We start from the raw sequence: 71,225 nt of genomic DNA on the forward strand, positions 1-71,225 counted from the left end.
GCTAGTATAAAATACCCAGACCAGGTGGTTTATAAACAACGACGTATATGTCTCACAGCTCTGGAGGCTGGGCAGCCCAAGTTCAGGGTGCCAGCACAGCCGGGATCTGGTGAATACCCCTCTTCCAGGTTGCACACTGCTGACCTCTCGCTGTGTCTTCAGAAGACGGGAAGGGTGAGCAGATTCTCTGGGACCTCATTTATAAGGGCACTAATCCCATTCTTGGGGACTCTACCCTCATGACCTAATCGCCTTCCCCAAAGGACCCACCTTCTAATACCATCACTTTGGGGGTTTAGGATTTCAACATATGAATTTGTGTGTGTGGGGGGACACAAATATTTAGACTGTAGCAATGTGTTTTAAAAGCATGGGTTCTATTATGACTCAGGGATGGCGAGGCTAATAGATCAGAAGATGACCGCCATAGAAAAGATGGCGGTTATACTCACACATCACAAGAGGGGGGCCCCCCCACCGAGAGAAGGGTGCATGGAGGGGGCAGGTGGGGAAGCACCGGGGTTCGTCAGGAGGCAGAGAGACCGAGAGACCGAGGGGAGAGCACGGACGAGAGTCTCTACTGTGGTTTCCACAGGATGGAATGGGTGAGGTGGGGAGACAGACTTGGGATTGGCGGGTCTGAGTCACTGCAGCGGGCCCCGGGGCACGGGGCTGCCTCTGCTGGCCTGACACCTGGCTCCGTGGTGACTAGGGCAAAGGATGGTGAGGGTCCGAAAGGGGCGCTGAGGGCGTGGGCTCTCGATTGGCTGGCTTGCATTCAGAAGGCCTGAGTGCAGGTGAGTCTTGTGCTCTTGCTAGAAATCGGCCACGCTTGGCCCAGGCAGTCACCCCAGGGCCAGCACGGCCCCGAGACGGTCAAGCGTCGGAATAAAGAAAGGAAAAGGCGTGACTGATGCCCACGGCCCAGCTAGGCATAAAACTAACCGCGACGGTGGGGTAGGAAAATTGGCTGCCCAGTGCACACGGCAATGTTAACGACGGTTCTCTCTCGGAAAGCGGTGAGACTGCGTGAGGTTTACTTCCTTTCCTTTCTCTTTTCTGTACGTTCTAAGTTTTCCCTGTGAGCCTGAATTACCTTTCTTATCAACATGGTGAGGGGGTGGGGACCGGGTCAAAAACCGCCTGGGGTGTCCGGTGTGACTAGCTGAGTCCCTAGCCCCGCGGACGCATGCTCCCCTCTGGGCTGGTTCGAGGGGACACAGGCATCTCCCTGCCGCGTGCCCTCCCTGGGCTCTCTGTCCCCCAGAGCACAGAGGCGCCCTCCTGCCTCCCTTCCCAGGACGCTGAGGGGGCCGGAAGCCCGCATAAGACGGTGGGGGCCTCCCCTCAGAGGGCCTGTGTCAAAAACCTGGGCTTTGGGTGTGTGTGTTTAGAGTGTATGTGTCAAGAAGTGAGGGTCTGTAAATGAGTGTGTAAAGGTGTGGGGCGCGTATATGTGTGTGTGGGCAGGTGAACGTGCATGCATACGTTAGTGTGAGTGTGGAGTGTGCAGTGAATGAGTGCATTTAAGTGTGAGTGCCAGAGAGAGTGTGTGTGCGTGTGCGTCTGTGTGTGTCGGGGGTCTGGGAACCAGAGGAGGAGGGGGCAAGACAGGAGGAAGCACAGTGACCCTGCCTTGGTGCCCTGGGGGGACAGGCCGCCACACGGGAGAGCCACAGGAAGGAGACCAGGCTGCGTCCCAGGATCCCAGAGGGCGGGTCTCCCCGGCTGACTGGGCTGGAGAGGCGTCTCCACCACCACGGAGCCCCTTGGAGGCCAGGGGGCGCTCCGAACTGGGGCGGAGGTGCGCACTTGACTGTCACCCGACCGAGGAGGACATTCTGTGGGCCTCTTTGCCCAGCATGCCCAAAGGCCCTGCACAGGGCCAGTTGCCCTGCCCAGCACGCCGGGGGTGGGGGGGACTGGTGACCTGCACCCCCTATGCCCCAAGTGTCCTCACGGCACGCCGGGTCCCCGGCCCACCTGTGGAGAGTGTAAACGATGTTGGCCCCGAGACACTCCTGCGGCACCAGTCTTCAGAGAACGTGGGCGCCTCTGTTGGTGGTCTCAGGGGGCAAAGGCAAGTAGACCCGGGGTGACCACGCACGGGGGAGTCAGGCCTGTGCCCTACCTCTCCCGGCCTCCACCTCACCTGCATCTTCCTGGAGCCAAGATGACACGAGGGGGGGCCAGGAGCGGCCCAGGACGGGTGGGGGAGGGCTGTGGAGGGAGGGCAACAAGGCCCTTCCTGCAAAGGGGACATCCCTCCCCTCTGTGATGAGGAGGCCCTTCCTGAGGGGAGCCACCCCCAAAGTGATAAGGCCTCTCACAAGGGGGGCCAGCCCCCCCGGTTACACTCTGCCTTTGAAGACGACCCTTGAGCGCTGAGAGGGCTTCTTCGCGGGACGCCCCAGCGCCTTGGTGGGAAAGCCTTTGAAGTGTCTGGTGAGGCTGGGCCTCTAAGGGGCCGACTGTCCTGAGTCAGACACGTGGGGGGGGGGGGGCAGGGAGGAGGGAGAGACTGACAGCTCCTTGTCTGATTGAACAGGAGCCCAAACAAGCAAAGGTCCAGAGAATACTCCCCAGGTCCTTGTCGCCGCCCAGCTCTGAACGCCCCGGCCACTGATCCCCAGGAGTTGCGGAGACCGAGGCCTTGCAGCTCCTGTGGCAGGAGCCGGACCCCCAGAAGGCGGCCAGGCTGGGCCCGGCACCGAGCATCCTTCTCTCGTAGGAAAGAGAAAACCACCAGAAGGATCTCGACCTGCTGCTTGGAGGGTGGCCGGCAGTATGGGCCCCACCCCAGGCCCACGGAGCCGGGAATAACTAAGCGACGACCCCCTTGTCCCTCTCTGGGAAGAATAAAGGACCCGCCTCTGGAGTCCGATGGGCACGGGACACTTTCTATTTTACAAAATGCCTCCAGCCTCGTAACTGCTGGTGAGAATCAGAATATTACCAGTGTTGTGTTGCCATGTTGGAGACGAAATCCATCTGGGCTGGTGGAGGGAGAGGTTTACAGAAGAGTGGACCAAAGCACGGGTGGGTGTGAGACTTAATAAAGTAGCAGAGACGTGGGACTGGGACTCAGGCCTCCTGAAAGTGCCCCACTCCACTCACCACCTCCATGACCTCACCACCTCCTATGACCGTTTAGCAGTCTGGCCTGGCGGAAGGACGCCGGACGTGACAGAAGGTCGGGAGTCCTGAAGTGAATCCTAGTTCTGCCCATGCTTGGCTGTGTGCCCTTGACCAGGTAGCTGAACCTCTCTGGGGGCCTCCAACCACACGGTCTCAAAGAACACTTTCTGCTCTGAAATGGGGGTACCTCTTCCCTCCCCAGGATTCACCAGAGAACATTCTCTTCATATATTTGAAAAGGCGATGGGACTTTTCAGATGTTGCTGACATCCATCCGTTACATAAAACAGGGAATTATTTGATGAGGAATGGGGGCCTGACTCAGGTCTGCGTGTCACTGACAGGGAGGTAACCTGCACTAAATGCTCAGAGCGAGGTCAGGAGGAGGCCGGTCGTGGAAAGAGAGGAAGTTTCTCCGGTAACCATGGTTTCAGCGGATGCCCTCTGGCAGCTCATTACAAAATAAACATCACAGGTGCCCAGGGAAGCCTCCCCTAGCTCACCTCTCCCTTCTTCCTATTTCTGTGGCTTCTGCCTCCGTGACCCTTTTTTAAATTTAAATTGATGGACTTTCCTCTTTAGAGCAGTTTTAGTTAGGTTTAAGACAAAATTCAGTGGAAACTACAAATTCTCACCATATCCCAACCCTGCCCTGGAAATTTCCCCTGTTATTAACCTCTTTTTTTTTTTTTAAAGTTTATTTATTTATTTTAAGAGAGAGAGAGAGAGAGAGAGAGAGCACAAATGGGGGAGAGGGGGAGAGAGAGGAAGAGAGAGAATCCCAAACAGGCTCTGTGCTGACAGTGCAGGGGCGCGATCTCACAAACCTTACGCTCATGACCTGAGCTGAAGTCAAGAGTCAGAAACTTAACTGGACTGAGCCACCCAGGCGCCCCTTGCCTGTTATTAAGCTGTAATTAACCTCTCGCCTTAGTGGCACATTTGTTGCAACTGACGAGCCAGTATGGATACACCACTATTAACTAAAGTCGATCTGAATTCACTCTCGTTGTTGTATTCTATGGGTTTGGACAAACGTAGAATGACATGTATCCATCATTACAGCACCACACAGGAGAGTGTCACTGCCCTAAAAGCCCTCTGTGTACCACCTATCCATCTGTCCCTCCCGCCCAAGCCCTGGCAACCCCCGATCTTTTTATTTCCTCTGTAGTTTTGCCTTTTCCAGATGATTCCAACTATAGGAATCATCCAGTATGCAGGCTTTTCAGACTGTCACTCAGCAATGTGCAGTTCAGTTTCCTCCATATCTTTTCAGAGTTTGCTGAGCTCCTTTCCTTGCAGGGCTGACCTGGCGGGCTTCTGATGGGGAGCAGAAGATCCTGACGGCGGCACCAGGACCTTCGCAGGAGCCCCACACCCCCAGAGCCCGGCAGCACCGTCTCGGAAGGGCTGTGCAGTCAGAGCCTGTCCATTCACTCAGCATGCCCAGGAGCTAGGGACAGAGATGTAAGAAACAGGGGCCGGGTTCTTACGAAATCCCACCCAAAATGGGTGGAAGGAGCCACCGGAGAGCTGGGCTCCGGCCTCCTGGGATATGTGGCTTCTCTCCCTGCAGGAAACACGAGCCATCACCTGAAAAGGAGATACTGCGTGGTGACACGGTGACCCGTCTGCACCTGACTCCTCGCCCTGCCCAATTCCCCCCCAACCAGGCAAGGAAGGAGAATCTGGGAGGAGAACGTCCAACCCCCAGCCCATTTTAAGCCCGGCCAGGAAAGCCCGAAAGCCGCCTGGCTGTCTCCCGCCCCCATCCCTGGCAGAAGGTTTTCCAGAGGAACCAGACAGCCTCCTGAGCACCCCCAATATGCGTGGAGTCGCTGGATCTCATCTGTCTGCCTCCCTCCTGGGCCAAGACAAAAGCGTCACTCTGTGTCTGACACCAGGCCTGAATCGCTCTCACCCCTGCTGTCAGCCTCCTCCCTGGCTTTCTTCTTTGTTTGGTGTTATTTACCACTGCAAAATGAACAGAGTAACAAGCTTCTCACTCAGGGACGCCAGCCCACCTGAAGAATTTGAGCAAACTTTTGCAAAACTTGGCTGCAATCGAGGTCTTGCCTTCTGGATCTTGGTCAGCTCAGGGAAGGCTGGGGTTCCAAGAATTTCCGCATGACCAACCGGTGGCGGGTGGGAGGGGCGGGGAGGGGCTGGAGAAGAAACACAGGACGCGGACCATCCCCACAGAAGAAGAAGCCCTATAAACACCATCAGATATGCCTTCCGTAAAGGGTTTCATGGAGCTGTTTTTAACGTCTACATTTAACAATTCGAAGTACCCCGCGCCTGTGTATTTCAGGTATAATGTCTCAGAAGCAAAAACTTACAAAGGTCTCTGATGTTTCTCTTTCAGACTTTTTTTTTTTTTCCCATGATACGAACTTTTTTTTTTTTTAAGGCCTGTGCTTTCCAGTGAGCTCTCCTTGTCTCTTTTTCTTGCTGAAACTGCAGATGTACATTATGGTAGTGTGAAAAAAGCTAATTACACTGCAGAGGCTTGGCGGGAGGCAGGGAAGGCCCCGCCGAGAGCACAGGATGATTGATTTGCACTGTCACACAGCTCTGCTGGGTGTCATAACTTAGTGACAAATCAAGGATTACAGTGACCCAGAGTAACTCTCTCCCTTTGTTGTTGGGCAGACATCAAAGCCGCCAAGCATATTAGTGTTTTTAATAAGCAGTTAAGTCAGGAGTAGCTTACAGTTTAGAATTACTTTGTGTACAACCGGAGGTGTTGGGGCGGGGGAGAGCGTAGGAGAAAAAACAACCAAAAATCATTAGTCGGATAAAAAACCCGAATGAAATAAAACAAAAGAAAAGAAAATGAAATGGAACAGAGCCCATGTGGCAGGAGCGGGTTCTTTGTAGGGGCGGTTGGAGGTTTTGCATTATTTGTTCAAGCCACACAGAGGCCTGCTGGGGCAAGGCACGCCGTCTGGAAATTCGGTTTTCTGGGGGGAAAAGGGACTATACACGCTACAGTTCTGGGAGGGAGGGGTGGCGCGCTTCTTATAAGCAAATGGCTTTGTTTTCATCTGCGCAGAGGGAGGCTGGGAGGGGCACGTTGATGTGTTTGAGGACAAATATCCTGTTCCCCAACAATTAGTATCATAAAATGGTTGGGGCCACTCACCTTATCTCGAGTGTACACGTATCCCTGAGGACAGCTGCAGTCGATGCTGGTTTTTCTCAGGACCTTTACCTTCAGCATCGGAGCAGAGACCTGAAAATCAGAGCAAGGTGGGAAGCTACTATTCGTTCCTGCTATACGGTCATTATCACCCTGGTGATGTGAATGGTTTCCGAGGACGAGGACTGGCTCCTTGGAGGACACAGCTGGGGCCAGGGCCCCGATGACATAGGTTGGCCGTCACGCTCTGTGGGGTGACTTTCCCTGGTGACTTTCAGCAAGTGGAGCCCCCCAGACAGAGAGAATCTCTGCCCGAATCACACCTGAACTCCTGAGAAGCATGTATCGGCATCAGAGATGGGGTGACCCAGCTTACGTGGTATGGGAGAAGAGCGAAGGCAGGTCTTGGCTGTGTGACCCTGGGCAAATCCATCAACGTCTCTGGGCCTCAGTTACTTCATCCTGCATACCTGGAAATAATCCTTTCTTGCTTGCTCAGTGGGTTGTACAAATCTAATAAAACGAGGCTGATGAAAATATTTCACATATTCCCAAGCACTCTGCGACTCGATCGGAAAATGGAAGCATGGAAAGAAGCCATCTTGTACGCTTGGTTGACACGGGTGAAGGAAAGCTATGGCATCACCCACGTGGGCACCCCATGACAGATCTGCATCTTGAGACGCGCATCCCCGGGGATGCACTTTGGCCTATGTTGTGTATAAAATCCACTGGGGTAAACAATGGCCTTGATTTTCATTTGTGTGTATGTACGAGTCTATGTATTCCCATTTGCATCCCAATGAACAGAAACAAGAAAAATCAAACCCACAGGAGTAGCTTTAATTGCTATTATTATGAATAAAATGATGGAATAGGCAGGCTGCAGGTAGGAGGGTGAGAGTAAGAAAGGGAGGCCTCCCCACACAGGGAGGCCCCAGCAGGTGGCTGGCAGAGCAATACCCCTCAGTATAGTCCCTATGGCTACGTATTAGCCAGGTGGGTTCCAAAGGGGGATTTTTGTCAGTTTGCTCAGGAGGCGAGATAAAGCCTTGAGACACTGGTGGTCCCTCAAGCAAGTTCATGCGGACTGAGCAGCGAGGGTGTCTCATCCCCCACTCAGAGACTGTTCCATTGGATAACTGGGCCCTCGGCCCTGGCTTTCACTCAGCACTTTGAAAAGTCCCATCGACAGGCTAGGATTCCCTGACTCTGTTTTTACATGTGCTTTTTATTTTTTAATATTTTTTAAGATTTATATCCAACTTAGCATATAGTGCAATAATGATCTCAGGAGTAGAATTCAGCGATTCATCCCCTGCATATAACACCCAGTGCTCAAGCCGGTCCTCTTTAGATTGCAGACCACCTCCCTCTCTTTTTTGCAATCAAGTGGGTCACGGTTCACTCTACTTAGGGCGTTCTATTCCATGGCAGCAGAAGTGCTGTGTATTAACAAATGGATCCTGCAGGGTAAGCTCCTTCTGTAGTTGCCCAAGTGCATCACGTTATGTTGCTTCTTACTTATCAGAATTGCAGAATTACTCTTCAAAAACTCACAGCTGCCTTCATAGTAACTACAGAAGATACTTCTGAGCCCACCCAGCCCTGTGTTCCCTTTCTCCAACCTTACAGAGAACTTTCTTCAAATGAAACCTCCCATGGGAAAGAGCTCTGTCTTGTCTGACAGGTCAGATCTGCTCATAGCACTCCGGGCCAGCAATTCCGCTCCTTGGTTATCTCCCACACGTGCACCAGGAGACAGGGAGAGGAATGTTCCGTATAGCGCTGTTCCCAATAGTAAGAAAAGGAAAACCGCCTCAAAGTCTGGCAGCAGCGGAAGAGACAAACTGTGGTCATTTAATGTAAATAAACACTATTGATTGCCAAACACGAACTACGGCTGTGAGCGTGAACTTGAAAAGAAATCTCGAAACCAAAATGTGATGAAGAAAGGCAAATTCTACGGGGCGCATCCGGGTAAGCATCCGACTCAATTTTGGCCCAGGTCATGGTCTCACAGTTTGTGAGTTCAAGCCCCACTGATGGTGCAAAGCCTGCTTGTGATTTTCTCTCCCTCTCTCTCTGCCCCTTCAGTGCACGGACAGTCTCTCTCGCTCTCTCTCAAAATAAATCAGTAAACTTAAAAAAAGAAAAGAAATGCAAATTCTAGAAGACAACATGCATGTGACTTTGTTAATATAAAGTACAAAAAACAGGCAACAGTAAACAGTACGTTGACTGAGCACACATACGTGAGTATTGAAACCGTGAAGGGGAGGAAAGAGACAATGGAGAAGGAAGGAGAGAGGGCAGGGAAGAAACGGGAATGCTCTCGTTCCTGGAGAGGTGGTTTCTCCCCAGCTCAACGGGGCTCAGGCTTGGTGTGTTGGATACGGGGGTAAAAGGCTGTGAGGGTGATCTAGGATCTTACGAGCTCCTTTATTGTTCAGATATGTGGTTAGTAGGTGCCAAGAGTTTGCTAACCACAGTGCTCCCTGAACTGGCAATATTTTCTTCTACGGTCCCCTGGAGAAACCAAGGAAGACGAAGGTGGTTCACGCCAGGGATCTGTTAAAACAAAACAGCACCTAGAAGATGGTCTAGGGCTGGCAGAAGTTAGGGTGGCCTCCTCCACCTTCCAGATGGCCCACACGCTACTCACAGATGCCCCGAGTGGGATGAGGGACTCAGGGCCAAGTGGGGCTGGGGGTGAGGGGTCTCAGTTCTGGTATAAGGAAGCAGGTGGGCGGGAATAATAGGCAACCGACGGTGGACAGTCCAACCCGGACGGTGGACACTCGAACACTCGAACATCAGTGTGTGAGCGTCCAGCGAGAGGAGAACACGCCAGGCGGCAGGGCGGCCCTCCAGCACTGAATACTGTAGACGCCACAAAGTGGACCAAGAGAGAGGAGATGTATTCATTCCTATTATTCACCTTGAAAGTGACCTCCTCAGAGGGAGATAGGGAGTGACCACTCAGTCACTCCCTAGTGCGTCCCTCTATTTTAATTCTCTGCACAGCACCTCTAGGATCTGATGTTTTCCAGTTCTGTTTGTGCATCTGTTGACCGCTGGTCTCCCCCAGCCCGGTGCCTCATCGCCGTGCCTGCCGCCGGGACATAAATTTAGCTCCCTTCGCGTTGGAGGTAATCAGAGAAGCATCCTTCCCTCCTTGGAGATAACGTTCACATAGATATCAAACACTATAGCCTCATATGGATCTGTAAGAAATAACTTCTAAAAACCATCCGGTAAGGAACCCTAGGATGTCAGCAAGAGTAGTTGCCTCTTGGAAGAAGCGCTAAGAAACTGAGGGATAGGGAGAAAAAGGTAAACGTCTCACTGCGTATTTTTTGTCCTATTGGACCATTTGATCAAGCACATGTACGTCTTGTGTTAAAAGTTTGCTTTAGGGGCGCCTGGGTGGCTCAGTCAGTTAAGCGTCCAACTCTTGGTTTCGGCTCAGGTCGTGATCTCATGGGCTGTGAGTTTGAGCCCTGAGTCAGGCTCTGCACTGGCAGCCTGGAGCTTCCTTGGGATTCCTTCTCTCTCTCCCTCTCCTGCCCTTCCTCTGCTTGTGCACTGCCCCCCCCCCAACCCAAATAAATAAATAAACTTAAAAAAATTAAATTTTTTTTCTCTCCCTGCACCTCCCTCTAAAATAAATAAATAAATAAATAAATAAATGTTTATTTTATTTTTATTTGTTTATTTTTATTTAAAAAATTTTTTTTTGACGTTTATTTATTTTTGAGACAGAGAGAGACAAAGCATGAATGAGGGAGGGTCAGAGAGAGGGAGACACAGAATCCGATACAGGCTCCAGGCTCCGAGCTGTCAGCACAGAGCCCGACGAGGGGCTTGAACTCACGGACCGCGAGATCATGACCTGAGCCGAAGTCGGCCGCTTAACCGACTGAGCCACCCAGGCGCCCCTATAAATGTTTATTTTAATTAAAATCTCAACACCTCTCCCTCTGGCTCTCCCCATCTTAATTTCCCAGATTAGGCATTTCCGACTGCCTCATTTAAAACCCCTTGAGCCTGACTAATGACGTTTCAGGGTTCACCTCCAAATCTCTCCTGTACATTTGGAATTTAGACCCATTATGTGGCTGTTTTCTTGGCTTTCCTTTTAGCTTCCTTCACCTTCCTTTTCCCTGGGGAAGTCAGGAGACATTTCCAGAAGAACTTTGAGAAGTGATCTACTAGTCCATACAGCACCAAAAGTGTTAGCCAGATTTTTTCTGAGCATGTGTTTGCTGGAATGTGGGGCTGGGCACAGAAGGGTGAGCAAAGCTTTCTTCTCTTACCTGCTACTGTCCTCCTGGGTTGGACCTCTGTCCCCAGGCAACCCAGCACAAGCCTCCCCTGAGGGTGCCAGCACCCTCCCATCTGAACCGGGAAGAGTGTCCCTCTCACAGAAGGCACCAGGTAGAGGGGATTGTCCATCGACCATGCCAGTTGGCCAAGTTCCTCTCTCAGCTAAATCAGGAAGCTCATAAAAAGACTTTATCTCTGGGTCGCCCGTGCCTCCCCAGTTTCCACCCGCCTGGCGCCTGGGAAAGGACAACAAAGGGGTGTGGAGAACAATGACCTTCTGTGAGGCCGAGCCTGCACCAACAGAGTCATGGGAACCCTGGAGTCTCGGTCCCTCTCCTCCCTTGGCCTGGAGCCCAGGTGGCCAGGTGTCCTTCCTGGTAGACCAGGAGGCCCTGGTGGCCACGTGTGCTCCCCGGCTGGTGGCCTTGCCCATGTCCCTTCTTGAGTGTTACAGCTCTTCAAAAAGAGCCTGACAGGTGGCCTAGTTTTCTCCTGTGATTTCTTAGAATACTCCTGGTGTCACCAACTCTAGGATACACCATTTTGTTTCTTACCACCCTTCTCTAGACTGGGCCGAAGACCAATGTCACATCCTGCCCCTCACGTTTGCCATTCTTCCCAGAGCCCCCCACCGGGGTTGCACACTGACCGCAGAGGCCGCTTCCCTACGGTTAGGAGGTGGCTCTGTCCCCCCCACCCTGCCTGGGCCTCACAGCTGCCTGTAAAACACCAGGACGTCCGGGCATCTGGTTCATAACAGCCTGTGCTCCCGGGCCCTTGGGGCAGGTACAGTGACCTGAAGGCACTCCTTGCCCCCTGCCCCCACCCCAACCTGCAGACTCAGCGCCGCTGAATACCTTCACATTCTTTGCTTTTAAATTTTACATTTTCCCATCTGCCGTCTCATGACTTTTGCCACTAACCCGAGAAGAACGTAGATGCTTATTTTTATTTCTCCTTTAGGGACAAATGAAGTGAGGTGCAGGCTTGTCCAAGGTCATTACCAGTCACTGGCTGACAGAGCACTGTGGAACTCCTGACTCCTCTCTCCAGGGTTTCTCCATCCTGTTGCTTGTTCAGAAACACTTCCGGTGCTTGGGCCTATTGTACTTCCCACTTCCGGTCACGGACTGTGAGAGCCGAAAGGGGCTTCCGGTGTGGTCGTGTCCCACCCCCCACAAGGAAAGTAAGCCCAGGAGGGGGGCGGGGGGGAGGAACTTCCCAAGGTCATATGGGGAGGGAGCAGCAAAGCTGTCTGGTCCCAGGCCCGCTGGTGCTGGGGATCCAAAACCCTTTCTCCCCATTTCTTTCCTTCCCTCCGCCCTGCCAGGGTGACCAGGCGATCCTTGGTGTCTGTGTGGCCTTTGCAGCCGCGGCCGTGTTCTCAGGAGGGACAGGGGGGTCCTCGTGGACCGGAGGGGCGGGTCTGGGAAAGAGGGTGAGCTGGGACAGGAGGTAAAGGAGAAGGGCGAACATACCAGGCTCCGATGACTGACGTGGGACCTCGGGAACACCCCTGGTCATTTGTGCGGGTTGTGGGGCCGGCTCGGGAGACCTAATCCAATGAGAGAAGTCAAAAGGTGTTGGTGCCGCAGCACCACCACGATTAAGAGAAGCAGAACGCTGTCACCTGGGCCTGATGGCCACACGGTTCCGCGACAGCTCCTCCCGTCATCAGGAGTGACTGGTGGACCTTGTGGTACATCGTGCTTGATCTGTGTCCTCTCTGCTCAGTCTAGGCAGAGTGGCCAGAGCTTCGGGGTTAGAAGGGGCTTGAAAAAAACCCTACTCAGAAAGAAACCAGTATGTTGTGTCCTGGAGCTCTACCTGTGGCTCCTTCCTTTTCCGGCTTCTGATGTTAGGTCACACCAAGTAGCCACAAGGGCCGTATGCTCATCGGCCCCGGCGCAGGTAAGCTCTGCAGAGGCTGCAGCGAAGAATGAACGGCTCACTGATCTTCTCTGGTTCTAGAGCAAGATCTGGGAGGCACCCCACACCGGGGGCAGCGAGCCAGGAGCACCGCTCGGCCGGGACGGCTGGGCTGCGGGGCTGAGAGAACCCGGGGCAGAGCGAGCTGCCAGCCGCTGGTCGGCAGATTGTGGCAGTGTGGGCCTGGCATTTCCGGAGCCCCTTTGATGGTGAGTGTGAAGTTGACATCCCCCCAATTTCCAGTGGCTGTTCCCCAAAGCCACCCCAGTTAGCACAGTGCTGAGTTGACGCAAATATTGTTTTGCCAAGAGGCTTCTTTCCTACCCTGCAGCCTTTCCTTCCACCGGAGTGATGCCCTCAAGTTCCTTCCATATGGACAATTGGGAAGGGGATAATAAGCAGTGAAGTCTTTTTCCCTGCAGAGGGGGGAAAGCCAACAACCGATGCGTTAAGCAGACAAAAAAAAAAAAACCCCGAAGAATGGAATGGAATGCCTATCTACTAACAATGCCCATCTTTGGTCGGTGGGACCAAGTCTGATTTTTTTCTCATCTGGTCTTCATTTCCAAATGTACTATAATATATATATATATATATATATATATATATATATATAGTCACTGTATGCTAAAAATAAATACGTACTAAAAATTTTAGAGCCACTACGTTCTCAGAAGCAGCGGGCTTCGTGCAGGGAGTCCCTGGAGGGGATCCTTCCCCGACAGAGGGCGGGTTCCTACGCTGTCCCCAGGGCAGGCCACCCCCGCTCTGGGGCTCCTCCATGGCTTCCTTAAAGAGCTTCCCATTCTCTCCCGTCCCTGTAGAGTCAGGCTCTTATGGGAAAAGCCAAATCCCATTATCTCCCAACTCAGCTAAATGGTGAGAAAACAGACTGGTCCAGGCACCCTGCTCTCGTTTGAAGCCTGAGCAAGCGCGTCAGCATGTCTCTGGCTCCCGGTCTCCCCCTCCCCTTGCTGCTTGCCGGGTATAAAATACCCGCAGCCTAAAAATAAATCTCTCTTGAGACTGGCTCAGGTGCAGCTCGGGGCTTTCACCTCCAGTGCCTTGCTCCAGCTCTGATCTGGGTGTCTTTAACACATTAAAAAGCTTCAGCTACTTTAAACACAGAGCCACCGTATGACCCAGCAATTCCACTCCTAGGGATAGACCTAAGAGAATTGAAAACATACGTTCGCATAAAACCTCGTACATAAATGTTTACAGCATCTTTATTCATAAGAGCCAAAAGGTGGAAACAACCTCAGCATCCACCGACTGGTGAGTGAATGGACAAGGCCTGACTCATCGACCACGGTGGAATATTATTCGGCAATAAAAAGGAGCAGAGCGCTAGCAGGAGCCACGGCCTGCGTGAACTTTGAAACCGTGATGCTAAGTGAAAAGACCGTATCCTCTGCGAGTCCATTCACATGAAATGTTGAGAACAGGGAAATCTGTGGAGACGGAAAATAGATTCGTGGTTGCCAGGGGCTGAGCGCCGGAGCGGGGCTCAGGGGGCCGATAGCTCAAGGGCACGAGGTTGCTTTTGGGGGTGATGAAAATGCTCTCAGGTTGTGGTGACGGTCATGCAACTCGGTGGGGCACACAGAAAATACCGAATCGCACCCTTTACACGAGCGCATTGTACGGCGTGTGAACTTTGTCTCAGTAAAGCCGCTCTTGAAAGGCTTTGGCTGGGTTATCATCCGTCAGTCACACACACGCACGTACCCGCTCATGTTCACACTCACGTGCAGATCGTGTAGCAGCTCCGAGCTGGGGGCAAGGCAGGAATTTCAAGGGTGAACAAGGCGCGAGGCAGTCAGGCCCGCAGCCCACACGGAGGGCAAACATCCGGCTCGGGAGGCCAGGAGGCCAGAGAGGTGTGCCAGGAAGGGGGGAGTGGCGCCCGAGCGCTCCGTCCACCTCTAGTAATGACCTCTAAGTCAGGTGCAGGGGGAATGGGGTGGGGGAGGAGCGCACACTCAAAGGAAACCAGACGTTGCCATACAGAGCTGGGTTCTCTCTTCTTTTAAGAAAACCACTCTGTTCCCTCAAGCTGCCTGGCCCTGCTCTTGCCCACCGTCCCTCGACCGGCTCCACCCCTTGGCGGCCGGCTCTGAGGGCACATGCCATGCCATAGTTCTCTTGGGTGCCCTTCTGCCCGGATGGCTGGCCACAGAAAGGGGGTGAAACCCTCTGACCACCTGAAGAGAGTTCTGTCAGCGAGGGTTTGCTTCATGGATTTTGAGCCCCGTGCTTTGAGACACTTGAATCTTTGAACGAACCTGTAAACCAGGGACGGGAAGTCCTTAGCACCAGCCAGAGGCTGGTCTTGAGACTCCCTATTTTCCATCAGAGAAAAGGCGGGGCAAGGAGGGCTGAATGTGTCACTCCCGCACACGAAGCCACCTTTGCATGAAGGTAGCTGCAACGGGGCAGAAAAGGCCAAGGGTTAGAATGAAGGCAAAACCGCTCACCATGTTCATTTTTTTTTTTTTTAATTTGTTGAATGTTTATTTAAATTTGAGGAGAGAGACAGAGCAGGGGTGGGGGAGGGGCAGAGAAAGAGAGGGAGACACAGCATCCGAAGCAGGCTCCAGGCTCCGGGCGGTCAGCACAGAGCCTGATGCGGGGCTCGAACTCACGAGCCATGAGATCATGACCTGAGCTGAAGTCGGATGCTTAACCGACTGAGCCATCCAGGCGCCCCTGCTTACCATATTCTTTATTGATATTAACTCATTTGAGCCTCCTGATATCCCACGAGCCTCAGTTTGTTCATCTGTATAATGGAAGCTGGACCCCAACTTAAAAGCTCTCTGAACAAGTGTAAGTTTCCAGAAACTTACTACATCATAAATATCGGTTCCTATCATCCCTCCATTCTTTCGTATGATATTTTAGATACTGTGAGCACCCTCTCATTTGACCCTGGCTGAAAAGTATTGTTATTCCCGTTTTATTTTATTTTTTATTTTTTTTGTTTATTTTTTCTTTTTAACTGGAGATTTAATCTCTGCAGTCTTTTTTTTTTTTTTTTTAACGTTTATTTATTTTTGAGACAGAGAGAGACAGAGCATGAACGGGGGAGGGTCAGAGAGAGAGGGAGACACAGAATCCGAAACAGGCTCCAGGCTCTGAGTGGTCAGGACAGACCCCGATGCGGGGCTCGAACTCACGGACCGCGAGATCGTGACCTGAGCTGAAGTCAGACGCTGAACCGACTGAGCCACCCAGGCGCCCCAGTTATTCCCCTTTTAAAGGGATACTGAAAGGAGCACCTGGGTGACTCAGTCGATTAAGCGTCCAACTCGGGTCATGATCTCACGGTTTTTGAGTTTGAGCCCCGTGTAGGGCTCTGTGCTGGCAGCTCAGAGCCTGGAGCTTGCTTCGGATTCTGTGTCTTTCTCTCTGTCTGCCCCTCTCCCACTCATGCTCTGTCTCTTTCTCTCTCTCAAAAATAAATACACATTTAAAAAAAATAAAGGGATACTGAAGAGACTGAGGTCAGGTCACCTGCCCACAACTGTTTGGTAAATCGGAGAATCATGGGATGAGAACCTCTTCACCTGGCATCTCTCCCAGGACCAGGGGTCTCAACGTCTAGTTACATCGGAATAATGTGGGCACTTGTCAAAATCAAAGAGGTGTAGGATCTGGGGTACCAGACCCATGGAATCAAATTTTCCAGGGTGGGGCCCAGCCATATGCACTTGTAAGTTTCCTCCGCGTGATTCTGGTCCACACCAGAGTCCTTGAATCTCTCTACTAAATCAAGCAGATCTTGGAAAGAGAAAACCTAGAAGAAAAGAAAAACGTAGCCAGAAAAAAATCTAGAGAATAAAGGAACTTTAAAAATGGGATCTGCCTGTATCTTACAATGATAGCTAACTTCATGGAGTGTTTACTTGGTGCGGGGAGATTGCTGTACATGTACATGATCATACTCTACGTGAATGTATTTGAACCCTTGAGCCACCCTCTGAGGTAGCTACTTTTACTATCCCCATTTGACAGAGGAGAGAGTTTAAATTATTGACCCAAAGTCACCCAGCTAAGAAAGAGAGCCAGGAGAGGATCTTCACTGCCTTATAGACCTGTAGAGAGGCAAGTGTTTTCCTGTAGAGAGGAAGATAGGCCGGGAGAGTGAGAGCAGAGGTGCCACAGAAAGCTAATATGGAACAAGGCTAGGTTGAGGTCCCCAATCTACGTCCTCCCAGGGCGTGCTGGCATCATCCCGGAAACCTGACTGGGGGCTTGGCAAGTTTAGGCTGAGCTTTGGACACCTGTCGGAAATGGTGTGTGGGTGGCGAAGCGGCCATCCCTGCCACCTTGAGAGGGCACCTCCCACTGGGCGTAATGGGTTGAAAGGCCACCCCCCTACCCCCAAAAGACATGTCCATGTCTCAATCCCTGGAACCTGTGAGTGTGACCTTATTTGGAAAAAGGGTCTTTGTAGATGCAGTTAAGTTAAGGATCTTGATCTGGATTATCCAGGCGGGCCCTAAATCCAGCCACAAGTGTCCTCGTAGGAAGAGGAGACACAGACACGAGGGCAGGTCATGTAAAGACGAGGCAGAGTTGGGAGCAGGCAGCCACAAGTCAAGAGACGCTGATAGTTACCAGAAGCTGGAAGGCACAAGATAAGGAATCTCCCCCTAGAGCTTTGGAAGGGAGCTGGGCCCTGCCAACACCTTGATGTTGGATTTTCAGCCTCCAGAACTATGAGAGAATGAATTTCTCTGGGTTTAAGCCTCCTGGTTTGTGGTAACTTGCTATGGCCACACTAGGAAATTATACGTTAGGGAAAGGACAATCAATTTAATGGACATTGCCCTCATGTCTCCTCAGCATTCCTTTTTCTTTGATCCCGGTTCCAAATCGTCCCTTCCTGGAGAGACGTGCTCACCAACCTCCTGCCGCGTGCTTCTGGTGGCCCATCCTGGCCCCAGACAGAGGGAGGGGCCTGTCATCTAGGACTGGCCAATCAGAGAGCCCCAACTCCTGGGTGGCAGTGATTGGTCCGGGGGTGACTCATGACTCAAGCCTGCCCAATCAGAGCCCTTCCCTGATTTTTGTATTACTAAGCAGGCAAAGGTCATACTTCCTTTTCTGTTGGGGTTGTGAAATTGGTGCGCGAACAAGCCAAGCCACCGGGGATACCTGTACCTGCCGTGTGGAGAAAGCCCATGCACGGTAGGTAGGTAGGAATGAGGCTAAAATGTAAAAGGAAATAGAAGCAAGAAGCCAAGTTCAAGAGTGAGAGAACACCGGTAGTGTGCAAATTTCTGGATGCTGTCGAACCTAGAGCCAGTTCCACCATTCCTATGGTTTGCGACACGAAACTTCATGATTCTGCCCAGGCTGGCTGGAGCTGGGTTCTGGCCTTGCTACCGACAAGAGCTCACACTAATACAACAAGTTGAGAGCGACTGTCATTTCCCCCAGGCAGAGCAGAGGCATCTGGGAACAAACTTGACTGCACTGCCTACATCTCGTCCTTTTTGAGGGAGGTTTGAGGACAAGATCAAGGGCTGGCAGTGTTACATGTTGAAGAAAAGAGAAAGAAACATGCTTGAGAAAATAGGTCTTCTCGATTTCCATGGCATCAGTCAGAATGTCCAAGAGACTCAGTGGAAACCATTTCCCAAGCAGAAGAATGTTCGTTCCTGTTTGGCAGATCCCGGAGAAGAGAAGAAAAACAAAAGATGCAGACAGGGAGCCAAGCTGGGGTGGGCACGGAGGCCCCGACCCCCTTTCATAGCCACACGAAGCCACCTATCCATCCAAACACTGGCCCCGGGGATCACAATGACATCTGAAACTTCTTTCAGGCATTTCCTTCCCTTTCAGGTCTCTTTGGGTTCCTCAGCCCAGATGTTGCTAATTTTCCATCTTTTCAAAGCTCTCCGTCGCATTTAAAGTCAGAATGCTTCCTATTCATCGCTTCTGAATTTGAGGGGGAGGAAATCACAGAGGTCAGCAGGCCTTTTAATATAGAAAGTAAATGAGCAAAGCTGTGCACGAACGTGTGAGTGCGTGCGGGCACACACATAGCTTGTTATTTCCTGCCTTAATCCACTTTTCAGCTCCACTGTGCAAGATCACAGGACAGACTCGGGCAGTACCTCTAAGAAAGGTTCCTCACATCTCCTCCAGGAAAGAAGCTTCTTCCCAAAAGTTGCCTTTTGAAGTTCACTGGGTCTGCGCCGCAGCCCTCAACCAAGCTAATTACTGGTCAGCGAGTGGCCACTTTGAACTGGTCACACACCAGAGGCCCTCAGAGGATCTTGTTTGCTGGGTGACTGTTTTCACATGATGCCTCTTCTGTTTACATGTGGCAAACGGCTCCTTCTCTCTCACTTGAGGCAGAGTAGAAAGGAGGCCCTTCCAATGAAAGCAGCCTCACGAAGAAGTGGAGGAAAGCTGGGGCCTACGCTCTTCTGACAAACTTGAACTTCTGACAAACTTGAGAGGGCTCGTGGAGAAACTAAATTTGGTTGCTGCTATCCATTTAAAGGAAACACTGATTTAGAGAAGGGAGAGCACGAGGAATGAGGGTGAGCCATTGATTTCCTTTCAGCTTAACCACTGAATTTCCAGTGTATTCTTGGTCACCTGCAGAGTTCCCAGTAGAGTCTACATATGGACCCCGCTCCAAACAGGTAGCTTCGAGCGGGTGCTAGAACACAAAGGTAGGAGGGGTCCTCCATTTTCCTTTTTTTTTTTTTTTTAAGTAATAGAGAAAAAGAGGAAACAATAAAGACCAAAACAGGTGATGGGCTCATCCCCGAGGTAACAAATTCCCCATACACGTGACTTGAATTTCTGAACCCAAAATGGAGGTAAGTGGTCTTATGACAAGGAGTATAGATGGACACAATGGGGGAGAATGGCTTCAATTTGTCCCAGAAATTATAGGGTGGTGGTTCTCAGTGGAGGGAAATTTTAAAAATTTTTTTAATGTTTATTTATTTTTGAGAGAGAGAGAGAGAGAGAACGCGTGCATGAGAGGGTAAGGGGCAGAGAGAGTGAGGAACAGAGGATCGGAAGCGGGCTCTGCAATGACAGCACAGAGCCCTGCGTGGGCCTCAAACTCACGAACCATGAGATCATGACCTGAGCCGAAGTCGGACCCTCAACCGATTGAGCCACCCTGGCGCCCTGGCAATTTTGAATTTTATCTGTTGGCTAAAGGCCAGGGATACTGCTCAATATCCTACGATACACAGACCAGGCCCCCACCACAAAGAATTATTCAGTAGGGGCATCAGCAGTATCCCTGTTGAGAAACCTTGGCAATGACCAGTCGCACGGCCCTACCTGACTGCCATGGCGTAGGGATGTGCAGTCGTCCCAAGAGCCCAGAAGAGGAGAACCAAAGGCGTGCGTGCTGCTGGAAGTCCCACAGCAAGTTAGCTGTGAGAAGCTGGGCTGCACGGCCATGAGGCATCACGGCTCGAGTGGGCACTAGAAGGAGCCAGAACTGAAATTTTGGAAGAGCAGATCTCAGGAGATAATGAAGGAGGCCGGTCCAAAAAGACAAAGTGTGGAGGGCGTGCAGAAGGAGGCAGAGATCGGGGGGGGGGGGGGGGGGGGGGGAGGGGGGCTCGAGAGCCACAGAAAGAAGGTGTCTTGGTCCTGGGCAGCTTCCTGCTCCCCAAGGGGCCCCGCTGTGCTGGGTTTTCATGAGAAGCCTGGGTCAGCACGCCAAAGCCCTGCTCTGAGCCGGCGTGAATGGATTCCTGTTTCTCGATACCAGAAGAACTTTGACTCATGCCTGCCAGTTGTATTTCTTGAATACGTAATTCCCCGTCAAGGTTGTGGAAGGAAGCTGTGCTCTCAAACGTGGAGCCGCCCCAAAGATGACAGGTCTGGAGCGAGCTTTGCAGAAGAGCCCAACTTTCCACCAGCCCTGGCCTAACACAGCCCCGTGACGCAGGGGCCATTCACGTATCTTAAAGGCTCAGAAAGACCCCCTGCGCGTGCGCACGTCACCCAGGGATGCTGCCACGAGGGTGCTGAGCTGCTTTGGTGTCACGGGCCCTTCTCAGAATATGGCCTTCAAGAGATTTAAATGCCTCTAAACGAAGAAGGCAAAAATACAAAGGATTACAACGACAAGCAATCGCAATGGAACACGGTTCTCAGAATATTTTACCATTGAGACATAGCGCTCTGTGTCCTTGTTAATTAGCACATCAAGAAACTCCAGGGGCGCCTGGGTGGCTCTGGCGGTTAAGCGTCTGACTTGGCCTCAGGTCATGACCTCGCGGTTCGTGAGTTCGAGCCCCGCGTGGGGCTCTGTGCTGACAGCTCGGAGCCTGGAGCCTGCTTCGGATGCTGTGTCTCCCTCTCTGTCTCTGCCCCTCCCCTGCTCGTGCTCTGTCTCTCTCTCTCTCTTAAATATAAACGTTAAAAAAAAAAAAAAAACAAAAACAAAACTCCCGTGCCTGGTTGATTACTTACCTGCCATGCTCATTGGACCCTTTGCGTTTTACGCCCTCTTGGTGGTCCACGGGCCACAGATTGAGAATCTCTGACCACAAGGTCCCAAACAGAAGCCAAACGGGTTTTCGGAGCAGGAAAACAGCTCGTGAAGAGGAAGCAGAAATATTTTCTTATTCTAAAGCTGAGCCATGAACAATGATATATCCCCAAGGCAAATTAGCTCATCAGCTTAGTTCTTCTCACCCTGCGGCACTCGGAGCAAAAGGTAAGACGAGGTAAGCTTTGAGGGAGAACTCGAAGTCTAGAGGAAACTGAAGCAGGAAAACAAGCCTTGGCCCATTGGAGGGCAACAGCATTGCCAGACGGAGGAGGGAGCTGTCCTTGGGAGCAGGGATGCATCAGAAATGCTGCGGGACCAACGCCGGGAGAGGTGTCCACTTGAGGGAAAGGCCCGAAATGGTCACCAGAGATCAAGCTGAGGACTTGAGAAGAGAAGAAATGGGGGTCAAGGTGGATGGAATTCAATTCATGGAACAAAACTTGTGGGGAGGGGGGGCAGAAGTCCATAGGCAAATACCTCTGTTACTGAAATCCAAGTCCTAGGTTCTTTCGGTAGCTGAAGGTGCCTGAGAAAGGTTGTATGTGTTTGGAGAAGAGACAAAATTGTCTGAACACGCCGCAGCAGACCCAGCAACAGATGAGGAATTAGAAAGCCTGAGCTCTTGTTTCTAATTTGCCTCCCTAATCAGAGAGGGCCACCCAAGCCAAGTTATTCTATTCCTCGGGGTCTCAGTGCTCCGATCTACAAAATGAGAGTGTTGAGCAAAATCTCATCGGCAAACGTTTCACAGTATCGAGACCAGCCAGAGATACTCACGTCATCGCGGTGATGCTCAATTTTGGCTGCCCACTGAAATCTCCTCCGTCCTATCCCCAGGGTTCTGATTTAATTGGTCTGATATGGTCCGAGCATTCAGATTTTGTAAAAAGCTCCCCAAATGATTCTAACAGCCAGCCAGGGTGGAGAACCACTGTTCTAGCATAGTTTCTCAGATGGAGAGGTGGGGTAGAGGACCGAGATCAGACGCCTGGATAGGGAAAGGACGATCAAGTTCAGTAGGACCCAGGAACTGGGCACATCAAGGCATGAGAGGGCTCAGGGAAGGCAGTGGACATGGGGTAAGGTGGGGGGGGCAGAGAATGAGGTAGTCTGGCCTGGAGTGTGAGGACAATTGTGTCTTACTAGCGGGGTAAACCTGGGCCAGTCACTTCCCCTTTCTGAACCTCGGTTTTCTCATCTGTAAAATGGGTGTATGCATAAAGGAAAGCAAACCCAAACCAACATGTATTGAACAATACTCTTTATTATGTGTCAGGCCCTATACCAGATTCTATACATTTCATATCTAATTTCCTTCTCACATCTTACTTGAGAGATGAGGAAACCTGTTTGAAAAGCTACCTGACCCCCTCTTCCATACCTCACTGGTCTACTGCAGGGCCACAGAGAACTCATGTGTCTGAAACAAGGTTGCCTGCTTTAGCAAAAAAACACAGGATGCCCAATGAACTTTGATTTCAGAAAAACAACAGACGCTTTTGTTAGTTTAAGCATGTCCCAAATATCGTTTTGACCGACACTCTGAATTTGAAACGATTTTATCAACCGTGAAGCCTGATACACAGGTACTGTTGTCTTGGGTCGTTTGGTTCGCTATTGATAACAGGTTTTTCTGGATTAGGGATATTAACCCTCTGACATGTGTCCTAAATATTTTTCCTATTTGTGCTTTATTTTTTACTTTGTTTATGGGGTTTGTTGTGCAGAAGTTTTTAATTTTTATGTTGTCACATGTTCCAATCTTTTTCTTTATTGTTTATAGCATTTTTGCCATGCCTAGAAGTTTCCGTCCAAAAATTATACACATTTTCACCCTTGCTTTCTCCTAGTACTTTTATGGTTTTAGTTTTTACATTTAAAGCATCTGGAATTTGTTTGGCAGAATGATGGCATTTTTTTTTTCCAAATGGCTAGCCAGTTGTCCCCATAGCATTCAATAAATTATCTTTTCCCCATTTCCTTGAAAATGCCCTTTATCATATACTGAATTCTGAGATTTACATGCGTATATTTCTGGGACCTCCAATTTGTTCTTTTCATTGTACGACAGCATTTAAATCACTATAATTTCAGAACATGGATTTATTACTTGAAAGAGTATTTACCTTCTTGTTTTCCCTTTTAAAGAATTTCCTGGTTATTTTTACCTTTTTGTTTTCCTGATGAATTTTAGAATTATTCTACCCAACACTCTAGTTGAGCTTTTAATTAGGGTTGGGTTAAGTTTTCAAAATAATTTAGGGAGCAAAGTTCGCTTATCACTATTATATCTGTTTATCCAAGACCAAAGGATGCCTCTCCATTTGTCATCCTCTAAATTTATGATTATCAGTAAAGCTAAGTACTTTCTTCATGTAAGTGCTGAGCAGTTCTTACTGAATTTGTTCCTGGCATTTAACAAAATGTATTTATTTATTTATTTTTAATGTTTATTTATTTTTGAGAGGGAGAGAGAGAGAGCATGAGCAGGGGAGGGGCAGAGAGAGAGGGAGACACAGAAGCAGAAGCAGGCTCCAGGCTCTGAGCTGTTAGCACAGAGCCTGATATGGGGCTCAAACTCAGGAGCTGTGAGATCATGACCTGAGCGAAAGTTGGCTGCTTAACTGACTCAGCCACCCAAGCGCACCCCCCCCCCCCCCAAATGTTTTTAAATGTTTATTTATTTTTGAGTAAAAGAGACAGAGTGTGCACAGGGGAAGGGCAGAGAGAGAGAGAGAGAGAGAGAGACAGAATCTGAAGCAGGCTCCAGGCTCTGAGCTGTCAGCACAGAGCCTGACGTGGGGCTCTAACTGAAGAACCAACCATGAGATCATGACCTGAGCTGAAGTTGGACGCTTAACCTACTGAGCCACCGAGGCGCCCCCTCCCCCCCAACCCCATTCCATTCATTTTCACTGTATTTTCTATTTGGTTATTGTTTGGCCATGTATGAGGTATTTTATTAAAAGGGGCCCCTGGCTGGCTCAGTTCCTAAAGCATGGGACTCATGATCTCAGGGTTGTGAGTTCAAGCCCCATGTTGGGTGTGAAGATCACTTAAAAAGTAAAATCTTTAAAAAAAAAAAAAAAAGAAGAAGAAGAAAAGAAAAGAAAAGAAAGAAAAAGAAAAAAAAAGGAAGAAGGCAGGAGTAGAAGAGACAAAGACAAATTGGTCAGTGTCATAGTTTTCCCTGAGTCTCTTCCAGAGAAGGTTCAGTTCATCGTGGTGATGTCCCTAAAGGAAAACTCATAGGTTCAGGGACTCGAGTTCCCAGACTGCGAGGACAGAAGACCCAGATGCAATTCTCCCCCACCCTTCTAATCAACCGTTTGTCAGGTAATGTGAGACGGGGAGCAAAAGGACCTCATCCCTCTCTTCGGGAACATCCTTCATCTTGGCCCGGGAGAACCCAGGCATCCCATTGGCTCTCGGGGCAAGCCCCGCCCCTTCCGGCAAGGCCTTCTCTTCCGGCGTGAAGGGCCTCCACTGCCTGCCCGGCAAGACGCTCCTTGCCTTCTCCTCCCTGGGAGTCCCTCACGAGACTCTGCTCCTCTGAAGGGAGTCTGGCGTCTCCCTGACGCACGCGTTTGCTTCAAGATTTACATTTTCGATTTCCTTGCCCGTTTTTCGACCGCATACATGAAAGAGAATCGCAAATGCCCAGAAAACTCAAAGGCCTCCTTAGACACCTGCAGCTCCACCGAGCGAACGGGCTCCAATGCGCGCCCAGAAGAGGATGAAGACACGAGGTGGGATGACCTGCAACTTTTCTGGCCGAAGTATTCCGGACTTTATTTCCTCTCTGTGCTGGAGTAGCGTCCAGCTCGCAGGGCCATCCGGAAGGCCGTCAGGCACAGCCTCCTGCCTTCCTCGCGCTGAGCGGCGCGGGGAGCCCACTCGGGTCTCACCCACGCGGAGAGAAGGTTGGGGAAGGAGGGGCAGGGGCAGCAGCCGGTGCCCAGAGTCTGGCCAGTGTCGGGCACTAGACGGTCCATGCCCCACCCACCACCCACCCCTCCCACCCCCACCCCCACCCCCCACCCCCACCCCCACCCCCACCCCCGGGCCCTCTTGTCTGACCCTTCCTCTGTTCCACCGGCCTTCGCCGCCTGTTCCCTTTCGCTAGAACCTACGGGGTGTCCCCCCCGACCCCTTCTCTGTATTCGGACTAGCTGCCAGCTTTCGAAAAATAACGCACATTTAAGTGTTAATTTCCAAATAAAAGCAAACCCTGTGCTGTCATTTCCTTTTTTTTCTTTTTTCTTTTTTCCCCAGATTTGAGAACGCATGTGCAAGGAATCTCAGGGCCAGCCCTAGAATAGGATGTGGAAGGTGAGGGCACTTGATGATCACAAGTAGGCCAGGGCTTCCGGGCCCACTAGAAGGCAACTTGCGGGGGGGGGGGGGGGGGGATAGGTGAAGTCCGGGGCTTCCGGGCTGGATGATGTTTGTCTGTGGACCACTGGGGACTAAAAGGCATAGGCTCATGTCAGCTGACTGCACACTGCTCTACGGTTTCTTCTTTAGCCACTGATTTTTTTTTTTTTTAACATTTATTTATTTTTGAGACAGAGACAGAGCATGAACGGGGGAGGGTCAGAGAGAGGGAGACACGGAATCCGAAACAGGCTCCAGGCTCCGAGCCGTCAGCACAGAGCCCGACGCGGGGCTCGAACTCACGGACCGCGGGATCGTGACCTGAGCCGAAGTCGGCCGCTTAACCGACTGAGCCACCCAGGCGCCCCAAGCCCCTCATTTTCAAACCACCCCAACCCAGAATAATAGGAGAGTGGCACTGTGAGCTTTCAAGTTCACATCGCTTTGCCTAACAAGACCCACAGCTGTTCCCACCGCCACTCCTACCCCTTGTCGCTGGAGGTGGAAAACCCCATCCCTTCGAACAGTTTCCTCCCGGGGCACCTGGGTGGCTCGGTCGGTTAGGTGTTCACCTTCGGTCAGGTCATGATCCCGTAGTTCACGAGTTTGAGGCCCCAGGGTCAGGTTCTCTGCTGACAGTTCAGAGCCTGGAGCCTGCCTTGGATTCTGTCTCTCTCCCTCGCCCCTACTCACGATCTTTCTCTCTTTTTCTCTCCAAAATAAATAAACGTTTAAAAAAACATAACAACTTTCTCCTCTCAGATGCCCCACCTTCTTTTATTCAGAGAAGTCTGAACTCCAGTAAACCAAATTTTTTCCGTGTCTTCCAACTTTCGAGTACGAGAGAGTGGGCCACGTTATGATTCCCCCAGAGCTTAAATGACACACTTCTATTTTTTGTTTTTTATTTCAAGGGAGGACCCTATTTGGCCATCTTCATCCTCTGGGCAGGGACAGAAGAAAAGATCCTCCCCTCCAATTCTTTTCCCTGTTGGATACAGTCTTCCTGAATGTGCCGCAGGATGTATATGACAGGAGTATCTTCCCAAGAATGGAATTCAAGCTCTGACTCCCATACTCTTAGAGGCTACTGGCTTGGCTGTAATCCTCCTTGAACAGGGCTTCAGGAGACAGTTAGCAAGGGCCTGGGTCTGTCTGATTGTGTGAGAGCTGGGGTGCGTGGTTTGCCCTATAACAAGATCTCACCAGCACAGTTAAGTTTGGAAACAGGAAGGTTGAAGAGAAGGGAATTCTGGACAAGGACTCCGCTCTCCTCCCTAAGACAATTCACAGTGATCTTCCATTTTGGCCCACTTACACACCGTTCATGGATCCCAATTTAGCTCGAACTTCTTACCCTTCAACCCAGCCCCTAAAAATAAGAACATCTGGGAATACCAAGGCAGGGTGGTAGGGAGAACAATTTCATGGGCTCTCTCCCTCTCCCGACCTCGTAACTTTTATTGCTTTACAGTTCATTGTCTCACTCTTTCCCCCACCGCCCACCACCATCGTTTTGTTCACACAGGAACTGTGGGAAACTCCACCGGGGGCGGGGGGTGATTCACGATCTTTTGGAACGACTGCTGAGCAATGAGAGTCTCAATGAAATACCCGGCTGGGAATATCAACTCCCCCTTTAATATTCTCTTCTTCTGGTTCAATATGGAGTAATTTCAAGGCTCACCACAGCTAGGGCTTGAAGTCTTTCTTTGATTGCTGCTGCCTGTCTATTGTGCATTCCCTGGAACAACCTGGAGATGAGAGCCAGGTAGCAACAATGCAGCACGTCTCTGGGACCAAATGATAATTGGAAAATCCCAGTAAGTCCATTCCCTCTGGCCCTTAGTTCACATATGGCCAGCACATTAGAGACCTTGTCCAAAAGACCAGTTTGGGACACAGAGTGGGGGTGATTTCGGTCATTAACTCAGACTATCTTCCCTCAAATAATCGAGCAATCAGGGCTCGGTGTGCCTTGGCTCCATTGCAGGTCTGGCCATGTCACTGGTTTTAACCCAAGCTGATGTCCCTTCTAGAATGGTCCATACTCAAGGAGATAAAGTAGCTGTCTTTATGAGTGATTGCTTCCAGACTCAACGAAGAGAGACTCATGTGTTTGAAATGCCCGCCATCCTTCTCCATTTCACCATAAAGTAGCCAATTTAATTTTGCACAATACTGTTTGATAACAACCATGTGTGTGTCTTCTGTATTTATACGCTCAGGAAAGGACCTACTTGGTCAGTGTGAGATAATTTCACAAGAAAAATGGAACCAGATGTGACTCCTTTTTATTTGGCTCTTCAAACCCGAGCAACCTAATTCCCAGGGTCAGTCGTTACTCGGGTTTTCAGTTGCCTTGCAGAAGGGGATCCTTTTTCCCTACGGTGTTTTCTTTTCCAAGGCACCTGACACGCAGGAGTGGGCAAAAGATTTCAGAGAGCTGGTCCTCAGCCTAGAACTTTGCAACATTTGCAGGTTAGTGATTCAGCGGGAGAGAAGTTTCCTCTTTTGGAATAGAACATGTCTGTCCAGTAGTAGGCTTATCCATTTCAATTAAACTATTCTTCTGACGACTCAGTATATACAAGCAGAGTGGGCCTGAAATCCAAGGTCACACAGTGCTAGGATGACTCATTCAAAACTCCAAAGCACAGGAGGTGGGCAGAACTGACATCAGAGAAGGGCAGACTTTTCTCTTTTTTCATCTTCTTTCCTTTTCCTTTTATTCCCATCTCGGTACTGGTCAGCCCATCACGTACACTGGTACAATTTGTACACGAGACAAAGGTGCTCAGCCAGAGGCGTGCATGGGGGCTGAAATCCAGCTCATGCTATGCTTGCTAAGCTATGTATCCCAGCATGGGGCATAGCTACCTGGAAGAAGAGACACCTCCCTCCCCCATCCCCCAAGAGGGCTTGTTGGTCACCAAGTTGGCGCCCTTGGGGCTGCCTCTGTCCGGAAGGAGTGCATTTTTCTGAGAGACTGTACGCGCTATGGTGCCCTTGTGTGCTCGCGATAGCCTGAAAGATGAATACGCGAACACCAGAATGTGTCATCTACTCCCACCTGCCTCACACAAGTGCTTTTCAATAGGCCACATTCCTGCAGCCTGCCCCGTCCGTGGGAGACCGTGTAAGTCACCAGGAGAGGCTTTAGACCCGAGACGGTAGACATGTGACACGTGAGCCGCTGCTACTCCTATGGCAGACATCACTAATCAATTCCAGAATTCTTTCACTCTGGGCCCAAACTGGTCTCGCAACCCTCCACTCAGCGGAGCCTCCTTCTCAGTCTCTACCAACTGAACAGAGTTGACAGGCAAGAGTGAACCTATCTGCCGTCCGTCTCAGCTAGCAACCGCTACGATAATGCTGCATAACAAACCACCCCCCACCCCCCACCCCCAAAGCCAGCAGCTTAAAGCTAGGATCCTTTATTCTTGCCCGTTCACCTTGGAGGCACCTAGGATTCGGCAGGTCTGTGGAATAGCGGGCAGTCTAGCTTGGTTCTTGCTATGGTCTGGGCTCAGGGCTGCTCAGTGTGTTTCTTTCCTGGGGACCCTGCTAAAGCGTCAGCAGTGCAGCCCGAGAATACTCTTCTCATGTTGAGATTAGGGGCGTACAAGGGAAAGACCGGCCCCACGAGCAAGTCTTCAGTCTCTGCTTATGTCAGATCCACTCACATTTCACTGGTGAAAACGAGCGATGCAACTGAGCCCAAAATTAAGGAGCAGGAAGTACGCCCCTCCTACTATAGGACCAAGGCAAGGGTGAAGGGCTATGACCAAGCGTTTGGGGGCCACCACACCATCTCCGTCCTAGGCGAGGGGGCAGGCGTCGTGCCGAACCACCTTTAATGTGATGCCCCCTACTTGGCTGGTGCTCCCTTCATATCATTGTTAAACTCATTTTCCCTAGCCAGACAATCAGCTTCTTGGCTCAGGTGGGTGGATAACAGGGAAGGCTGAACCTCAGAGCCCGAGATGCAGAGATAGAGTGGTTCTTTACATAGCCTGGCCAGCGAACCCAGTGATTAGCGGTAATTAAGTTGGATCCGAGACAGGTCCTTGCTCTAGGAAATGGTACATAAAACCAAGTGAGAGGGCCAGGTGGATTCAGGGAGTCTGGGCTTCCGGGTATGTGATTTGGAAGAAATAAGAGTAGAGGAGAAAGGGCAGAAGGGAGGGTGGCCTAGAGGTGCCCCGGTTAGAAGTAAGCACGGGCATGGAAACCACTGCTGATTGGACAGGGCTTTTCATTTTCCCTCATCAAAAGTAAAACATCCCTCTAGGCCACACCATCTTATCCCCATCATCAAAGGTTAACCCAGGGAATTACAGAGCCCAGGCCGTTCCCTCCAGGAGTTCGTGATCTGAGACACACAGGCAACAACTCTAGGGAGGAGACTAGACGGAGAACCCGGACGGTGTGAAGCAGACAAGTGGGAAAGGGAGTTACAACTGTGGATAAGAGAAAGCAGGGGTCAATCCAGGCAGGCTCCCTGGAGGAATGGGCGCTCGGGAGCTCCTCGTGGAAGGGAGTACTGTCATCCCAGAAGGATGGCATGATTCGACAGAGGCGATGGGAGTAGAAACGGGGTGTGGGGAGAGTATCTACTGCTGAACAAGCTGAGGGGAGGGGACAGGCAAGGAGGGTGGACTGCACAGGAAGGTGTGTGAGTGGTCGTTCACCTAGCTCAGTTGGAGGTCAAGAGCTTTGCACCAGCTGCTTTTTTTTTTTTTTAATACAATAGTCGACGTACAAAGGAAAAAGGTGGTGACAAGAGCTGTGGCCTCCCAATCAGGCATCTTAATAAAAGGAATTAGGAAGAGGTGTGATCACCAAGTCTGTGAGGTATCACTTGCTTTCAAGACAGTGCAGACACTGCGTTGCTTTGTCAGCCCAGCAGCAACTCCTGGATGCGATGGCCAATCGGGCTGTGAAGGTTTGGGCCATCCAGAAAGCCGATGTGACCTCATTTTCCACATTGTGCCAGAGAGTGTGTTTCCTAAAGCAGCCAAGGCCCTGGGGGATGTGCTTTTATCAGACGGGTCCCAGGTTTTTCCCTGTGCGCTGCAAAGTCCTGGCATGTTTTCCTTTGGAGAGAAGTAAAGTGTTAGTGGCAGCCAAGGGGAGGCTGAGAGAAATTGGCTCTTCCCTTTCAAGCCAGGTTAACCGAGTGTGGTGTGTAGGCAGGTCGCTCATTGATTTTTTCCCTCTCTTCTCCAGAGAGCACTGCCATAGTTACATGGATAAAAGCCGGGGAATAAAGACAGAATTGAATGGTCCAGGTTGAAAGAAAACGTTTGAAACAGGCTAGAAGCCCCCAGTCGGGGGTTGGTGTGTGAGGTGGAATGTGTGCTACCTGAGGAAGATGCCCAGCGCTGTGTAGACGCCGTTGAGAGGGAGGGGGAGGTGGTGTAATTCCCATTCCTTCCAAAAGCCGAAAGGAAACCACTTGCTTTTGTCTTCCTTTTGTGTTTCTTGCAGCCCGTACCCGCTGTCGTGCAAGCTCGAGCTTAGAATTTCTTAAGAGCATTGAGGGTTTCGCCCCTATCATGTCAAGCTCAACACGACCCACGCTCAAATCTCATCGTTTTGCAGACAGCTGGCTCAAAATCACCACAGAGGGCCTATCAACGCCAGGACGGGTTGGTGGAAAGAAAGCCATGTTACCTGAATGTGTGGCACGGCCTGCTCTGGGCCCCTGGGGACCATTTGGGAAGACTCACCTCCCAGTCCAGAGGTTCAGGGAAGCCAATTCATCTTTGGTAAAAAAAAAAAAAAAAAAAAAGAAAAAGAAAGCAGAGGAGGGTTGCAAAATAAGAAACATCCATTCACAGCCACAAATACTCTCGGGAATGCCTATCCTGTGCCAAAGAGTATGGTCCATAATGCAAAGAACCAAATCCATTTTAGCCACTTTTCACGAGAACCTCAAGAGAGAAGATTAACAAAAGGAAACAAAATGAATGGGTGAACTAAGTTTTCTTTCCAGGTCAAAGGACTAAGGGCTTTGAGTGGGATCCATGAGGAGAAAGAGAATTCTGTATATAAGATTTTGTGACCCCTGTAGCCCTGTGTCACTTCTGGAACAGACCCTCTGGTTAGCCGGAGTAGTGGAGACAGAGATAGTTCTCCGGACCCGCTGTCAACAGAGCACAGACTAGGTGATTTTCCAACGTGCAGATGGCTTGAGTTGAGCCGCCCGTGCTTCTCCATCCGGATTGTCTTGTGATCAACAGCAGTTACTTGAGAGGCTAAAAACTCAGTCTGAGCAAAACAATTCATCTGGACCAAGGGAACCCCTCGGTCTTGGCCTCACCGATGCTGTTCCCGCTTGTTAACCACCTCAGGATCTGGTTGACCCGCCGCTTTTGCTTTTTCTTCCAGGCGTCTTATGACGCAAAAGGATTTTCACCTCCAGCTCTTTCTTGCTATGCTCTCTTGTGATCCCCTTTCAGAAACAACAGCTCCTTTTCAGCCCTTCCTTCGCTGGAGAGACTCGGACATCTGTATTAAGCCACAAAGGTCTCTTGAGCTCAGCCGTCGTGACCATCTCACGGCTCAAGCCAAGTTTTGGGAAAGAGGGGAAACTGAAGCAGCACGTGTGGCCAGATGTGTGGGCGTTAGGGCTTTAGGACACACAGCGTCCTCACACCCATCCGTGCTCTGCAGACGGCGGGCCCGCATCTCGAGGGCAAGAATACTGTTGTGGCACTTTTCGCTTGTAACGCAGGCTGCCGATAGACTTTCTCACCCACTTTCTCAGGAGTAGGATCTTCTCCCCACCCTGTCTTTTCACCTGGACACGTGGGGGCGCCTGGGTGGCTCAGTAGTTAAGCATCCGATTCTTGATTTCGGCTCAGGTCATGAGCTCACGGTTCAGGAGTTTAAGCCGCGCATCAGGGTCTGGGCTGACCGCACACAGCCTGCTTGGGATTCTTCTGTCTCTCTCTGCCCCTGCCCTGCTCGCGCTCCGTCTCTATCTCAAAATGAATGTTAAAAAAGAAAAGGAAAAAGAGAGAAAGAAACTGGGGATGTGGCCTAATGATTACTTTGACCTTCCTCCTTTTCTTTTTTTTTTTTTTTAACTTTTTTTTTTAATGTTTATTGATTTTTTGAGAGAGAGAGAGACAGAGCACGAGTGGGGGAGGAACAGAGAAAGAGGGAGGCACAGAATCGGAAGCAGGCTCCAGGCTCTGAGCTGTCAGCACAGAGCCCGACGTGAGGCTCGAACTCACGCACTGCGAGATCATGACCTGAGCCGAAGCCGGACGCTCAACCGACTGAGCCACTCAGGGGCCCCAACCTTCCTCCTTTTCAAGTTGGCCAAGCACTAGTCAAGGAGGTACAGGAAGTGGTCTGTGCTAACGCTGGGAGCATTTTTAAAAGAAAGGAGTGTGCTCTTATTTTCTCCCCTTTTCTCCTTCCTGCTGCTGGAATGCAGACGTGATGACCAGAACCAAGGCGACACTTTTGGTCCCTGAGGACAAAGGTCACCCCATAGGACAGTGGTCCTTAAACTTTTTGGTCTCAGAACCCCTTTTACACTCTTAAACATTTTTAAAGATTAACCAAAAGCTTTTACTTGTGTAGCTTATACTTATTAATATTTATAGTATTAGAAACGAAAGCAGAAACATTAAAAACTCAAGTGTGCATGAGCACATACTCCGTTACCTTTCAGAGCAACATCAGCACACATCATGGGGCCTCTAGAACATGCCACAGTTGAGGCAATGAGAGTGAAGAGGCAAAAGACATCTTAGTGTCACATAAAAAACAGTTGTGATCTCACAGGACTCTTGGAGACCTCAAGTTCCCTGAGGAGGTCAACACAGGGCAGTAGAAGGTGTCTAAGCATCGGAGGAATTTGCGGACCTAGTAAACACTGTTTCGGACATAGACAATCAACCTCCAGACTCTTCATGGGAGAAAAATTAAATTAATCTTCGTTGTTGAAAATGCCGCTCTTTGAGGCCTTTTGTCCCTTGTGAGCCACCAAGTCCTACATAGCACACTCTCTTTGGAGGTTTAGTGGGACGCACCCTGTGAATTCGGCCCTATTCCTCCGACTTTCCTCCCCAGGGGCTAAAAATAACAACGTACATTCGCACGCAATTTGAACAATTGCATTTGGAGGAAGACAAAAATTTTCCGGGAAGGCCTTCCTTTTTCTCCTTCGTCAGTGTTTAGGCAAGAATGTCCTAACTTTAACCTCCACAATGAGGGGAGACATAAACGAAAAGTCTCAGCCACGGGATTCACCTTGCGGTGGAATTGCACTGCCTGGTAAAAAATGCTCCTGAATATGAAAGCACGAAGAAGGTCACGGCTCGCGTTAATCTCCCCGACACCGCGGTGAGATATGTGCCATTATCCCCATTCTGCAGATGCAGAGGCTGAAACAAGAAGGAGCTTGCCAATCGTTACCGTATAGTGTTTTCCTTTCTCAGAGCGTCCACTCAGTCGGCCTCTGAGGGCTCCGGTCTAAGCATCCCCAAGCCTTCCATGGACCCTAAATGCGTCAATATCCTTCCAGCTTCCCCTGAAGCTGGCTGTGCACGTGGAAGAGAGGAGCAGGTCTGTGGAGGAGAGAAACAACTTCTCCAAATCAGAATGTCCAGCTGGGACCCTCTTGCCCTACTCCCACCATGAACCTCCTGTCGCAGAGTCTGACACCAGTTATACTCGGGGCAGAACCTACTGCAGCTCTCTCCTCTGTGATGCAAGGTATGTAAAGATTCATGAAACACCTGCCAGGTCTAGGTCTGGCCGGCTTCCAGCTCGTCCTGTACCCCTGTGGAAGAAGTATTAAGACCCATTCAATGGTCCCTCCAGCCTCTCTGAAGGTATTTTCAGGAGGTCTAAGATAGACGAAGAGAAGGAAGGACCACCAAGCTATTTATACTCCTCTAAAGGCTCTAGGTGGTTGGGAAAATGACTGCCCCCCAAATCCAGTGTGACATATTCTGCTGCAAAACATAACGTGACGTTTATAGCTTGCAACAAACTGCCATGGGAAATGCTCGAGTGTTATCATCCACCCCTGATTGCAATTGAGTTTCTTTTTAATTTTTTAAGTTTCTTTCTTTATTCTGAGAGAGGGAGAAGAGAGAGAGAATCCCAAGCAGGTTCCTCACGGTCAGCACAGAGCCCCATGTGGGGCTTGAACTCACAAACTGTGAGATCATGACTTGAGCCAAAACCAAGAGTCAGACGCTCACCCATCTGAGCCACCCAGGTGCCCCCACAATGGAGCCATTTAAGTGCTGGAGTTGGGGGGAAAGAAATAGAAATAGGGCAGTCTTTTGGGGGGGTGGGTGTGGTACTCACAAAAACATTTTATAAGTAACAAAATAGTCAAGTTAAAGATAGAAAAATTGGTCATATTACAAGGGAAAACTTATAAAGTAGGTTTGCATAATTTTTCAGAATAATTAACTTTTCAAAAAATGAGTGTTGAGTTTTTCTTCATATCACTGCCCCACAGATACTTTCAGCAAGGTAAGAATGTGCTTTATTGAAGAATGGGCAAGGATAAATATGGTGTTTCAGCTTAAAATAATACATAGAACTTACAAATGTCCAATGTGATATTAATACAAACAACACCAAAATCTATAAAGAACTTATCAAACTCAATACCCAAAACACAAACAACCCAGTGAAGAAATGGGCAAAAGACATGAACAGACACTTCTCCAAAGAAGACATCCAGATGGCTAATAGACACATGAAAAGATGCCCAACATCACTCATCATCAGGGAAATACAAATCAAAACCACAAGATACCACCTCATGCCTGTCAGAAAGGCTAACGTCAACAGCTCAGGCAACAACAGATGTTGGTGAGGATGCGGAGAAAGGGGAACACTTTTGCACTGTTGGTGGAGAAGTAAACTGGTGTAGCCACTCTGGAAAACAGTATGGAGGTTCCTCAAAAAATTAGAAATAGAATTACCCTATGACCCAGCAATTGCACTTCTAGGTATTTATCCAAAGGGTACAAAAATGCTGAATCTAAGGGGTACATACACCCCAATGTTTATCAACATTACCAACAATAGCCAAATTACGGAGAGAGCCCAAATGTCTGTCAACTGACGAATGGATAAAGAAGGTGTAGTGTGTATACACACACACATACACACACACACACACACACACACACACACACACACACAGTTGACTATTCCTCAGGTATCAAAAAGTGAAATCCTGCCATTTTCAATGAGTGGATGAGCTAGAAGCTATTATATGTGAAGCGAGATAAATCAGAGAAAGATAAATACCATTTGACTTCTCTCATGTGTGGAATTTAAGACAACAAAACACATGAACCTATGGGAAGAGTGGGGGTAAGAGAGCGGGAAACAAACCACAAGAGACTGCTGAGGTTAGAGAACAAATTGAGGGTTGATAGAGGGAGGTGGGTGGGGGATGGGCATTAAGGAAGGCACTTGTGATGAGCACTGGGTGTTGTATGTAAGTGATGAATCGCTGAATTCTACTGAAACCAATATTGCACCGGATGTTTACTCTCTAGAATTTAAATTAAAAAATAATAATTTATAAGTAAAAAGTACAAATAACATTACTCTTGCTTACACTTTTTTTTTTGTCTTTCCTTTTCTTCTCCCTAATTAAAAGAATCATTTATAGACAAAAAAACGAAAACAACAACAAAAAAACCCAACAAAAACCCAGCTATGTCTTTCACAATTACAAACCCCAAGTAGCATAATGATTCACCATTGCCGCAACTCTCCATGATGTATCTGTATTTGGAGTTCATGGCCAACTTGACACCTTTACAGAGATGACTGGAATCCTCACCAATCTGTTGATTGCAATGGAGACCAAGATGGATGCCTGGTTAAATGTCTGACTCTTGACTTCGGCTCAGGTCATGACCTCACATTTCGGGGGATTGAGCCCCACGTTGGGCTCTGCACTTGATGGTGCGGAGCCTGCTAGGGATTCTTTCTCTCTCCCTCTCTCTCTGCCCCTCTCCTGGTTGCTCGCTTTCTCATAAATAAATAAATAAACAAACACTTTTTAAAAATGGAGACCAAGATCATGAACTCCTGCATTCTCTACCGTGACAACTGCATCTACCATCAACGACATTGAGCATCCATTTTATTATAACTAACAGTGTAACTGGTGACCCTTAAAGTAATAATTACCCCTTCTATTGAGAATGCTTGTTCTAAACCAAGGCCAAGCATGGTCCTTGAACTGATACCGGTCCACGAGCTGTTGTTACTCTTCCTGATTGCATAAGTACAGAAACTGAGAATGAACATTTAGAAGCTTTTATAGCAATTTGACTTTGTCATGGTATTCAAGCACACGATCCATGGACTTGTCTCACCCAACAGCATATAGAATTTCTGGACCTGTCCTACTCCCATGGTGGGTCGCACTGGGGACAGTTGCCTACTATTCTTATGCAGTAGGACCATGTATTGGTCTGTGACGGACTTAAGATGAAAACAAAATGAAATTTAAAAAGACTTTTTTAAAATAGCCACAGAAAGTTTGAGAAGCACTGCAGTAGCCCATTTTAATTGTGGGACCAGTGGGAGCCATTTATCCTCTGTAGAGGTATCTTGCTGATGAAAAGAGCTGAGTGTAGAGGTTTGAATTCTTAGTAAGAGAGGCCCCTCAGGCAAACCTGTCCTTCCAACCTGGGGATTAGGCATTTGGGACAGAACTGAAGTTGGTTTGGAAGAGAGGAATCTGAGCCTTGCCCTGGGGATTGCCAGGCCAGTAAATAGACATGAATGGAATCCATCATCTAGACTCAATCCTAAGGCCAACCAATTTAATTCCCTGACTGCTTCTAGACCCCAATTTCCCACTGCTGGAAGTCTTCACCCAAGGCAAAAGCTCTTCCCTTACAGAACTCTTTTTAGGAACAACACTCCATCAGAGAGAAGATTGAGTCCGGCTTTTTTTTTTTTGTCATTGAGTGGCTAAAGAATGCCCATAACCAGCTTGCTCATCTAGAACAAGTTTCACGTTGCCTGATACTGATGTGATGGTGGTGGTGAGCACAGAAAGAGCTCTTCCTGATCCCTCAGTCGGCGGATTTTTTTTCGATTATCTCCTAGGTTTATATTTTTAAGAGTGAGTTTGTGTTGATATACTCATTTAGAGGACATGCTGCTAAAGGGTGTCCAGAAACCTTTGATGGCTGGAGGTATGGTACCCAGTGCCATTCTCCACACCCTCCTCTTAGCCCCCTATTTTGCCCCTGGATCTTCCAAAAGCCAAGTTGGAACCAAATTTCCCAGAGAAAAATGTTCTAAACCACAGTTTAAGAATAGTAAGTCCGTAATTAAGAAAATATTTTTGATCTGTAAATGGAAAGCCCAACACATATTAAATGCACGGAGAAACAAAGGAATGTGAACATTTAACACATTTCATTTTTAAAAGTACGCAGACTTCTAAGAAAATGTTCCTGCTACAGGTATCTTAAATATTTGCTTTTAAGATTAATCAGCAGTCACATCCAAGAGAGGAGAATGGTCTGAGGAACATTTCTTCAGCCGGAGAGCTACCCGCTGCTTTGTCCTTCAGTACTTTCAGTGATTGTGAGAGAAGAGTTAAGTATCTCTCAGTGTTGGATCATCATGGAAAGAATAAAAATTCAAGAATTCTCTTGCAGGCATAGTTTTGGATATAGTGCTGCCTAGAAACGGGAGGACTCAGAAGGTGGTAGGTAGCTAGGCTTCCTTCAAATTTTAAAGCTCCAGAATAACTAACTTTAAATTAAGGTTAAATTTGTTGACTGATTGAGATAAGCTTAATTAAAAATGCTTCTCTTAAATGTCCTTTGAACCCAAGTGAAGTTTGCCATGACCCTTCCCTTGAATAATTTATCAACATGCAGACCACAGAACTTTCCTTTCCCCTCTCATTCCCTCTTGTCTTTCCTCCTCCTTTCTGTCTCTTTTCTTCCCTTCTAACTTTTCTTTCTTCCACTCTTTTCTTTTTCTTTCTTTGCCTCCTCCCTTCTTTCCTTTCCTCCTTCCTTCCTTCCTTCCTTCCTTCCTTCCTTCCTTCCTTCCCCCTTTCTTATTTTCCTTCCTTCCTTCCTTCTTTCCTCTTTCCTCCTTCCTTCCCTCCTTCTCTCTCTTTTTCTTCTCTTTGCTTTCCTTCTTCCTTTTTTTCTTTCTTCTTTTATTTCTCTCCATCTTGCCTTCACTTTCTTAAAAATCTTTCTTTGTCTTGGCTTCTTTCTATTCTTTCTCTTCCTTCTTTCCTAATTGTCTTTCTTTCCTTCTCTCTTTCCTTATTTCAGCAAAATAAATAAGTAAATAAATAAATCTGGCTATGTGTGCAAAAGTCTTTTCCCAGATTGGCTCCGTGCAGTACTTATTCATTAACTCTAAGCTCTGAAACTAAAGGAAAACAAAAAGCTTACAATCGTTTCTTATTTCCAAGGCAATAAAATGTCTTGATAGAACATAACTTAGTAAAATTAGTAAAAATGTTAAACTTGCCCCCTACTAGCGCTTTCCTTTGCAAAGTTGCTCTGTGCAAGTTTCTTTAAAATCTCAGTAGCATTAAATCTTCATTAATATAAGCCCAGTGTATTTATGGTGTCAAAATATGTTTTAGAAAAGCCAAAAGCAACCGTTACACAAGTTGCCTCATTATCAATAATCTAACATCATGCCTTTTATGTGTCATTTCTTTACACAATATACTATCATTGATGACTTTTAGCAAATACATCATGGCAAAGGATTACTCTCATCAGAGGCAGCCTTTGAAAAGGATATGCTAATTTCTAGGGAGCAAGAAAACATCAAAACAGTGCCAGCAAATAGCCAAGGGACTTTTATATCTTAATATCCTTCAGAAGTGCTTTATCTCCTAGTGCAACGTGTATCATAGTATAAACAGGAAATGAAACAGCCCCAGCATCAAAGAAGCATGGGCCATGGTTGTAATTTCAGATCAGGTTTAATAAAGGTTATCTACAGTAGGCTAATCAAACAAAAGGGTGCATGTTTTAAAGAGCCATTTGATAATTTCCATTTAAGTTGCCCTATCAAAGAGATCCCTGACAATGTCTTAGGACTCCTGCTGAATCCCTGCACCTTCTTTCCAACGTGACTTCCTCCATTGGTTGCAAGGCTGTTTTGATGTCCTAATTTTTAGGTGATTCTCATTTCGAAGTGATCAGCTTATCCGAAGTTGGCCTACTTTCATGCAGGCCTTGTTTACGAGCACAAGAATCAAAAATGGAAAAGAGTCTGACAAGGCACCCAGCCATTATATACAGGTCCACAGCCAAGCAAAGGCGAGTTTACCTGTCCGTGAAAATACTTGGTGCCTCCAATAGCTTAAGCCCAATCAAAGCCCAGGAAGGCGTGGATCCATGGCTTCTCACCAGAGCGTGACCTTGGGGGCAACCGCAAGAAACAGTCCTTCCTGTACGAACTGTTAAGTAGTACAGCCCTTGAGATTCTGCTTTAGGTGCCAAAAACTGCTCTTGGTATTCCCACGTCGGCAAATGACCAAGAAAAGGAATCCAATCTTCTCCCTGCTCCGAGCTGGACTTAACTGTTTTTGACAGTCATGAGCCTGGAGATCCACAGACAGACACCAGAGGCAAATTGTTTAATGGCAGACGCAGGCCGGTGCTGAAAGTCTTTCTGTTGACTTGGGTGACACAGCACTGCACCCCACCCCACCCCCGCGCCTGACCACCCCCATCCCCACCCTGGACCCTCCCCCCCCCCCAATCCTGCCCTGACTCCTCCCCACTCCCCTCACCTCCCAGCTGGGAGGGACCACTCCCAACATTTGCAAATCAAATATACCCATTGCTTCCTCCCAGAGGATAACCTTGGAGCTTGCTGGAGGAGATGGGCCACCTAATGAGCTGTCTATGCCCCTCCTTCTCACCAGGGAGGATGAGTCAGGGAGGAGCTTGGGCCTGGCTTAGCTGGAGCCCCAGTGGGTCGGTTTAATAATTACTCCCTTCAAAGCATTTCCAACAGATTTCAGTATCCCATGGTCAGTCTCTCAGTTCAGCCTGCTCCCTGAAGGATGGGGGTGAGGTGAATAGAGGACTTCCTGGCTGAGGAGGCCCACAGTTTTGACTGGCTTCCCCACCACTCCAGTATCTCAGCTCTCAGCACCACCCCCCACCCACCCAGCGAGGAATTCTTGCTTTTCCCCAGGCCTTGACCCCAGCTCCTCTGCAAACCTTACAAAGAGGTGGGGAGGGGGTCTTCTGGCACATTGCCGGCAACCCATCTATCTCAGCCCATCAGCAAGGGCCAGGCAGTGTCTTTCCCCAACCCCCAGCTGTTGCCATGACAGGCCTCTGTGCCGGGGACTGGGGGGGGGGGGGGGGATCCAGGCAAACCAGACACTGGTGGCCAGGGCACAGGGGATCAGCGCCATGGCTGGGGCGGTGCCATATGTGAAGGCTGAATCAGCCAACGGTCGCCCATCAAGACCCCTCCAGCTCATTGTGGAAGCAGCTGGGGGGCGGAGGGCATTTCGTGCTTTGTTGAGAGATATTCTGTCTTTTTCATCTCTTCCCTAGTCCTCTGGCCCCCAACAGAGGCCTAACTATGCCCGGCCCAAGTGCACCACATGGCTACGAGCCGGGACTACGTGAGAGCAATGTTGATGGTCTGGAGTCAGAGTTGAGTCTCCCGTCCCCAGGATGGTCCACACAGCCCTCCTCCCCCCTCCCAGGCCCAGAGTCTAGCCCCCACCAGCAAAACTCAAACTTGACAAATTCCCACAATGCGAGCAACCCAGCCCATCCGAATTCCAAACCTGCCCTGTAATCTCTCCGCCCTTATATTCTGTGTGTAGGAATCTGATAAAACAAAAACTCAATCACTCCCACAAACAATGCAGCCTGCACCATCCATTCAGGATAACAGATCAAAGGCACCACGGACAGACCGAGTCATAAACATCAATCTCAAACCCCCAAGACCTTTATCCCTCGATCTTAACCCCACCCATTACAAGCAAGTATGTACAAATGGAGTGTGGGGACCCGGGGACGACTGGCAGGACAAGTGTAATTCCCATCTGTGGAAGCCAGCCATGGGAAAAGTTCAAGGGAAAAGAGGCTTGTCAAAGTCAATTTTTAAAGGCTTGCGTGTAACTGTAGCTCTGTAGTTTAGCTTTTAGTTTTTTCCTTCCTTGTAACTTAACTTTTAGCAAGAGGGAGGTGACAATGGGCAAATTTGTGAGGGTTGAAGCCAGAAGCGGCTGTCTGGTACCATTATTTTTAATTTCCTTTACTCAACGAGTATTTTGAAGAAGTTTCACAAGAGCACAGAGGGGCATCGAATAGAGTTCAGAACGCACCCTGTTTTGCGTGAGTGTAATATTCTACCCCTCAAAGAATCGTAAATGCAATGGATCATTCTCTACGCTACGCTGCCGTGTCAGTTACTTTGGGGAATCAACGTGACCCATGAAAACGTGGACAGGCCAAGATTTCAGTCTAAGTCTGTCGTTTATCAGCAGAGAGGACCTTAATTTCCTCTTTTATAAACCTCGTAGGATTGCTGCCGGAGTGAAGTTCCCAGTCATTATAATGGCAAATTTACTGAGTACTTAGTATGGAACAGGCATAGGACTGTCAATTTTCTCATTTAGTCCCGTCGACTACACTATAGGGTAGGTACTGTTATTATTTATATTTAAAAATGAAGGAACTGGGGCGCCTGGGTGGCGCAGTCGGTTAAGCGTCCGACTTCAGCCAGGTCACGATCTCGCGGTCCGTGAGTTCGAGCCCCGCGTCAGGCTCTGGGCTGATGGCTCGGAGCCTGGAGCCTGTTTCCGATTCAGTGTCTCCCTCTCTCTCTGCCCCTCCCCCGTTCATGCTCTGTCTCTCTCTGTCCCAAAAATAAATTAAAAACGTTGAAAAAAAAAATTAAAAAAAAAAAAAATGAAGGAACTAAGGCACAGAGAGGTTAAGTCAGGTGCTCAAGGTCACACAGCTACACAAACCTCAGTTGAGATTTGAACCCAGACAAACACGCATACGTTTCAAATTATAATGTGGAAGGACAAGTTAAAAAAAAAAAAATCTAAACCTGTGCTGTCCAATACAGTAGTCATGAACCAATGCATTGCCATTGTCACAGAAAATTCTATTGGTGCTAAGTACTGATTAAACAGCAGCTATCAAACATTCTTAGCAGTGGAATTATTTTTTTCTAATAAAAATTTACATGAAACCTCAAAGTATCAAATAAACAAAAGTGTCATTTAAATTAAATTATTATTGGGGCGCCTGGGTGGCTCGGTTGGTTGAGTTTCCGACTCTTGATTTCAGCTCAGGTCATGATCCCGGGGTTTTGGGATCGAGCCCTGTGTTGGGCTCCGCACTGAGCGTGGAGTCCGCTTAAGATTCTCTTGTTCCTTCTGCCCCTCTCCCCTGCTCACGCTCTCTCTCTCTCTCTCTCTTTCAAACTAAAAAAATAAAAATAAATAGAATAAATTAAATTATTAATGCATTTTATAAAGTCAAGTTAGCATTTGCTAATTACACAGTCAGTGAGAATCATGTTTTATACATGTTTATTTATGTAATTTACTTGCAAACGTTTTCATTGTGAAATATTACCTTTGCATGCACACACAAAGCATAGGACATAAATGTCCGGTTTAATGAATAATTATAAGGTAAACATCCACGTAAATGATGCAGGCTGGCTGGGTCCTGTGGGTCCGGCAGGTAGAAATCATACGTGAGCCAAGAAGAAGTGACGACAGAGTTTATTGAAGGTATAGAGAGTGCAGATACAGAGTGTCTGGGAGACGAGGAAGGAAAGGACGCTGAGTCTCGTCTTTGCTTGGAGTCTGGGGCTTTTACTGAGGATTGTGGTCCAGGATACGTGTCTTCTCAGGCATCCGGGAACCAAGACGAGTGTTTAGGTGTTCCTCATAAGCCACTTATGCCCCGGAGCCAGGGGGCTTGGTGAGTCAATGGTCTTGGAATAGGTTCGTGATGAACTCACCTGGTCCCTCCTTAGATGTTATCTCCTTTGCTGGAAGAGTCCAGAGAAATCATTAACTCCTTGACCTTTACAAGGAGGACACCTTACCTGTTCTAGAAAGCATGTGTAAGGCGGGGGTGCAGGTCCCAGCAAGAATAGAAACAGGAAAAGTTTCAAAAAGAGTAGTTGTTTATGGGGTTCCTTTAGTTCTCCTATCTCAATGCCAGCACCCGGGTGTTAAGAAATTGAACTCGTCAGGATTTGAGACACTCCCTCCTCTGATCCCCTCCCCTTCCCTGCTGTCCTTTTCCAATCACATTTCCGACCATCTCCCAGAGGTTACCACCACCACGGGGGCTGTTTCTGTGGATGAAAACAATGTGAAATCGAGAGGTATGGATACTCTCTTGAGTGAAGAATAGTTTCTATATTTTTTAAGTGGTTGGGAAAAAAATCAGAAAAATAATATTTCGTGACATGTGAGAATATATGAAATTCTGATTTCAGGGTCCACAAAAAATTATTAGAATAAAGCTGTATTTTGCTTTACATATTATCTGTGGCTGCTTTTGTGCTACCATGCAGAGTTGAGTAATTGTGACAGAGATCATATGTCCCACAAGACTGCTGAGATTTACTATCTGGCCCTTTACAGAAAATGTTTGCCTGCCTGTATTCGAAAAAAATTTTTATTGTTTTTATTTATTTTTGACAGAGAAAGAGATAGATCATGAACGGGGTAAGGGTAGAACAAGAGAGGGAGACACAGAATCTGAAACAGGCTCCGGGCTCCGAGCTCACAGAGCCCGACATGGGACTTGAACCTGGGAACCAGGAACGGTGAGATCATGACCTGAGGTGAAGTCAGACACTTAACCAACTGAACCACCCAGGACCCCCAGCCTGCCCCTATTTTAGATGACAATTCACTCTTTCTTTCTTTCTTTCTTTCTTTCTTTCTTTCTTTCTTTGAGAGAGAGAGAGAGAGAGAGAGAGCAGGGTGGGGCAGAGAGAGAGGGAGAGAATCTCAAGCAGGCTCCATGCTGTCAGCACAAACCTGACTTGGGGCTCGATCCCACAACCCTGGGATCACGACCTGAGCCGAAATCAAGAGTTCATCACTCAACCGACTGAGCCACCCAGGAGCCCCAGATGACAACCCATCCTTAAACCAGCCTCAGCATCCAATGCTGAGTTCTCAGCATCAGTTATTCCTATATTTTCACTTTGGTTAAACAGTAACATGAAACTTCTGACACACACAGGTAAGAGGTTGACAGAGGTTTGGTTTTTATACAACGCGCCTTGCAATTTCGGAATACTCTTTAATTAAACGGACCTAAAGGCTCAAAAAAGAAGTCGCCTGACGTTTTATTCCCAAGTTGAAACACACACACTTTCTAGCCTTGGCTTGAATTCTTGACCATCGATAAAGAAGCGGGAGAAGAAGCACACCTCACTTAGAGCAAAACCCCCAAAACATCAATAATAAAATATTAGCAGGACGACATGTTGTAAGTTTACTTGTTGTTGTGTAACCGAAGATAAGGCTCTGCCAAGAACATGCGCTGAGCAGATGTGCTTGAATTCTGCCGACTTTTGCTGCGGCAGTGCATAATTTTATGTGAGCAACAAGCCAAGCCTGAATTAAAAAAAGACCAGCTCATCCTTTCTAATCAATGACACATTGCCAGAAAGTTCGAATCCATGCCCAGAGACAGTAATAAGTGAAGACATGGATGGTTTCTGATATGTTACAATTTGGTACCCAGCACCCACCAGTAGACCTGTCGGTTTTAACTAGAGTTTTTAAAGCAGTCTTAATTTATTTATTTATTTTATTGAAATGGAGTTAAACGGTTGGAGCACTCCCAACCACTCACACAGACTCCACGAGAGTGTTCCTATGATGAGGGAAAGAGTTGGAATTTGTTGTCAAGGATTCTTGGGCGGTCACGCTCAAAAAGCGCGGTCCACATTCTTGTGTACCGGAATTCAGGAGGGAGACGTTATTTCCATAACACAGACTGCACGAAGTCAAGCCCAACGGGGCCTCGGCTGCGGAGTTGCGCATTGACGAAGGTTGAGAAACACCGCGCTGGGGTTGAGCCGCTTGTCATTAGCGAGCTTGGGGAAGGGAGGGAGAAATTAACACTAGCAGGCGATGGTTTCCCCCTCATAGCGCCTCTGCTGTCCTGAGCCTCTCCTAACGCCCCCTGGGATTTCCCTTTCTCCGAGTCAGTGTCCACCAATTCCCTCCCTTATGGACCACATCTTTCCTCCGGCCGCTCGGCCCCCAGCCCCTCCCGGGGCCCGGCCCAGCCACGCCGCCTCCCCAGACCGATTCTGGAGGGCCCTACTTGTACTAGGTAAACACTAACGACCCAAGCTGGCCTGGGATCATGAGCTCTCGGATTGCCCCGTTCCAGAACTGCTATCGGCATGGGCTCTTCAGTGGGCAACGAAGGCTGATTCCATATGCATCGTGGTGCTGCCTCCGTGATTTCTGCTACGTGCAAGACTCAAGAAATTGCACCCAAAGACGTATTGCTAGTATTCTATTATCACTGCTAAAATTATGGAAGTATGTAATTTTACAAGGAAACTGTGTATCGTCGCCTTAAGTGGAAAACAAGCCGGACTGCCAGGCAGTGAAGGCAACTTGTAAAAATAAAAGCGATGTGGGGGTGGAGGGGCACCTGGGTGGTTCAGTCGGTTAAGCATTTGACTTCGGCTCAGGTCATGATCATGTGGTCCGTGGGTTCGAGCCCCGCATCGGACTCTGTGCTGACGGCTCCGAGCCTGGAGCCTGCTTCCGATTCTGCGTCTCCCTCTCTCTCCGCCCCTTCCCTGCGTACGCTCTGCCTCTCTCTTTCAAAAATAAATAAACGTTAAAAAATTAAAAATAAATTTTAAAAATGGGAACAAAGCGCTGTGAAAGTAGATCCTCTCTGGGTGCTGAGGGTGCTGAGCCCGAGTTCTGTTCTCCCTGATGTTTGAAGAGGGAGAGTGGCAGCTTAGAGAGGTGTACAAGTCACTGCCACCAGAGGCGGAGCCTTTCTCCTTGCCTGGGACCGCTGGGGTTGAAACCAAGTTGCAAAGACATAGGTCTGCCCTGTGTGATTCCTCACTACTGGGGCTGTATTTACAATCTGAACTCCCCTCCCTTCCTGGGACCACGCAGCTCCCATCCATCAGGACAGGACGTAGATACAAACACAGAGTCCAAGGATCAGGTATGCTGTGGCCACTGATCAGCTCCTCGACCCTGGAGAGTTCTTAGCTCTCTGCTCTACCTTCCTGGCCCCTTCCTGTACAGTAACGGCCCTGACCTGGGAGGAAATGTTGCCAGGATTAAATGAGATACGACATACGAAGTTCCCAACACAGTTTGCGTCACAGGGGGAGAGCGCAACAAATACGTTCGTTTATTCACACCTAAAATGGGCCGGGCCCTGCTCTGGGCATTGAGGATCCCACTGTTAACAAATACAGAACGAATTCCCTGCCCTTGGGGAGTTACATGCTGGTGTTGGCCGTGACCCCTGCAAACGTTCCAGTGGGGGGCCCTCAGATTACTCCTGGTCCTCGGAAGACGTCATTTGGGTCGGAGAGAAATGCGAGGTGTGCCCAGGGTCTTACAGCAGCTTTCCGTGCATCATGCCCTCTCCCTAACATGCTTGTCACCGAGCTGACGTGCTCTGTGGCGAGCCCAGGCTCAGGTGGTATGAGGAGGCAGAGCCTTTTTGGGGGGCAATTAGGTCATGAGGGTGGAGCTCTTGTGAATGGGATTAGTGCCCTTATGAAGAGACCCCAGAGAACTCTCTAGCCCTCCTTTCCACCATGTGAGGTCAAGACAAGAAGTCAGCAGCCTTCGACCCCAAAGAAGACTCTCGCCAGAACTTGACAATGCTGGCACCCTCAGGGGAGGCCTCCAGCCTCCAAAAGCACGAAAAAATGAATGTCCGTTGTCCATAAGCCACCCAAGCTGTGGCCATTTGTTATGGCCGCCCCAAACGGGCTAAGAAGGGAATCCCCGGTGGGGGGGGTAGTTCCAACAGTAACAAAAGCTGCAAACCGAGTCAGAGACCTCTCCCACACCATCCTCCCGACCCAGAGAAGTGTCCCAGTGTTCCTCGCCACGCCCGAGAGTCCCCCTGATGCCCTGGTGGAGGCACACGCCCAGCCCTGAACCAGCTGTGAGGCCAGGGGACAGAATGCGCCCGTTTGGCTAGCCCAAGGGACGGCTGTCTCCCCAACACCACATGGGTTCCAAACAGACCATGGGCTTTGGGGGAGGGGAAGGGCAAACTGGAGAATGCAAGCATCTGCTGCACGGTGGTGACATCATGATTTGGACTAATCAGCAAATGCTTGACTGTTAAACTCAAAAGCACCAAAGGTCTCCTGCCGGGGCCACGAAACCAAGATGCTCGGTGTCCGGTAATCACATCGATGGCCGGAGCAGGCCAGCGGGAGGCTGCTGTGTTCTGAGGGTACGTGCGGCCCCCAGAGCCACCAAACCCTGCTCTCAGCCTTGGGCAAGGCCTGCCACGAGAGAATGTGAGCCCAGGAGTGCCAGATTCTCTGCTATTTCAAGGGTAGCCAGAAATCTGGATTTCTGTATGAAATCTCCCCATCTGAAACGCTGGAAACGAATTCAAAATGTTTTGGATGCTACATGGGCCAAATCGCACACATCTGGGGGCCAGATGCAAACGTGGAGCACCGGTTTGCCACCTCCGATACAGATCCACCCCAAAATTCTACTCAAGGGGGGACAGAACTTGTCCAGATATATGGCGGGGGACTCCCCTGAAGCCCCGCGGCTGCTCAACAGCGGAGCTGGGGCTGGGACTAAAACCACATCTCGCTACCCCAGTCCATTGTATTTTCTCATCCACTTCATTTAGGAAAGTTCCCCTGGGCGCCCAAACCAAGGAGGGCAAACTCTACAGGCAACGGGTCCAAACTGGCAGGTCAGGTTTTTTTGTAAATAAAGTTTTATTGGAACCCAGCCACGTGAGTTTGTTTACACACGGTCTGTGGCTGCTTTCGCCATATGACGGCAGAACTGAGTGGTGGGGACAGAGACCATATGGCCCACAAAGCTGAAAAGATTTACTATCTGATCCTGTGCAGCAAAAGCTATTCAATTCCTGCTCTAGACCCTTGACATTTGCAGATGGCATATTTCTTGTTTCAACTATTCATGAGACGCCCCAATGGTCCAGATAGTATTATTCAGGAACACATCCGAATCCCACTTTGCAAGGCCGGGGGTGGGGGGGTACAGGTCGCAGGGTGGAGTAGTGAGTGAGCCCAGCAGCTGAAGCTCATCTCGTCTTATGTGAGTTACTCCTATGAGAAAATGAAAAGGAAGCTCATCACGGCCTCACCACCACCACCTCCCGGTGGGACATAGCCCTGAAAGAAAAAAAGAACTAAGTGGAAATGTGAAAGTTCTTACAGGTAAATAGAAACTTTATTTTTTAAAGTTTATTTATTTTGAGAGAGAGAGAGAGAGAGAGAGCACGAATTGGGGAGGGAGAGAGAGAGGAAGAGACAGAATCCCAAGATTTGTCCGGCAATTTCAGAGAAGGCCCAAGAGGCATAAAAATTGCACATGCGACGAACGAGACCGTGTTGATGTGGGTGGAAAGGTGGCTGGCCTGTGAGACACTCGGCCAAGACTTGACTTTTGCAGGAAACATGATGTCAGGAATACCTAAGGGCCTCCGTCAGAGGAACCTGCATTCCCCTGGCTTTGTGCTCCTACCAGAGTGATGCCTGGCCTCTCCTCCCACCACCTCTCCTCCCTGGTCCCCCAAAGCAGACTGACTGCTCTAATCAGTGAGCTTGGCAGGACGAACTAGGCCTGCTCCACTCAGCCTCCTGCGCTCACCTCGGCCACAGAGTGGCAGTACATTCGCATCCCTTCCCTGCCACATGGATGGCTCTCTGCCGTGGCAGGAGGGGTCCACGGCTCCACCAGAGTGGGAGTGGGTAGGGGTGTCCAACTCAGGGTGAGCTATTAGAAAAGCCCGTTGTGGGGGCGCCTGGGTGGCGCAGCCGGTTAAGCGTCCGACTTCAGCCAGGTCACGATCTCGCGGTCCGTGAGTTCGAGCCCCGCGTCAGGCTCTGGGCTGATGGCTCGGAGCCTGGAGCCTGTTTCTGATTCTGTGTCTCCCTCTCTCTCTGCCCCTTCCCCGTTCATGCTCTGTCTCTCTCTGTCCCAAAAATAAATAAAAAACGTTGAAAAAAAAAAAAAAAAAGAAAAGAAAAGCCCGTTGTGGCCACTCCTTTTAATCCAGATTGTATCACTGATTGTCTCCAGCTATCTGCTCTTTCTCTTTCTTCCCTCCACCCCCTTTGGAACTTGGAAAAGAGAAAGAGGCATTGTGTATTTGAAGCAAGTGGTGGTGAAGCAGCTGTTTTTACAATGCACGGTACAGGGGGAATTGCCAGTTATGGCTGAAGCCACGTATTTGGGGATTTTGCCATTCCCCCCTCAAGAGTCAGGCAATTCCCCTTTTCACGTGGGCACTAGCACCGGTCAGGAACCATCAGCTATCGAAGCAAGAGGAGCCCAGCCCACGAGATGTTTATCACCTGCCCAAGAGTCAGTAGACGGATAATATGTGTTCACTGAATGTATGCATTAAATAAGTCATTGGACAAAACACCACAAGATTGCTTGGTGCTCTGTAGAGCTCAGGCCAATATACAGAAGCCCTTAAATTAAGCGGATTGTATATCAGGCACTTGTATGTGGTTTGAACCCCGATGTGGCTACTACTCCGCGTCTTTTTGTTAAATATGTATGCAAATAAGAGTTCCTTGGGAGCAAAGTCTCCCAGGGCCCACCAGCCAAAAAGTAAGATCATACTGCCTTAAAAGATAGGCGTGAAAGTGAACCGCTAGAAAAGACAAGATACCTTGAAAAACCTATGCATCCCTGGCACATGGCGGTCTTTCCCGTTACCGAAGGGCCATTCTTCACGAATCGCTAAAGCTCCAAGAATCCACCAGAATGCACCGGAACTCTGGTAAAGACCATGCACAGAGGGATTTCTTCTGGTCTTTCATTCCGAGATCGACTCCAACCAGTCAGACGGCCAGTGTGTATGGTACGTATCTATGGGTGTGTACGTGCACACGTGTGCTTTTGTGTTTCTGTTTGTATAATGAATATACATATAAAACACACCTAAACACACAAATAGATGGATTGGTAGATAGCGTTTCACTTTTAATTTTCCTGAACACAAATCAACTGACGGAGAAAAGATGATGACCAAGACTTTTCTGGAAGGCCTAAAAGAAGTGGGAACTGTTCATGGAGAAATGTAAATGAGGGACTAATTATTGCAGGTGTATGAGCTAGTTGGATCGATCAGGAGAACAAATTAGTAACACCCATCAAGAACTGTTAACGCGTTGGAAGGCTTGGATCTAGTGGTGTGCATTCTAGGATCTTCTTCCCCAAGTTAAAAATCAGGATACTAGAGGGGCGCCTGGGTGGCGCAGTCGGTTAAGCGTCCGACTTCAGCCAGGTCACGATCTCGTGGTCCGTGAGTTCGAGCCCCGCGTCAGGCTCTGGGCTGATGGCTCGGAGCCTGGAGCCTGCTTCCGATTCTGTGTCTCCCTCTCTCTCTGCCCCTCCCCCGTTCATGCTCTGTCTCTCTCTGTCCCAAAAATAAATAAACGTTGAAAAAAAAAATTAAAAAAAAAAAAAAATCAGGATACTAGAAAAAATGTATATGCACCAGTGTTCACTGTTGCTTTATTTATCATCGAAAATATAAATTGGGGGGGGGGGGGAAGGTCACCAGCCTGAATGCCCAATAACAGAAAGACAGAGAAGTAAAGCCAATCAATCACAATTTGTTCATGGGAACAGCGATGATAGCTGACTAGAAAGGCAATATGGCGGAGCGGTTCAGCATGCGACCTTTTGATTAGATTATGGGGGTTCGAATCCTGGCTTTACCACTTACTCATGGTGTAAGCTGAAGAAGTTTCCTTTTCTGTAAAATGGGGATAATGTCAGTAACTTACCCTATAGGCTTTTGTGAGGATTAATTCAGTTAGTACAGGAGGTCTTGGGGGCAGTCCCTGGTATATGCAAATGTTAAATGTTTTTAAGAAGATGGAGCATTTGCAGCCATTACAGGGTGTGTTTGGGGAAAATACCTAGTGATAAATGGGAATTTATTTGAGTTCATTTTTATTTTAAATTGAGGCATAACTTATAGAAGGTAACATTATATAAATCTTAAACGTACAGCTCATGAGTTTTTGCATATATATAGTACCATGTAATTCCCCCACCGATAAAGATATCGAACATTTCCAGAAGCTTCCTTTCCTACTCACCACACACCCAGGAGGTAACTACTATTCTATCACCATGCATTTATTTTTCTTCTTCTTTAACTTCATATAAATGGTACCAAACAGTATGGAGTCTTGGGCTTGGCTTCGTCCTCTCTATTAGATTCATTCATATTGTTGCGTGTAGCCGTAGCTTTTAAAAAAAAAATTTTTTTTTAATGTTTATTTATTTTTGAGAGAGAGAGAGGGAGAGACAGACTCCAAAGCAGGCTCCAGGCTCTGAGCTGTCAGCACAGAGCCCGACACGGGGCTTGGACCCATGAGATGTGAGATCATGACCTGAGCCAAAGTCAACAGCTCAACCGACTGAGCCACCCAGGTGCCCTGAGCTGTAGTTTTTGTTTGTTTGTTTGTTTGTTTGTTTGTTTTTGAGTTTTATTTATTTAAGTAATTTCTGCACCCAATGTGGGGCTCAAGCTCACAACCCCAAGATCACGAGTCACATGTTTTTCTAAGCCAGCCAGGTGCCCTTAGCTGTAGTTTTAAAAAATATTATTATTATGGCAGTTAGTATCCCATGGCACAAACAGAGCACTTTTTTTTTTTTAATCCTTACTACTATTATTGGACATCTGGTTTATTTTCGATTTGTGGTTATTATGAGTAAAAGTGCCATGAACATTCTTACACATATATTCACATAAGCACTTGGATATTGTTATGGGCTTAATTGTGGCCCCCACTGAATTCATGTGTTAAAGTCCTAACTCCTCGTATCTCAGAATGTGACTGAATTTGGAGACAGGCTCTCTGTAGAGGTAATTAATTTAAAAAGATGTCATTAGGGTCAACGTTAATCCAATATGCCTGGTGCCCTTACAAGAAGAGGAAGTCTGGGGGCACCTGGGTGGCTCAGTCGGTTGAACGTCCGACCTCGGCTCAGGTTATGACCTCACGGGTTGTGAATTCGAGCTTTGCGTCGGGCTCTGTGCTAACAGCTCCGAGCCTGGAACCTGCTTCAGACTGTGTGTCTCCCTCTCTCTCAACTCCTCCCCTGCTCACACTCTCACTCTCAAAATAAATAAACATAAAAAATAAAAATAAAAGAAGAGGAAATCTGGACACAGACATTAACAGAAGGAAGGTGATTCGAAGATATGGGGGGAGACAGCCATCTCTAAACCCAGGAAGAAACACCTGGAGCAGAGCCTTCCCTCCCAGCCTCAGAAGGAATAAAGCCGGTAGACTTTGACCTTGGACTTCTAGCTTCCAGAACCGTGAGAAAATAAATTTCTGTTGTTTAACCCACCTAACCTGTGGTACTTTGTTACAGTGGCCCTAGCAAACGAATACAGGCATAGATACACCTAAGAATGGAATTGTCAGGTCACAGATCTTCCTCCGCTTACGATGAAATTAAGGTCTCACTAAGCCCACCCTACGTTGAAAATATTACAAGTCGAAAATGCATTGGATACGCCTAACCTACGGAACATCGTAGCTGATAGCCTCTCCTACCTTAAATGTGCTCAGAGCACTTATATCAGCCTCCACTTGAGCAAAATCGTGTGATATAAAGTCTATTGTACAATGAAGTGTTGAATGTCTCATGTGATTTATTGAATAGTGCGCTGAAAGTGAAAGACAGAACGGTCGTGTGGGTAGAGAATGATTGTCGGTGTGTTTGTTGACCTTCATGGCTGTGTGGCTGCTGGGGGCCGTGGCTCACCGCCCCCGGCCAACATCACAAGAGAGGATCGGATCGCACATCGGTAGCCAGGGAAAAGATCCAAATTCGAAACTGGAAATACAGATTCTACCGTATACCTACCGCTTTTGCACCAAGGTAAAGTTGAAAAACCATCGTTAAGTTGGGGACTGTCGGTATGTATTCATTCTGGTAAATACTAGTTCTGCACGGCATGTGAGTTCAATTGAAAACTCGAGAAAAACTATACACACGTCATGTCTATAAAACACGTTTTGTGTGTTTATAGATATAAACATAGATACCAATATTTCCAGATAGAAATAAAGGCAAATATAAATCATTGGTAGAAGGAAACTCCTCAGAAAGCTTGATGCAGATTTTTCTTCTTTTTGTCTGTTTTCTGTAATTAACACGACTTACTTATGCAATATAGAAATAGAATGCTTACTACAAATTTAATAGTGGCCACTCTGAGCAATAGGATTAATGGCGACCTGTATTTTATATTACGCTGGGCTTTATATTTTCTGATTTTCTACAATAGACATAACTTACTTTTTATAACCAGAGGAGAGAAATGTTCCCAATAATAAAAAGAGAAAACAGGAAGGAAATACAGTAATATGCTGCTGCCATTGATCTCTGGGTATTTGCACCAAGGAAATCGGCAAACATTCCAGACCACGGCTTGATTTATTGTTCTCTTGACTCTCTCGATTGAAGGAAGTGACCAAAAAAGGTTAATGATTTATTCAGGTCAAGGTTAAAAGTGTGTCATTTCTGTCACCATGACATTACAACAGCAGAAATTTGAGATTTAGGATTTTTGCTGCCTTTTCTTTACCTGAATTATCTCGTTTTCCACCTCATATAGTGACCATATGTTACTTATAATAAGGGTCTGGGGAAAAGAGTTTCTTCTGAAAATGAGCGGGAAATAAACCGCAAAGCTGTGAGTTCTAGAACGTGTAACAGTATCGTATGTCGACAATTGCTGATGACAGCTGTTATGACCACACCCCTATCTATTGTTTTCTGTGTTTATTGCATGTACTTCCGACCAAACTGTGATCCTTCGTCAACTGGAAAGTGCCTACAGATTTCAGGGATGTTCAAACGTGAGAGAGGAAAAATGCATCCTAGGATGGACAACGTTTGATGAGTAGCATCACACGCATCACGGAAGAAGCAAAGGGCTTTCCAGATCTCGGGGCTTGGACGGGCCTCACCACCACACCGCTGTAGAGAGGATGGGGGCTGGGTGGGAGGAAGCAGAGCCCAAGGGGCAGACCGCAGCTGGAAGACCTGAGATCCTCACCCTGACCCCCAGTCCCTGGTGGCCAAGGGTGAAAGAGTCACCCACTCACCACGTGGTTCCCTCTCTAGAGGACACCCACTCGTGGGGGCAGGGAACGGTGACGTTTAATTGGCTATAACGTCTGGAGAACACTTTGAAGATGAAAAGTGCCAGGTGGCTATCATCACCCTACACTTCTTAAGATGATACATGGAATAATAATAAAGTTCTCCCCCACTGGGCCTTTCATCCGTGGATTTCAAAGCACTTAGCGAACCTTAATTAACTCCCAACACCTCTATGAAGTAGGCATTAATAGCCTCTTGGCTGAGATGGAGAGACAAAGGAGGGTGAGTGACTGGCCCAGGCCCTCAGAGAGTCAGAGACAAGTCATTGTGAAAGCATTCATTCCCGAGACCCACATCTGTCCATGCCTCTCGCGAAGCGCTAGAGACACCCCGGCTGGGGCTGGCGAGGCTCACAAGTGCCTGTGGTGAAACTGTAGGGAATTTTGTAAACCAGCTGTGAAACAAAGCCGTTATTTAAAATTCAATGATATTGGTGTAACATTAAATAAACTACGTTGAAAACAGAAGCGGTGAAAATTCAAAACGTCGCTACGTTTTACTGTTATCTGTGCTCGTTGGGTTAATTACACCTGTAGTATCCGTAAGGTGGAAATGGCATCGTGTGGTGTGCTCTTGGGTGTCACTCCCCGATTTCCTGTTCAGTGATGTTCACGTTGGTCACCTGAAATCAGTCCCGGTCAGAGCAGGTACACCGCGGAAACTGACAAGCACTACGGACCAAGGCTTGATTTGTTGCCCTCTGGACCATCCGCACTTAAGGAAGAGAGAGGGAAAGCGTTGATGATGCAGGTTCAGGCTAATAGTGTGTCATTTACGTCCCTTTTTCCATGGTGAATACCGTACGCCTGGGTGGCTCAGTCGGTTCAGCGTTTGCCTTTGGCTCAGGTCATGATCTCACCGTTCGTGAGTTCGAGCCCCAAACTGGGCTCACTGCTTTCAGCGTGGAGCCCACTTTGAAAACCATTATCCAGTTCAGGAAAGGCGTCCCTCCCATCGCTGACTAACGAGGAAATTCTACATGCATCTACGTCACTTCCCTCTCACCTTCCTTGTCACATCAGTAAGTGAAAATATCAGTCAACGTGCACGTCAGGACTATCTTTCTTCACCCGCAGTCATGGGTTGGCTGCAGACGTTAAGAGCGTGACAGAAATCTATGAAAGCATCAGCTGGCTGTATGGAATGTACAATTCAAAAAATTTGTATTTTATTTAATTGTGCGTGACGCATTCTTTATGTTGGTACCCTTGATTATTACGTTTGCCTTTTTTTTTTTTTTTTTTTTTGAAAGCCTGATTTACTAACACACCATTGGTAGACCTACGCGCGGGCAAGGCTCAGGCCCTGTCCCGATCAAACTGCCAGACGACCGGTACTTCCGGTGTGAAGAGCTATGGTGGCAGCTTTAGCGTGAAGCTGGGCTTCTGGGCCCATCAACCCACCTGGGAGGGGCCCTAGTTCTGTGTTCACGGGATCAAACATTTTGTAAAATTCACAAAGATGTCTGACTGGTAATTGTCAGGCCACGGCCTCTTTCCAGTCTGACTCGCCCTCTGTTTCACCGTGCCCCATGTCCACTAGCATTGGAGTGGCCTTGGCATTCTGCGGGACCCAGCCAAGAACCTGAATGGGGGATGCCTTTAGTTTGGGTTCCATGAGATGTATTTATGTCACTCACAGTCACGTCCACAGGTAAGGAAGTCAACAGTAAGCATTATAGTGGAGCAGTGGTCTCCAGGAAGAAGCCTACAGTCCATGTGCTAATCCACTCAGCGTGATGAGCCCCAGAAATTGTGGAGAGTGGACGACAAACGGGATTTGAAATGTGCGGAGCCAGAAGCCAGCCTAGGGGAAATCCATCCAGCCATCGGCCACGTAGAGTTGAAGCAGAAACTCTGATCCTCATTAATGTCTGGTCAAAACAAAAGTCCTCTTACCTCCTGATGGGAATAACCTGATGATGTAGCCTATACAATTAGAAACGCACATTCTTTTCTTTTATGTATTAATTTACACACATTTTTAGTGTTAAGCATTACCAAAAATTTAAATTCCAGTATAGTTATCATTTGTTTTATTTATTTATGTATGTATTTATTTATTTTTAATTTTTTTTCTTATGTTTATTTATTTATTTATTTATTTATTTTTTTCAACGTTTATTTATTTTTGGGACAGAGAGAGACAGAGCATGAACGGGGGAGGGACAGAGAGAGAGGGAGACACAGAATTGGAAACAGGCTCCAGGCTCTGAGCCATCAGCCCAGAGCCTGATGCGGGGCTCGAACTCACGGACCGTGAGATCGTGACCTGGCTGAAGTCGGACGCTTAACCGACTGCGCCACCCAGGCGCCCCTGTTTATTTATTTTTGAGAGAGACAGAGATAGAAGGTGAGCAGGGGAGGGGCAGAGAGAGAGGGAGACACAGAATCTGAAACAGGCTCCAGGCTCCGAGCTGTCAGCACAGAGCCCGACGCGGGGCTCGAACCCACAAACTGTGAGATCATGACCTGAGCCGAAGTTGGACGCTCAACTGACTGAGCCCCCCAGGCGCCCCCATTTGTCTTATTTTTTGATGGGAATTGCATAAAGCAGGATGTATCAGAATCCTGAGTCTGGATGGCACAAACCTGTAGCAGGACCACAAACCTCAAGTATGTGAGGTCGCATACTTGAAGTGTCCCAACATTAAATGATAAACACATCTCAACCTGTTAATGGGAAGGACTTCATTATCTTTCTAATTTCCTATGGAAAATAACATTGCAAAATCATCGTCCTATGAAGAGGTAATTCAAGAATATGCGATCACGGGCCACCTGGGTGGCTCATTCCATTAAGTGTCCGACCCTTGGTTTTGGCTCGAGTCATGATCTTGCGGTTCGTGAGTTCGAGCCCTGCATCAGTCTCTGTCCTGACAACGTGGAGCCTGCTTGAGATTCTCTCTCTCCCTCTCTCTCTGCTCCTCCCCTGCATGTGTCCTCTCTCTCTTTCTCTCAAAATAACGGAATAACCTTTAAAAAAGAATATATAGTCAAAACATGTAGGAATAAAATATAAATGTGGGAGTTATTTAATGTAAACGTGTAGTATTTGCCAGCTTGTAAAAGTTTGTAATTTTTGCAATTTATTCAATCCTTCTAAATAAATATGTGGTTTTATACCTAATTCTACATTCATAATTTGGATTCTTTTCCTTAAGGAAGATCTCCCCCAATGTATAGAAATTTCAGGTGCCATGAAATCCAGGAGAGCCCCCTGCTGGGGTAAACACAGGTGAGCACCAGGACGGGTGGCTGTAGCGGGGGAGGTCAGGGTGGGGGGAAGCTTTGTGGGGAAGACACTTCTGACCCAGAGGGACGAGTGGGAAAGGGGGAAATTGCTGACCCTCCCTCCTCCCCTTTCTTTGTTCCTTCCACCTTCCCTGGAGGATTGAGTGGTCAGAGCCCCAAGGACACAGTGAGTGAGCCCCCAGGCAGAAGAACACAGCCCCTCCTTCCTTCCCCAAGAGAAAGGGCTAGCCCAGAAGCACTCTTAGATGCTGGGATATGCCCCACTGTGAAAACATCCCCTGGTCTGTGGAAGGCAAATGACACCCCACTCCCACTGCCCACCCCACCCACGTGTCTTGTTTGGGTCCTAGGTTGGCTGCGATCCACCATGAAGAAAGCAGTACGTGATTGAAAGGTAAGGACGGCCAACCTGCAGGGGAGGGCAAAAGAAATGTGAAAAGGGTATCATGATTTAAAACAAGAGCATCATAATTTAAAAAAAAAGAAATACTGGGGCACCTGGGTGGCTCAGTCAGTGGAGCGTCTGACTCTTGATTTCGGCTCAGGCCAAGATCCCAGGGTCGTGAGACTGAGCCCTATGTTGGGTTCTATATTGAGCACTGAGCCCGCTTAAGATTCTTTCTCTCTCTCTCCCCTTCCCTCACTCTCTCTCTCTCTCTCTCTCTCTCTCAAAAAAAAAAAAAAATACATATCTACACACACACCCACATATATGTGTGTACATGTGTGTACGTAAGTATATGTGTTAATAGTATATGTATGTGCATATACATATGCATATATATATTTATACCTTTATACCTTTATAGTATGTGTGTGGAGTATTCCAGACAGATTCCAAACTACAAGGTTATGAACACAATCCCATATCCTAGCAAGCTCCACTGAGGCCTGACCTCACCCAAGACCTCCTTCCAAAGACTTCCCAGAGAATTCTGAGTCTTCAAATGGCACGATTGGGATTTAAACTTTTCCGTGAGAATAAAGTCCTGCCGTGTTAGGAAAATCCTAGACTCAACCCTGAGGCTTGAAAGCAAGCAGCACCTCAGATCACCTCTTGCCACCTGGCCCCCTCCTGAAACCTTGGCCCTGACCCCTTCCGTCCACATGTCTGGATTACAGCAGTGTTTTGGCCACTGAGTGGGATGATGGGACACCGCCTGACTCTCGGACACCCATTGGACACCGGTCAGAAGACAGGCCTATCGGAGCAGTAAGTTAGAGGATGGTCCAGAAGCAGCTTTCATCTTGGGAAGCATATTTAGGAGGACATGTAACTCCTAACAGAGTTCCCCAGCTGAGAGGCAGTGAGAGTCCAGCCAAGTTCAAGAACACATTCCACCAGTCTCAACCAACAAGGCCAAAGGCCAAGCAGAGAGGGCCAACATCTGTCGACTGGACAATATGTGCACCTGCCCAGTCCGGCTTCCCCAGTCTGTCCCCTCCACGCTCATCACTTCCCTCCCACACTGTCACAGAAGAAACCATTTCATGTCACACGTGATTGGTCAAAAACAGGTGCCTGGGCTGGCCTGGGCCAGTCACACTATGTTCCTAAGAAATGTGAGACTCAGCCCAGAAAGAGAGCCAGGTCTCTGGTGGCTGAAGTTGTGTGTATGAGCCCGTGGAGCAGGGTGGCTGGGCTACATGTGGTCCACTGTATGGACAAAGCCCATGAGAGGAGAGGGGGACTGGTGGAGGCGAGACGGAAAGGTGCAGGGTAGAGATATCTCAACAAAGTCTCAGTTCCTGGTTCCAGGTGGTCCTGAGCCCCTCCCCTGCTCTCTGCCTCTCTTACTGTTCTTTGGACTTCATATTACTCCTCAGTATTCTTCCAGGAAAGTCTCTCTTTTTGCTGAGCTAGTTGGACGTTAGTAGCTTGAATAGAATAGTCCTATTATAACCGCAAAGGATGCTAAGTTGATTCTTTCAAAGAGCTTTACGGGGCTTCTACTTAAATGTGCGGTCTGATGTGTAAATTGTGGGCACATGGTTCCTGAACACTGAAGGTTAACCATCAGGGTGATGCTTGAATCCCAAAGATAAAACCCAAGCACACATCCAAAGTGGAAAGATGATTTCACACAGAGTTAGAGTTAGAAGCAAACTTTTAAGGCCGCCTAATCCAGTTCACATCTGGCACCTTTCTACTTCCCAAAGGACTTCAACCCATTTTTAGAATGTTATTGTCGAAAGATCTTTCTAGGCTGAGACAAAAATCTGCTTTCTTATAACTTCCAACCACTGGTTCTTAATTATATACCCTGGAGCTCTACAAAATAGATCAAAGTCTTCTTCCAAATGATAGCACCTAAAATATTTAACATCAAAATACTGTTATTATTATTCCTATTTATTGAGCAATGACTACAAGCCAACGCACGTTCATTGCTTTTAATTCTCACTGCATGCTGAGAAGGGGATAGTGTGCAGAGCCTCAGTTTACCAGCGAGGACCCTGAGATCATGTGGGATGATGCTGAGGGCGGAGACTGAAGGGAGACAGGTCACGAGCTAGGAGCTGGATCCTCAGATGTCACCACCTTCCAACAAGAAGTTCCTAGGGACCTAGAACCTGAACCTGGCCTTCCAGGTCATCCTGAACTTACATATGTCATGATGAGACGATGGGGCTCACTTCACGGTGTTTTGGCTTGATTGCTTTGAATGTCTAGCTATTTGGGCCTGTGGTGGGGAGGGTTCTGAGCCGGGCAAACACTAGGCACCAGCCTGGTGGAAACTCCAGGAGAGACCGGCTCTTGGTGAACAGCAGCTGAACATTCTCTTCCATCTCAAGTCCTTACTGTATGCTCTTCAGAATTCTATGGCCTCAGAGGGTTCCTGCAAGGACAGGGTTGGTGGGACTTGGCCTTTTGTCCACATCTCCAGCCCGCTGTCACTGGCTTCTGCCCCTCCACTCTCAGATGCCCTAGGCCAGTGTGGCTGAAATCCCAAGTCGACATGTAGGGGGCACATTTTCTACCCAGGTAAAACAAACCGCCCAAAACATACTGGGGTAAAACAACCACCATGTTATCCTGACAGTTTCTCTGGGCAGCAACTTGGACACAGTGAGGGTAGCTCTCTCTGTTTCACAACGTCGGGTGCCTTGGAGGGAAGACGACGCAGTGGCACATCCAGCAGGGGCTGGGATCGTCTGCACGTGTCGTCCCGCACACTTCTGATGATTGATATCAGTTGTCAGCGGGGCTGTTGGCCTACGCATGGCCTCTCTATGTGGCCTTTCCACATGGCTAGTCTGGGCTTTCTCACAGCACGTGGCTAGGTTTCGAAAAGCCCAAGGAGGGGCGCCTGGGTGGCTTGGTCGGTTAAGCGTCCGACTTCAGCTCAGGTCATGACCTCACAGTCCGTGAGTTCGAGCCCCGAGTCGGGCTCCGTGCTGACCGCTCAGAGCCTGGAGCCTGTTTCGGATTCTGTGTCTCCCTCTCTCTCTGCCCCTCCCCTGTTCATGCTCTGTCTCTCTCTGTCTCAAAAATAAATAAACGTTAAAAAAATTTTTTTTAGAAAAGCCCAAAGAGAGCAAGAGGGACAGGCATGCATTTTTGTGCTTTCACTTCAGAAGTCACCGGACATCACCTCTGCCATATTCAATTGGTTGAGGCCGTCACGAAGGTCTTCCCAGGTTTGAGGGAGAGTATGTGGACCCCACCGCTCAAGGGGAGGATTGTCACAGTATATAAAGAACACGTGGGGTGGGAGAGGCTGGTGTAGCTTTTTCGGGAAAGAACAATTTGCCACAGGGAGGTAAAGAAGGGGGAACAAAAAACCACTCAAAGAGACCCTACTCTGTATCAGATTCTCTGTACCAAGAGCCACCGACCTTACCATGTGGGGATGCCTATTCTGATTTTGCAGATAAGAAGGCTGAGACTCTGAGAGATTCGGGTACTTGTTCAAGGCCACACAGAAAGCGATGGTGTATACCAGTGGCTCTTAAACTTCAGTGAGTTCATCCTTGGACAACCAGCCCCGGAGATGTCAATTCAATAAGTCTGGGAAGGGACCCAAGAAGTCACATCTCTAACAAGTTTCTAGATGGTGCCGATGATCCTGGCCCAGTGATCACCCTCTGAGAACTATTGGCATGTAGTTTTCTTTTTCTTTCTTTTTTTTTTTTTTAACGTTTATTTATTTTGAGACAGAGAGAGACAGAGCATGAACGGGGGAGGGGCAGAGAGAGAGGGAGACGCAGAATCGGAAGCAGGCTCCAGGCTCCGAGCCATCGGCCCAGAGCCCGACGCGGGGCTCGAACTCACGGACCGCGAGATCGTGACCCGGGCTGAAGTCGGACGCTTAACCGACTGAGCCACCCAGGCGCCCCGGCATGTAGTTTTTGAATCTACACCCGGGCAGACTTGTACCCCGTCATACAGCGTGCCGTGGAGAGCAATGCTTCCAAAGGAACGCTGTGAGACACCATCAATAATAACACAAGAAAGATGTATCTAAGTTGGAAACGCTTCACTCTGACAACCCACAGACGTCCTCTTCCACGGATACTGAGGGCTGGAAGTAAGAGATATACCTGAAGCCCAAAGGACCTGACCCCGAGCTTCCTTCATGGACTAGGACCTTGTGAAGAGGCCAGAGAGGTCAAAAGAGACTTCTTTTGGAGGTGGAGGAAGAGAAAGGGTAGTGAGTAGTCTTCAGGGTTTTCTACCCTGTGTTTCCAATTCTTGCACATCTGAGATTGTACTTTCCGGCCCGCCTATTGTGGGTGGGAGCCGGTAGGTAGTTCTCACCAATGAATCCAAGAAGAAGTGGTGTTGCTTCCATGCTGGAGCATTTAATTGGCAACGAGAGACCCTTCGGGGCTCTCTCTTCCCTCTGCTACAATGGCTGGGAATGTTCATGACGGTGGCTGCTGTGTCAGCCTGCCACAGAACACCTGCCAACCCGTGATGGACACACGCGGTGAGTGAGCCACAGACAGTTGCTGAGATTTGAAGGATTTTTGTTACTGCAGCAAAAACTAGCCTTTCCTAACTGATACGGGAGGAAGGAAAGAGAAGGAACATCCAAGGAGCATTATGAATAGATCCAAACGAGACTGATTGGAAGAAATAAATCCACATTTCTGCAGTTCAAGGCCACAGTCTCTGGCTGCTGTGAAATTTACGACCTTCTTATGGTGAGATTCTTCTTCCTCTCTTCCAGATTTTGCAGGCTAATCGGGGGGTGGGGGGGAGCGGCTTGGACCGTCTGTTCTCTGTCATTCCTGACCCCTACCACTTGGATTTAACCTGTTCCAGCAAGATCTGTTCCCTTTCACATGGATCTGGTCTGAAGGGCAACTTCGATACTGGCCTAGAGCCAGACTCAAGACTCAGATTCTAAGCCTCCTTCTCCTCACTTACCCTCGGCCCCGGGTCTGCTCAGCCACACACTCTGTCTTCTGCAGGTCAGCAAAGACGCCAAGTCTTTGTCAGTGCAGTGCCACTGGTGCTCCCCCTGCCCCCCGCTCACTGAGTGTCCTTTGGAAGATGCCCGGGGCTGACAGCCAGCATGCATGGCATTCCTGAAAGTGTGCTTTGCCAGGCAGGCTGAAGGGGAAGCTTTGTGCTGCTAGGTTCCCAGCTCCCAGCACCCCACCAATGATCAAGGGGCCTGGTTCAGACCATCACCTCGCCTGATGGAAACAGAGGGCCTGAGTCCAGGCAGAGGCAGCTGAGACCCAAGCTTTGGGGGCTGGTGGAAGGGGGGGTGGGGCTGGAGCTAGCCCGAGCCCTTCCCCCACTGCCATCCGCCCCTCAAGGGTTTTATTGCTATCTGGCTAAGTTCAAGAGAGAAAAAAACAAAGCAAATTAGTGAAAAAATAACATGAAAGGTGGGAACAATTTGTGTTTAGAATCTGATTTCTTTTAAATATATTTTCGCCATCTTTAGCTCTATGGTCCCATGTTTCATCAAACATTGAAAACTTTGAAACTTTCATCATACTTTGAAAAAGAGAACCAAAGAAACGTTGGCATGCCCTTAGTGCAATCGGGGGTCACTCCAGGAGTCTCTGAAGTCTAGAAGCCTTCCATGCCTTCCTGACATCATGCCAAACCGTATCCTAGGCTCCATCCTTCTAGGCAACAAGGTCATGTGACTTAGGCTCAGCCAATCAGAAACACCTTCATGGGACATGGATTCAGGAGTGATTCCAAAAATCAGGCCCAGCACAAAATCCGTTTAGTAAAAGATGGCTGTGTAAACATCTGGTTTCTAGCATAGACCCCAAACTGCCAGAGGCAGAGGCTGTATCTGCAGTGGGGTCCTGGGCTCTGCCTACCATTGTCCTAAGGAGTGGCCAGTTGGATGGACCAATTCCCTCATTCAAAAAAATGTTAACTGAGCACTTGCTGTGCTCCAGGCAGGCCATGACAGGACCCTGCCCTCATGGGGTTTACAATACATTCAAGGGGATCGACTTTCACCAGATAATCACAAACTAATGTAACATTGCAGTTGTAGCAAGTACTTTGAAGAAGAAAAACCAGAGTCAATAGGTGCTTCAAACTTGGGAGATGTGATCCCATCAGGGAGGTAACAAAGGCTTACTGAGGAAATGATACTTGCAGCAGAAACAATGCTATGTGGTCATCAGACTTCCATTTTCCTCCTGGGCACATAAGAAGATTACATTTCCTGGCCTTTCTTGCATCTGGTGGGTCCATGTGACTAGGTTTTGGCCAATGGCATAAAGGCAGAATGAGGGAAGCCATTTCCAGCAAATATCCTACATGCAATCTTCTACACTGTCACTTGGCCATCTCCAAGATGGTGGAGCCAGATGATGGGAAGATTCTGGATCTCCGAGTGGTTGCTTCGAGGAGTCACCTGGGAGAGCTGAGAGACACAGCAGACTTTAGTGGTGGTAGGAAACAGACCTTTGTCGTGTTAATCCATTGAGTTTCAAAGGCTGTTTGTTACCACACCTTAGCCTATCCTACCCTAACTGATACACTGTTGGGCAGAGAGGGATAAGAAAGGATAAAGAAGGAATAGGGGTTAAATATACAAAGAGAGAGGAGATGAAAACATTCTGGGCAGAGAGAATGGCCCTTTCCAAAGACTTTTGATGGGAGGGAGACAGCGAGAAGGAGAAGCTGGAAAAGGCCAACGAGGGTGGATGGAGTGAGCGACAGTGGGGTTCAGAAGAAGGCTATGGAGGGTGGCAGAGATATGAACCACTGGCCAAGCGAAAGAGTTATGTCTGCAAGAGTCGTGCATGCTCACATTCCTAAAGCCCAGATACTCTGGCTGGGGTCCTGTCTGTTTGTTTTCAAGCCAGAGACCCTGGAGTTCTTCACTGTTAGCCTTCCTCACTCCCAGATGCTGATGGCCTTGAGAAGAAGCTGTACTTTTCCATTCTACAGTAAGCTGCCCACATCAAAGCCCAAGAAGCCACAGGCATTTGGGGAGTCGTGGGTCAGATATTTAATTATTCTAATCTAGAAGTCTACTCTCCCCAACCTGCCAAGAACACAAAGTTCCTTTTTGAAAACTAGGATAGTTCATTGGAAGGCTTGAATCTCATCCTTGATCACAAAGCTCTCAGACTCACCCCAAGACCCCCAGAGCTTGAGAACACACAGAAACCTCCCCTCACCCACAGTCATGGACCAAGCAGGAAGCCTCCAGTGTTTGCAGAGGGTGGTGGTAGTTGTTTGCTGTTTTTATTTACTTTTAAGAAAAGCCACCTTCAAAATGGAGAGATGAGAGCGGGCCTATATTTCCCAACACCTTTTGTTGATCCGATTAAGTCAGATAAAGAAAATACTATAAAAATATTGCCTCATCTACAAAGCTTAGGATATTTTTTCCCTTTTGCTCTTTTTTTTTTTTTTATCTTTGAGAAAGATAATGAAAGAGGAAGCTTGAAACCCCATTTCTATTGATGTTCGAACATACAACTGCTGGATTTAAGAACCAGAAGAGATCAAAGGGAATGGGTCCCATTTCGATAAAATTATAGCAGCTCTGGAAGAGGGTGTGGGGCTCATTTAGGAACTCAGCGGCAAGGAGTTGTTAACACACCTTCATCTGAGCCAAGGACAGAAGGAAAAATGCCTGGGATTCCGGGGGATTAATTAGGAGCGTGGCTAATAACGTTATAGCAGCTGCACACGCATTCGGCTGATGCCTTTCCCGCAGCAAACCCTTCAAGTCCTCGACGTAAGTCCCATCCAAAGGAGAAATGGATGGTGGTGACTCCAGCCTAGTTCCAAAGGAGACTTCTGTTCTGAAAATTTAACTGGCCTTGGGTCCTTATATCTGTTATCATTGGAATCTGGGGTGAGAGGAACAGAGGCGGAAATAGCGTGGCGGGGAAGGAACCCAAAACAGTTCCCATCAGCTTTGACTAAATCGCTTACTGTTTCCCTCTTAAAATGCATCTTCCAGTAGATTTCTGTTTTCCCTCCAACCGCCAGAGTCGGTGGGGGCTTCTTGCCCGACACCTGATTATCCAGTGGCTAGGCTGTTGGGCGGGTGTGGCAAAGCAGGTGGAAATATTTGGGCAAAACCCACCGGGGTGGGTTCTCATGAACACACTCTCGATGGCTGCCTTATTGGCCGGCGCTGATATTAAGAACTGATGATCTGGTTATTGTAATAGCTCTGTAGGGTGCCTGATGGTGGCTGTGCTTGTGGGGAGCACAGCATAATGTATAGAGCTGTGGAGTCACCGAGTTGCACATCTGAAAGCCATGTCATATGGTGTGTCAACTATACTTCAGCTTAAAAAAAGAATGAAAGGAAATCATAGCGAAAGAACTGAACCGTAGTGTGAGAATTCACGCCTCTCCGAGTAGAGATGAGAAAGCGCCCCTGTTTGTTTGTATCGAATGGTAACATGAACATTTCAGGGTGCCGTCCCAATCCTTTGCTCCTGTATCCATGCCAATCTAGAGAGCAGGGCGTCAAAAAGCCCCGATAACCATTTTCATTCTAAAGTAGTCATTGCAATTGAAAACAAACACTCATGGATGCCACTTTCAACCATCAGCTGAAGTAGGATTCCACACATACCAAATGTTTTTGGTCTTGGCTTAATTCACACGTAACCAGGAAGGTGAACTAATTTCAAAAAGTCTGTAGAATCAGTTTTTAAAGCATGAGTTGTCCTTGCTTCTCCACTGCCACTTTAATGGAAGAAACGATAATATTACTAATCGCTAGAACTGGCTTAGCGACCAGTAAGTAATGCACCGTACTGCGTGCTTGACATTCAATGCGCCATTTAAGTTATGCAGAACTTGGACATGAACCTTCGCTTTAAAAAAATTAGCCATCCCGCAACCTTGGTGAGACCTAGGTTGGTCTACCCACAGCTGAATGCATCAATGGTGAAGGCAGGATTTCTAACGCAGCAGCAAATAATAGTCCAAATTTTAAACCAACCGACCAACAAAAAAACAACTCTTATTCTCCCAGGGAATACTCGTTTCTCACATCTTGGAAAAGCATTAATAGAAAAATAGGTTCAGTGCAACTTATTGACAGTAGCATAATGTAGTTACCCCACATCATGTTCTTGCTAAATGATAGGCACAGAGCTGAGCGTTTTACATACACCATCTCATGTAATCCTCACAACAATCCCATGAAGTACGTACTTCTGTCTGTTTTTCAAATAAGGAAAACTGAGAATCAGAGATATGAAATATTTGCGGAGTTCACACAGTCTCTGAGTGGTAGAAATAGGACTTGAAACCACAGCGTTCCGAATCACTTTCCACGATCCATGTGTTTCCCTTTACTACCACCATAGTTGTGATTCCCATCATGACTCACTTCTACCCCAGTGGGTTCCTCCTCTAGTCCCAGTCTTCTGCAAGGTACCAGCATCCAGGCATCCCACCCAAAGACCCATGAGTTTTGACCTCCATGTTTTGCCCTACCCAATATTTAAAAAAAAATTTTTTTAATGTTTATTTTTGAGAGACAGAGACAGAGCATGAGTGGGAGAGGGGAAGAGAGAGAGAAAGACACAGAATTGGAAGCAGGCTCCAGGCTCTGAGCTGTCAGCACAGAGCCCGATGTGGGGCTCGAACTCACGAGCTGTGAGACTGTGACCTGAGCCGAAGTCAGACGCTTAACTGACTGAGCCACCCAGGCGCCCCTGCCCTACCCATCTTTAATCCATCATCGAACCCCAGCTCCCATCCCATTATCTCTTAGTGAGTGCCCCCTCTCCACCCCCCATGCCCACATTTGGATCTTCTAATAACAGGCTACAAGAATGTAAAAACATAGCATTTGTAAATGAAGACCACCTGAAGCATAGCCAGAGGATTGCCACAGGGCTGAAAATCCCCCATTATGGGCAGGAGGAAGAAAAAACAACAGCAACAACAAATAAACTCTATCTTGAAAATTTTAAATCCTGCCCCCACCCCCATTGCAACATACCCCTACATCTCTCTGGCTATGAAAATTGATACACCTGTTTTGGAAAATAATTTGGCCACATATATCAAGAACCATAAAAATGTTGCTCTCCTTTGACCTGGTAATCCCACTCCCAGAAATTTACTTGAGGGAAATAATTCAGAAGAAGGAGGAGGAGGAGCAGGAGGAGAAGGAGAAGAAGAAGAAGAAGAAGAAGAAGAAGAAGAAGAAGAAGAGAAAAAGAAGAAGAAGAAGGAGAAGAAGAAAAGAAGGAGAAGAAGAAAAAAGGAAGAAGAAGAAGAAGAAGAAAAGAAGAAGGAGAAGAAGAAGGAGGAGGAGGAGGAGAAAGAGAAAGAGAAGGAGAAGGAGAAGGAGAAGGAGAAGGAGAAGCAGGAGAAAAGTGCTAGTTGTATACAGATGTTTGTTACCCCTTTGTAATAGTAACAATTTAAAGGCAAAAGAAATGTCGAATGTGGAAGACTGAAGAGGTAAATTTCAGTGTGATTAACTCAGCGGTCTATTAGGCGAACGCAAAAGCAATAAATATGGTCACTAGGTAGAATGTTGGAAAATATACAGGAAATAACGCTGAATGAAATATTTATGCTCCACAATTATGGCTACATAAAAACTTATATTTTTACAGATGAAAAATGGAGAAATGTAAATAATGTATATGACTGATTCGTGGGGTTATGGCCCTGGCTTCTTTCACGCGTTAGGGCTGGATGAAAATGTCCTTGAGCTCTTTCGATGCATCCTAATGAAGGCAGTGGCTGTGACTGTGAAAGGGGGACTCCAACCCCAGACCTGCGCAAGGAGGGGCTTCCTGCCTCTTTCGCAGAATGGCATGTAAGGGAATCTTCCAGCTCCCCAGACAGGGGCATGACTGCCCCGTGTCAGGAACAGCGGGCAGAACCCTCAGAGGCCTCACCATCCAGAGACAGAACCAGCCCTTGTCCCCCTTATGCAGGCAGCCCTGGGTCCAGGTCCCTGAGAGCTAAGGATAGAGCTCATCCAAGGTCCAAACAGCAAGTTGAGGCTCCCAGCCTCAGAGAAGAGCACAGGTCAGGACGCTGAGGAAGGCAAGTGGAGAATTCAAGAGATTTCTACCAAAGATGGGATTAAGACCCCAGAGGGCACGGAGCCTGGCCTCACTGGTCTGTGGCTGATCGAAGGAAGGCTCCAATCTTGGGGGCCCAGCCAGTCTGCTTCTCTGCTGAGCCCACTCAACCACCCACGTGGCATCACCTCCTTTCTTCTCTTTTGTGCCCTTCCTCTCTTTCATCCTGCGTGGCCCCAGTCCTGTCAATGACACCCAAGGGTATGGTCTAGTCCCTCAGTGGGACCCGACACTCACCCATGGTTGACTCACCAGGATGGGTCCCTGAACTTGTGGGTGGACTTGTCAGTCTCGTCCCTACTGAGCAGTCCCAGCCGTGGGTGAGCCGTCCTGTGAGGAAACACCACTTCTTTGCAAACAGGTGCCCAACAATGCCTTTCATCTGGCTGCACACAGAAGGGACCGAGAACCAGGGCTTTGATCAAAACACAGAGGACGGGAAGCCAGCGGGAGCCCCACTGTCCCTCTCCGCCATCTCGGACTTGTCTTCTGAGCAGCTGCCTTCGGGTTTTTTTAACAGCATTGTTCAGGGAACAGGGGGTTTTGCCAGGGCTGGCACTGGACTCAAAGGGGTTTGAAACTGGGAGGCTCAGAATCACAATGACGGCTCTTAGCCTTTCCTCTCTTGGCAGGTGTCCTCCATCCATGAGAAGACGGACAAATCCCACCTACAGAGAGGCTCACCGAGGAGAGGCCAGAATTAATTAGCAAGGAGATGTTGTTATAAACAACAGTTCCTTAAGAAGGGCACTCATTGCCTTCAAGCCCAAAGGTAAATCAAATTAGGCTAATCCAGGATAGACTAGCAAGAATCTGCTTCAAGGAAGACAAATAGTCTGTGTTTCCGCACATCACGTGTACGTCAGTAGGTTCACCCACGTTCCCTGGGGCCTGCAGATCCTGAGAAGCCGTTTTAAATATGCTGCTTTCCCTCTTCAGTTTTGCAACATGGTGCTGTTATTGTCATTGCCACTGTTGATTTAAGGCAGGGCCTCTCTGCCTGGGCGCTGTTGACATGTGCCGTGACTCATTCTCCGTCGCGGGGACTGTCCTGTGCCTTGTAGGATGGAGAGAAGCTTCCCTGGTCTCAACCTTCTAGAAGACAGCAGTAGCCCCACCTCAGTTGTGACAACCAGTAATGTCTCCAAACACTACCTGGCATCCCCCGGGGGGCAAAACTGCCACCCCACAGTTTGAGAACCATTGATTTGGGTGGGGGGAGTGAAAGGGGGGGCCATCTGCTCACTTGAAGTAGGATTCAACCGAGCTCCTGCCCAAATGATCGCTTCCCCATAAAGGGACCTCTCTAGGGACGGCACATCGTTCTTTCTGTTGGAACTTGAACGGAAAGATAAAGCTTCGAGTGCTGAAATATCTAGAAAGAACACGCTACACAAGACAGGCTGTTATGGTCGGTCACATGGCACATTTGCAACGTCATTGCTTTAAAATTTCTTTTAATCTTTATTTTTGAGAGAGAGA

At 48.4% G+C, this 71,225-nt stretch overlaps 3 long non-coding RNA genes across 6 annotated transcripts; 1 reads left to right on the forward strand and 2 right to left on the reverse strand.

The window, feature by feature from the left end:
* Nucleotides 1-4,297: 4,297 nt before the first annotated feature.
* LOC131497575 (uncharacterized) lies at nt 4,298-11,728 on the reverse strand. Of its 3 annotated transcripts, XR_009255022.1 has the most exons (4): nt 11,539-11,728; nt 6,290-6,379; nt 5,063-5,115; nt 4,298-4,734 (listed from the first exon to the last, which is right to left on the reverse strand). It is a non-coding gene; the product is annotated as an uncharacterized LOC131497575 (long non-coding RNA). The 3 variants fall into 3 exon arrangements; XR_009255021.1 differs by having other exon boundaries at nt 4,298-5,115; nt 11,539-11,714; XR_009255023.1 differs by lacking the exon at nt 5,063-5,115 and having other exon boundaries at nt 11,539-11,713.
* Nucleotides 11,724-27,757, forward strand: LOC131497576 (uncharacterized). The gene is made up of 3 exons (XR_009255024.1): nt 11,724-11,801; nt 12,587-12,753; nt 26,390-27,757. It is a non-coding gene; the product is annotated as an uncharacterized LOC131497576 (long non-coding RNA).
* A 26,519-nt stretch (nt 27,758-54,276) lies between these two features.
* LOC131497589 (uncharacterized) lies at nt 54,277-70,230 on the reverse strand. 2 transcript variants are annotated; one of them, XR_009255038.1, is made up of 3 exons: nt 69,996-70,230; nt 64,787-65,074; nt 54,277-55,680 (listed from the first exon to the last, which is right to left on the reverse strand). It is a non-coding gene; the product is annotated as an uncharacterized LOC131497589 (long non-coding RNA). The 2 variants fall into 2 exon arrangements; XR_009255039.1 differs by lacking the exon at nt 54,277-55,680 and adding an exon at nt 58,207-58,629.
* Nucleotides 70,231-71,225: the final 995 nt, after the last annotated feature.

Source organism: Neofelis nebulosa, chromosome 16, assembly GCF_028018385.1.
Source record: "Neofelis nebulosa isolate mNeoNeb1 chromosome 16, mNeoNeb1.pri, whole genome shotgun sequence".
NCBI lineage: Eukaryota > Metazoa > Chordata > Mammalia > Carnivora > Felidae > Neofelis > Neofelis nebulosa.